This window comes from Rhinatrema bivittatum, chromosome 7, assembly GCF_901001135.1.
Source record: "Rhinatrema bivittatum chromosome 7, aRhiBiv1.1, whole genome shotgun sequence".
Classification (NCBI taxonomy): Eukaryota; Metazoa; Chordata; class Amphibia; order Gymnophiona; family Rhinatrematidae; genus Rhinatrema; species Rhinatrema bivittatum.
Window position 1 is genome coordinate 47329770 of NC_042621.1, and position 71035 is coordinate 47400804.

General features: G+C 49.9%; 1 protein-coding gene across 1 annotated transcript; it reads left to right on the forward strand.

The window, feature by feature from the left end:
* Nucleotides 1-4359: 4359 nt before the first annotated feature.
* Nucleotides 4360-46688, forward strand: DBNDD1 (dysbindin domain containing 1). Its single transcript, XM_029610665.1, has 4 exons — nucleotides 4360-4602; nucleotides 7219-7441; nucleotides 14088-14228; nucleotides 46212-46688. The coding sequence occupies exons 1-4, from the start codon at nucleotides 4360-4362 to the stop codon at nucleotides 46373-46375; spliced, it is 771 nt and encodes a 256-aa protein (XP_029466525.1). The 3' UTR covers nucleotides 46376-46688.
* Nucleotides 46689-71035: the final 24347 nt, after the last annotated feature.

Genomic DNA, 71035 nt, shown 5'->3' on the forward strand with positions numbered 1-71035 from the left:
AGGAGGTCCAGACAACTGATCCGTAAAGATAGACTTTTATTGCCAGCAAGATGCAGCTAAGACAAAGGCTCAGTACAACTGCATGCCCCTCCCCTCCAGGAGCAGACTCTTATGCACTTTACAGTTCTTATCTTTTACACATGCGTTGTAAACACTGCTGAGCAAGCATATTCCGGCTGAAGGGGCTACTGACCCCCTCCCTAGACACCCTGGAACTTTCATGAAACTTCTCCCATGATCTGCAGGAGAGGCTGCTGGGACTTGCAGTTCTGGAAAGGAATTCGCGAGTCTGCAGTAATACAGCCCATCACATAATACATCCATTGTTCTAATCTAGGTTACAGCAGTGAAAGCTTATCAGAGAATAAGAACAGCGAAGCCAAAAAAAATGAAAATGTGCAATGTGCTGACAGAGAGTTTCTCAATGTCCTAATTACAGCTGTATTGCAGACTGTAAGTAAACCCGTCATGAAGCAGGGAATTCTGGTACATGAAGTCCTTTGTCAGGTTGAAGCGTTCAGACCCCTTCAACAATACAGAGGATGAAGAAGTACTGGCTATTGTCATTGATTGTCAGTCCTTTTTTTTAGTTAACTGTGAGAGGTACGACAATTTTTTCCTCCATTACACTCACGTCAATTTTTTTGTTAAGTGTTTTCTGTGTATAAATACCTTCTAGAACAAGTAAATTAAAGCAGGCTTATTTTTTTCAGCAAAGCGAGCTTGTTCTTTCATAACTTCCTGGCAACACTGACACACACCACACACACACCTTAGCTGCCTGGAGGTCAGAAACCATGACCCAGAGACATCAAAAGTGACCCTTTATGCCTGGCAATAACTAAAGAATTCTGCCCGCCACAGCAAATGAGGTTCCTCAGGTTTATGGGTCAACAGTATCTTTGGGGATGGGGTGAGAAGGTGCAAGTTTCAACTGCTGTCACACAGTGTACACTAAAAGCAATCTGAATGAGGGAGGTCATAAGCAGACGTTGTACATGTGTATATCCAGCCTACAGAGGCCTTCCTGCCTTTCAGCTCACCTTCTCCCCCCACCGTGTGCGCATTAATATCAGAATCTCTCTGAGAAAACCTGTGACTGGCACAAAATCACACATATCAGTGATTCAGCAGTGGGACTGCAAGGGAAAATAGGAAAATTATTCTGGAGGATGGAGTTAGAAGGCAGAGGCATGGAGACACACAGAAACAGAAAGGTGAGAACAGTGAGAGAGAGGAGGGTGTGAGAAGCAGGGAAAGAGATGAGAGACAGCTGGGCAGTGAAAAAGACACAGAGCAGGACAATTCACCCCTTAGCCTACAGGGATCCCATGTGACCAGGTCAAAACAGCACCAGAATCCAGGAAAGATTGAAATAAGCAGAGGGGACCCTTAGATGGGAGTGGAGAGTTAATGCCTGCAGTATGACATCAGGAATGGGCAGGCGAGATGCTCCTGCTGTCCTTATCTCTTGGTCATTTTGCTATAAGAGGGGTGAGCACTGCAGGAACACCTCTGCTGCGTGCTTGCATAAGAGGTTGTGATGATGGTTGAGGGTAAAGGCAGTTTAATATTCGTTTGCTAGGAGATTGTGTGTGAGTTACTAAAAGAAACAGTAGTGTGAAATAACAAGCTTAGTCTCTGCTGTTCCATTCTATGTCCGTGTAGGAGAAAAAAAGATATACAGGCAGCCTGAAAAAGACAGAAAGGATGAAAGGGAAAGGGAGAGAGGAAATAACAGCAGTTTTCTCTGCATCTGTACTGGATTCCTGCTAAGGAGCTTTTTGACCTCTAGTAGAAATGACCTTTCCCTGTACGTACCCGGATCAGTCCAGTCAGTGGGTTGAGCCTCCTGTCCAGCAGAGGGAGACAGAGAAAAACTGAAAAGGTATCCTATATCAGGACAGTGCTCACCCTTCGTCCCTTCAGTATTTCTGTCTCCCAGCAGAGGCAGGCAGTTGAACCTAGGGTTCCCTAGCTTTCTCTGTTTTCCACACTGTGGTGCTGTCTTTCTTTCTCCTTCTGATTGTTTCCAGGATCAAGCAAGTATTGATTAATTTCTATATGTAAAAAAAAAAGAATTTTAAGAAAATCAAATTTCTTGTCTATGTGAGACAGCTCTGTCTCACAGCTCTTACAGGGTCCCAGGGGAGATTTTTCCCTTGAGTACTCAGCCTAGGACCTCTCTTCCCGGTGACCACTTGCCTGGCTTAAAGGGGTGATACTTGTGGTCCACTCACTCCCCCTTTTTGCGCCTGCCTCAGGTCTTTTAGCAGAGAGGCTCCCATTCCTCTGCTCGTTTCTTTGAAAAAAAAAAAAAAGACCATCGGAGGCACAGCTTACCCACGATTTCATTGCAGGCTCCAGCAAGGTAAGCAGCTGGGGAAGTGATTACTGGTGGTCCAGTCCCTATCTTCACCCATGTGTGTCTAAGCACTGTGTAAAAAAAAAAAAAATAAATAAATAAATAAATTTTCTTTTTTGGTCAGCTGCAATCCAGGACCCCTGCCCACCTGAATCACCGCGTTTTTGGCCGATTTCGTGTTTTGTGAGCTGTTTTTCCCCCCACCATGCCGCGGCCATCCTGGTGTATAGCATGTGAAGAATCGGCTGTGCGGCTTTCTAGGACTGGGATTTGCTCGAGGTGCCTTCCAGGTGGGGTGGGCAGCTCTTTTTCAGGGTCTGCAGCAACAGCCAAGCCTCGTGGGGCTCAAAAACGTCAGGCTCCGCAGGAGCTCAGACCTGGTTCTTTCTCCCTCAGTGCAGGGATGGCAGCCATCTTAAGCACATGTCTTAAGCACATGTCATGCAGCTCAGGCAAGGGGAGGGGGAGCTTCCTCCAACATTGTATCCAGTCCCTGCAACTCCTGATGAGAATGCAGCTCAGGATCAGGTTTTGGTTTTTTTTACAGGAGGACCCTGCTTTTTCAGATCAGGATGTTGATTCTGATTCCTTTTCTTTAGATTTTGTCTTCCTTTGCATAAAGCCTTTTTGGCTTCCAGGTCTCTGCAAGGTGGTGCCTTGCCAGTCAGACCTAAGCAGGGACTGCCCCCCCCCCCCAAGGTAGCCAAGCATGCCGATGTTCCCGCGTCTCTAAGGGTCGCGAAGTTAAAAGGCGCGGTGATTTCAGGAGGGTCTGCCACTCCAGACATGCCAGGCAGTGTGGCTGCAGGTGCAGGATCCTCTCCTCCCCCTCCCACTAGGGGGGGGGGGGGGCATGGATGAGGAGCAAGGGAAACAGGCTTCTTTGGAGGGTGATGACCCTCAGGTGGTAAGTCTGTTCCAGAGGGAGGAGTTGGAACCCCTCATTCCTGCAGTCCTGGCGGGAGCTCGGGGTTCGATCTCCACAGTCTGTAGCAGTCTTGTGCAGCAGGCAAGCCTCAGGTGGGTTCAACAATTACTCACCACCCAGGACCTCCCGTCTGCAGAGGCGGTACAGGTAGAAAGGCTGGAAGGCACGATTGCGTATGGGGTGTAAGCCAGAGCTATGGTCTCAGTGGTGTCAGCCAGGCGATTGGGCTGCAGACTCCTCTTCTACATTGCAGTTGGGCACTCTACCCTTCAAGGGTAAGTTAGATTTTGGCGAAGACCTGACCAGCTTATTGAATCCTTGGGTGACAACAAGGTTCATAAGCTACCGGAGGACTGCCCCAAGCAGTCCAGATCCTTTGTTTCCGTCACGCTCTCGTTTCCGGGGGCAGCGCAGGTACAACAAGCTGCATGGAGCTTTTCAACGAAACACCTCCACTAGGTCTCTAGCTTGGTCTCACTCCTTTCGGGGGAGACGGCCCTTTCGAGACGGTACCTATCAAGGCACCGCCGCAAAGTCCTCACACTGAGATACATTCCTCTGTTCCAGACATAGATGGTCGGCTGCCCCTATTTCTTGAGGAATGAGCCAAAATTACTTCGGATCGGTGGGCCCTAGAAGTCATCGAAAGAGGCTACACATTAGAGTTTGCTCGGGATCTCCCAGACCTCTACTTGATCTCTCCCTGTGGAACTCGAAAGCGCTCAGTGGTGTGCCAGACTCTCGACAGGCTTCAAGCACTCGGTGCCATAATCCCAGTCCCCCTCCAGGAACAGGGATCCGGCCAGTATTCCATCTACTTCATCGTCCCCAAAAAGGACGGCTACTTTCGACTGATCCTGGACCTCAAGAGAGTCAACAAGGCCCTCAAGGTTCCCTATTTTCGGATGGAGACCCTGAGGGCGGTCATAGCGACGGGTCGTACCTTCACATCCCGGTCCGCCAGGAACACCAGAGATTTCTTCGTCTCAACATCCTGGGATGACATTTTCAGTTTCAAGCACTCCGATCCGGTCTCCCCACCACGCCACGCACATTTACCAAGATCATGGTGGTAGTGGCGGCCTTCCTCCGGTGGGTGGGTGTCCTAGTCCACCCGTACCTGGACGACTGGCTCATTTGGGCAAAGTCGGAGGACCTGTGCGTGATAGCGGTCAACCGGGTCTTGTCAGTTGTCACCTCCCTCGGGTGGATAGTCAATTTCTCAAAGAGCAACCTCAAGCCCTCTCAGGTCCTTGAATTCTTTGGAGCACGCTTTGACACTCGTGTGGGCAAAGTTCTGTTACCTGAGGTCCGTGCACTCAAGCTCATTGGTCAAGTCCAACATCTATTATCTCTCACGGTCCCCACGGCCTGGGATTATCTCCAGGTTCTGGGCAATATGGCTTCAACTATAGATTTGGTTCCCTGGGCCTTTGTGCATATGCGTCCTTTGCAGAAAGCTTTACTATCCCACTGGAAGCCGGTCTCGGAGGAGTTTCAGACACCCTTACCACTTTCCGACCACTTACCACCATCGACAGCATGCAGTGGTGGCTCTCTCTCGCCCACCTGTTGAAGGGGATGCCCTTGCAGACACCTCAGTAGATTGTTGTGACAACGGATGCCAGCCTCTCCGGCTGGGGAGCGGTGTGTCAGAATCAGTCTACCCAGGGACGATGGACTCCAATCCAGTCTCAGTGGCACATCAATCGTCTGGAGACCCAAGCGGTCCGTCTGGCTCTCAAGACTTTTCTGCCCTTGATCCATTGCAAAGCTGTGCAAGTCCTCTCCGACAATTCCACCACGGTAGCTTACATCAATCACCAGGGGGGCACCAGGAGTCGTCCGGTTGCCCTGGAAGCCAGCAAGCTGCTAGCCTGGGCGAAGCGCCATCTGGAACGGCTAGCAGCCTCCCACATTGCGGGGAAGGAGAACACTCAAGCCAACTTCCTGAGTTGTCAGCATCTAGACCCCAGAGAGTGGGAGTGGTCCGGAGAGGCGATGGATTTGATCGTGCACAAGTGGGGGGTCCCTCACTTAGACCTGATGACTACTCTGAGCAATGCAAAGGCCCCGAGATTCTTCAGCCACAGAAGGGAGCAATGCTCATGAGTGTATGCACTGGTCCTACCTTGGCCTCACGATGTCCTCCTTTATGTGTTCCCACCTTGGCCTCTGGTGGGAAAGGTACTCAGAAGAATAGAACTCCACAGGGGGCCGGTCGTCCTCATGGCGCCGGAGTGGCTTCTGAGACCGTGGTTCGCAGATCTGGTGAACTTTGCTACGGACAGTCCTCTCCGCCTCGGCCATCTGCCAAACCTGCTCCGACAGGGTCCAATATTTTTCGATCAGGCAGATTGCTTTTGTCTAGCAGCCTGGCTTTTGAGCGGTGGCGATTAAGGAAGAAGGGTTATAAGGAGGAGGTTATTTCCACTCTGTTGCGGACCCGTAAGACTTCTACCTCTCTGGCTTATATTCAGGTATGGAGAGTGTTTGAGACTATGTGCGCTGAGGGTTCGGAGTTCTGGCGCGTAAGGCTTCGGTGTCCCAGGTTCTCTCCTTCCTGCAGAATAGGCTCTCCAAAGGTTTATCTTTCAATTCCTTGCGGGTACAGGTTTTGGTGCTCAGTTACCTCCTTGGGCGGGTCGATGGTTACGCGTTGGTGACCCATCCGGATGTCATTCGGTTCCTCAGGGGGGCTATTCACTTGAACCCGCCTGCCTGGGCCACTTATCATGGAGCCTTAACTTGGTTCTCCGCGTTCTTTGCGAGACGCCCTTCGAACCCCTTCTTTCTGGTCTGTATTTCCTCAGCCAGGAGATTGTCCGAGCTCCAAGCCCTGTCTTGCAGGGAGCCTTTCCTTCGCTTTTCTGATTCAGGTGTTTCCCTCCAAACAGTCCCATCCTCCCTGCCAAAGGTTGTGTCCTCCTTTCATCTAAATCAGTCAGTAGAGCTCTCTGCTTTTTCTCAAGAGGACATTGCGAACACGCCTGGTGCGGATCTACGGCGCCTTGATGTGAAGAGGGTCCTACTGCAATATTTGCAGGTGACGAATGATTTTCGAGTCTCTGATCATCTCTTTGTCTTATGGAGTGGGCCAAGTAAGGGGAATAAGGCTTCTAAAGCAATTGCTCGCTGGCTAAAAGAGGCGATTGAGTCGGCATATATTTGTTGGGGCCGGTCGGTTCCAGAGGGCTTAAAGGCTCACTCTTTACGTTCTCAGGCTACCTCTTGGGTGGAGAGTCGGTCAGTCTCGCCGCAAGAAATCTGCAGAGCAGCTACTTGGAAATCCCTACATACTTTTGCGCGTCATTATCGCCTCGATGTTCAGGCGCCAGTCTTTGGCTCTTTCGGCAGACAGGCACTTTGAGCGGGACTGTCTTGGTCCCACCCTGTTTAGGGAAGCTTTGGTACATCCCACTGTCTGGACTGATCCGGGTACGTACAGGGAAAGGAAAATTGGTTCTTACCTGCTAATTTTCGTTCCTGTAGTACCACAGATCAGTCCAGACTCCCGCCCTGAATACATCCACATTGCTACGTCCACTCAGAGTTTTTCTTTCACAGGTTCCTTTTGGGATTCTCTACTTCCTATTTGAGCTTTAAGACACTGGAAGTTCATCCGAATTGTAAGGCACCGGAGGTATCTGCTATATATATATATTGATAGCTGTGTAAGAGCATTTTTCATACATGTTTGAATTTCTTATTTCATTTTGATAGTTACAGTTTACTTGCTTGATCTTATCCTGGTTCTCTATGCTATTTTGGCTGCTTTGATATCGATTATACTGAAGGGATGCAGGGTGAGCACTGTCTTGATATAGGATACCTTTTCAGTTTTTCTCTGTCACCCTCTGCTGGACAGGAGGCTCAACCCACTGTCTGGACTGATTTGTGGTACTACAGGAACGAAAATTAGCAGGTAAGAACCAATTTTCCTTTATGTGATAGAAGAATCTTGTTTTCTGGCCTGAAATTGTCAGAGATTTTGATTACAGAAGTCATTAGAAGAGGACAAAGTCCTCCATGTTCTGCAGTTCCTGTAGATGTGGCAGTGGAGGAAGCCAGTCCTGTGTCTCCAGCAGAGGAAGAGCTTGGAATCCCCATCCCCAGCTCAGGATTGCTTCAGGTCGCCGAGAGACGCCGTGAGTAAAGAGGCTCCAGGTTCTGGGATAGGTTACGAGCTCTGGGGTCTTTCCTTTGCATTAGGTTACTGGATCCTCTGTTGTAGGAAGACTGCTGACCCACAAGTGTCAGGGACCTTTCCCCATCCTGTTCTGAATGTGGTCGGTACCTTCTCCTCCCCCTGCACTGTGAATGGGAGCTGCACCCTCTCCTCCCCCGCTACAGTCCCGAAAGTGCATGAGCTGTTTCTCGGATACAGGTCAGAAACAGCAGAAGCTGCCTGTCCCAGCACCCTAACAAAGAAAGCTTTTGAGGATTTGAGAACAATCCAGCACGCAGCTTCTTGCATGCATAAAGGAGGCCAAATTCTCATCTTCCAAGAGCCTCTCTTCCTTCCATCTTTGAGAAGGAGCTGCATATGCTAGGACTAAGCTGCGCACAGTACTTACTGAAAGCCTCACACCTTCAGACATGTGACCTACTGGCAGAGCCCAAGCGTGAAGCTGTGATAGAAAAAGTGAAATTCTGCAAGTAAGCTGCTGCTGGAGTTCTGCATCCCAAAGTCAGTCACTGCTTAAACAACCTCTGTTTTAAGAATAGGTTCCCTGTACGTACCAGGATCAGTCCAGACGGTGGGTTATGTCCCCCATCCAGCAGATGGAGTCAGACAAGGCTTTGAAGGGTGCTGACATAAGTACCTGTGCACCCTCTGCAGGAGCCCAGTATATCTCTGACTCCAGCAGATAGGAGTAGGGGAACCTGGTGCTTCCCCTCCATGAAGGATTTTCCTTTCTTTAGTGGTTTTATGCTCAGGTTGGATCAAGTTTGTTTAAAAAAAAAAAAAAAAAGGGAGGAGCGAGGAAAGTTTTCCTCCTCCGGGGCTTGCAGGCAGGGCTGTTTCAGTCTCTCCCCTTCTCCCCTACTCTCTTCTCCTCTGCCTCTGGGTAAGTGGTTGTTTTTCTATGAATTTCTCCTTTTCAGCTTGGAAGCTGCCTTTGGTTGGGAAAGCTGGTGGTGCCAGCCTCTTCCCCCTCGTTGCCGCAAGTTGCCCCGCGGCCCCAAGAAGTTTCATTCCCCGGGGCCGCCATAGCAGAGAGGGGACATTCCTCTGCTGCTGATCCGAGGGCACTCGGGGGAGCGCAGGGCTTCTTCCCCGCTTCCCGCGGCGGTTCTTTCTTCTCCGTTGGCCCCCCCTCGGCTCGCCCCTCCCCCGCCTGTCAGCATGCCGCGGCCGTCCCGCTGCTCAGCCTGTAGCAAGCCGGGGTCGAGGATCGCGAGGGAGGGAATCTGTTCCAGGTGCCTCCCTGGTGGGGAGGACACCTCTGGGCCGCTGGACCTCCTTCCTCCCCGCGTCTCAGCGTGATCCGAGCATCGTGGGCCGGCCCCTTCGCTGTTGTCGGTGGGAACGGTGGCCATTTTGAATTCTTCCAAGCATTTTCAGCAGCCATTAGGGGAAGAAGAAGAGGATCCCAGCGACTTCCCTCCACCGATCCTCACTCCTATTGTTGCCTCAGGGGCCCCAGATATCTCACCCATCGCCCCCCCCCCCCCGGTCCCCCACCTTTTTCTCTGGAGTTCATTGTGCTTATGCACAATGCTTATCTGCAGCGCCTGGAGGTTCCCAGGGCGCCCATTCCGGACCCACCTCCCGCCAAGAAACCCCAGTTAGCGGAGGCTCCACAGGGGACCCAGGACTCAGCCGGGGGGGGGGGGCCAGGGCCCTCCCAAAGGGGCTTCCAGGGTCCACTTTGCACCCCTCTCGCTCGGAGGGGTGGGCTCCTTCCCGGATCCGGGGGGGGGACCCCCCCATCTCATCCGGACGATCCAATCTCGGAGGCACAGCTAGAGTGCGATGACCCGCGGGTCCTCCGCATCTTTAGGAGGGAAGAGCTTGAGGACCTTATTCCGCAGATCCTTCAGGAGTTGGACCTCGACCCTCCACCCGACCCGCCAGGCCCCCCGGCTCCAGTTGTCGCCTCGTCCACCAGGAAGGGAGATCCGGTCTTAGCCGGCTTGCGCCCTCTGTCCCGGGCTTTTCCCACCCATACCACCTTTCTGCAGTTATTAGCCAGGGAGTGGGATACTCCCAAGACATCCCTTAAGGTCGGACAGGCCATGGAAAAACTTTATCCTCTCCAGAAGGATTTCTTGGAGTTGATTAAGGTCCCGAAGGTGGTGTCGGCGGAGACCAAGAGGATGACTATATCGGTGACGGGCGGCACAGCTCTGCGGGATACCCAGGATAGAAAGCTGGAGGTCTACCTCAAGCGGGTCTTTGAGGTCTCTGCCTTGGGGATTTGCGCTGCCATCTGTAGCTCCCTGGCGCAGAGGGCGAGTCTCCGCTGGGTCCAACAGCTTCTCACCTCGCAGACCTTACCACCCGAGGAAGCGCGTCAGGCGGACTGGCTAGAGTCCGCCATAGCTTACGGGCGGACGCTTTGTATGATTTGTTCCGGGTCCTGGCAAGATCTATGGTCTCAGTGGTGTCCGCACGGCGCCTCCTATGGCTTCGCAACTGGTCGGCGGATACCTCCTCCAAGTCCAGTCTAGGGTCTCTTCCTTTCAAGGGCAAGTTCCTCTTTGGTGAAGATCTAGACCAGATCATCAAGTCCCTGGGGGAGAATTCGGTCCACCGGCTGCCAGAGGACGCCAGCAAAACTTCAGGTCTTTTACTCCCTCTAGATCTCAGTCCCGGGCACAGCGTCGCTACCGCGGCTACAAAGAGCAGGGGCCCCGGACACTGTCTTCCAGATCCCAGTCCTGGCCCCGTTCCTTTCGCGGTCGCAGGCCCGCTCAGGAGGGGACGAGTCAGGGGGCCTTGTCCAAGCCCGCTCAATGATGCTGAGCCACCCACTCCTCGACTCCGCGGATCGGAGGACGGATATCTTGCTTTTACGAGGAGTGGGCCCGCATCACCTAGGACCAGTGGGTCCTGGACATCTTAAAGAACGGCTATGCTTTGGAGTTTGCCCACTGCCCAAGGGACAGGTTTCTCTTCTCGCCTTGCGGCTCGAGCCTCAAGAGACTGGCGGTACAACAGATCTTGGACAGACTTCTGAGCCTCGGGGCCATCGCTTCCGTCCCCTTCGGAGAGGTGGGCTCGGGCCATTATTCAATTTACTTCGTCGTGCCCAAAAAGGATGGCTCCTTTCGCTCAATCCTGGATCTCAAGGAAGTCAACAAGTCCTTAAGGGTCCTCTGTTTCCGCATGGAGACCCTGCGTTCCGTGATTGCGGCAGTACATCAAGGGGAATTCCTTGCCTCTCTCGATCTGACAGAGGCCTATCTCCACATCCCCATTTTCAAGGCCCATCAGAGATTTCTTCGCTTCAAGATTCTGAATCAGCACTTTCAGTTCCAGGCCCTCCCCTTCGGGCTGGCGACCGCCTCATGGACGTTCACAAAGATCATGGTGGTAGTGGCGGCCACTCTGAGACGGGAGAGGATCCTAGTCCACCCCTACCTGGATGACTGGCTCATTCAAGCGAAGTCTTTCTCCCAGGGACAGTTGGCGGTTTCCAGGGTCGTCCATCTTCTCCGGTCCCTTGGCTGGGTGGTGAACTTTGCCAAGAGCTCCCTCACCCCCTCGCAGCACTTGGATTTCTTGGGAGCACACTTCGATACGCTTCAGGGCAAGGTCTTCCTACGCCCGGACAAGGCCCAGTCCCTCCGGGAGCAGATACAGCGTTTTTCTGTGTTACTAGATCCCACGTCCTGGGACTGTCTGCAGCTATTGGGTTCCATGGCCTCCACGATCGATCTTGTCCCATGGGCTTTTGCGCACCTCCGCCCCTTGCATGTGGCCCTGCTTTCTCGCTGGAAACTAGTCTCTCAAGATTACCAGCTGGTGCTTCCTTTCCCCCAGTCTGCCAAGGACAGCCTGGGCTGGTGGTTGGACCCGCGTCATCTGGCCCAAGGCATTTCTCTCGAGATACCAGATTGGGTGGTGGTCACCACCGATGCCAGTCTATCCGGCTGGGGGGCAGTATGCCACCGGAGCTCAGCACAGGGGCAGTGGACGAAGGAGCAAGCAACCTGGCCGATCAATCGCCTAGAAACAAGGGCGGTGCGTCTGGCTCTCATGCATTTCTTACCCTTGGTGCGGAATCGAGCGGTGAGGATTCTATCAGACAACGCGACCACGTGGCGTATATCAATCGCCAAAGAGGCACAAAGAGCCGGCACGTGTCACTCGAAACGGCCCGCCTAATGTCGTGAGCGGAGAAGCACGTAGCGCGCCTGGCAGCGTCGCACATTGCAGGTGTAGACAACATTCAGGCCAACTACCTGAGTCGTCAGCAACTGGACCCCGGAGAGTGGTCTCTCTCCGACGAAGCCATGCATCTTCTTCGACATCGCTGGGGGGCGCCCCGCCTGGACCTCATGGCGACGTCTCTCAACACCAAAGCAGCTCGGTTCTTCAGCCGCCAGCGAGAGCGCGGGGCAGAAGGAGTAGACGCTCTAGTGCTCCCCTGGCCGGACCACGTTCTACTCTATGTTTTCCCCCCCTGGCATCTTGTGGGCAAGGTCATTCGGAGAATAGAGCTTCATCGGGGTCCCGTCATTCTGGTGGCTCCCGAGTGGCCACGGCGCCCTTGGTTTGCAGATCTGCTCCATCTGGCAGTGGAAGGTCCGATCCGGTTGGGTCATCTTCCGCGATTGCTCCATCAGGGGCCAGTATTTTTCGACAAGGCAGAACGCTTCTATCTTGCGGCCTGGCTTTTGAACGGCGCCGTCTCCAGCGCAAAGGATACCCTGATGCCGTAGTCTCGACTCTCCTCAAGGCCCGGAAATCTTCGACTTCGGCCTCCTACGTGAGGGTCTGGAAGGTTTATGAGGCTTGGTGTACAGCGCATGATACCCATACCTCGAGGGCCTCGGTTCCTCAGATTCTGGCGTTCCTATAAGACGGTTTGGATAAAGGACTCTCCAACAATTCTTTAAGAGTACAGATCGCTGCCCTGGGTTCGCTCCTTGAGTACGCAAACCATTCCTCTCTCTTGGGGCAGCCGGATATCGCCCGTTTCTTCAAAGGGGCGAAACATCTACGGCCCCCGGTTAGGGATCCGTTCCCTTCTTGGAGTCTTAACTTGGTACTCAAGTCTCTGGTGGGCCCTCCTTTCGAGCATCAACGCAACGCCACCATTAAAGATATCACGCTCAAGACTGTTTTCCTGGTGGCAATAAGTTCCGCACGCCGCATCTCGGAACTCCAAGCGCTCTCCTGCAGGGAACCCTATCTCCAGTTCATGGATTCAGGTGTTTCACTACGCACAGTGCCCTCCTTTCTACCCAAAGTCGCCTCGACTTTTCACCTGAATCAGACGGTTGAACTCCCGTCCTTCCCAGCGAGGGAACCGGGTCACCTTCGTTCTCTGGATGTCAAGTGTGCTCTCATTCGCTACTTGGAGGTCACTAACGACTTTCGAGTCTCGGACCACTTGTTTGTGTTGTGGTCGGGGCCGAGGAAGGGTTCCCAGGCCTCGAAGACGACGATTGCGAGATGGCTTAAGAAAGCCATAGTCACAGCATACATAGGTACGGGTCAGACTCCTCCGCTGGGTGACAAAGCACACTCTCTCCGTTCACAGGCTGCATCCTGGGCCGAAGTACAGTCTGTCTCCTCCCAAGAGATCTGCCAGGCGGCGACTTGGAAGTCTCTTCATACCTTTGCATGACATTACCAATTGGATCTACCGTCGTCGACCTCTGGATATTTTGGCGACCAGGTCATTCGAGCAGGGCTTTCAAGGGCCCACCCGGTGTAGGGAAGCTTTGGTACATCCCACCGTCTGGACTGATCCTGGTATGTACAGGGAAAAGAAAATTATTCCTTACCTGCTAATTTTCATTCCTGTAGTACCAAGGATCAGTCCAGACGCCCACCTCTTAATCATGGGGTTTATGGGGTTCTTTCTTCTCTGCTCAATCTATTCTCTGCACTCTGAATTTTTTCTCTAGTTACGCTCTCCTTTTTTGAGCCTGTTCAACTCATGAGTCTGTTACTTAGTTCGTTCTGCAAGTTACAGTTCTGGCACCAGTTGCCCTAGTTGTGATATTCTTGTATGATTGTAACACTTGATCCATCCTTGGTAAGTGGTTGTTTTGGCTTTGATATTCTCTATACTGAGCTCCTGCAGAGGGTGCACAGGTACTTATGTCAGCACCCTTCGAAGCCTTGTCTGACTCCATCTGCTGGACAGGGGACATAACCCACCGTCTGGACTGATCCTTGGTACTACAGGAACGAAAATTTATTTATTTATTTATTTATTTATTTATTTATTTTTAATTTTTATATACCGGAATTCCTGTATGCAATACAAATCAGTCCGGTTTACAAGTAACGAAAAGGTTGCCCTGGTCTGGTAGATTAGACTGGGGTTTTTTACATAGAACATAGAATGACAACAATCAACTATTGAACATTATTACAAGGAACAGTGAAAGTAACAATAGTATTTAACATTAAAATTAGCAGGTAAGGAATAATTTTCTTTTCCAAAGGACCCACACGTTTCAACTTCCGTTCATGTGAACGTGGCACTGCCGAAGGCCTCAAGCCTGTGTGTAACTTTAGTCAAACCATTAATTAAATGCTGCAGTATTACTGATGATAATCCCTTGCTAATTCTGCTCTCACTTCCCCTCCCTCTTTGGTGCCAGAGCCCCTCAGTAGCGTGTCTTCCCTAGAAGTGCACTTCGATCTGCTGGACCTGACAGAACTCACAGACATGTCGGACCAGGAGCTCGCTGAAGTCTTCGCTGACTCCGACGATGAAAACGCGCAGATGGAACCCTTGGGAGGTGAGGCAGAAGCCAGGGCCTAATTCCCTCCTCTCAGTGGCAGGCAAACACACACATGCTAGGGGTACCAGTTGGCTCCCTGCCAGTTGCATAAGCTGAATGAGTCCTGGTCTACAGGTCCATAGATGTTAACAGGAGAAAACCAGGACTGCTTCAACTTGTGCAGAGAAACTGGAATCAGTGGGCGACTCAAATACAGCATTTCTATTACTGAGAGACTGTGTGAATCTAGTCCAGCACAGATATGGGATGTGGTCAGTGGTTCAAGCACAGCCACAGTACCTCTCAGTGACTCAGATAGATTTATCGGCATGACAGTTTTACTTACATGTGTTGCCAACAACACTGTCCCAAGCAGTGCAGCATCCAGCCCCCTGCCATTCTGTCTCAGGCACTGAAAATTCCTCCCCTGCAAGGCTGTCCCAGGCCAATAAGAGATTCAGGAGAAGCACTTCAGATGCATAACAGCCTCTGAACATACTATAGCAAGGCAGCAACTGGGGCAGAATGCTCAGAGGGTCAGAAACCTGTCTGATCCCATGCCTGCAATGCCTCATTATATGCAGCAACTGGAACAGAAGGCGCAGAGTGAGAGAGCTGGCTTGCTCCGGTGCATTAGACACTCATTATGTCTGCTCTCTCTGCCATCCATCTCTCTGTAATCGATAGCAGCTGACAGTGGTGTCTAGGAAACAGGGCCTGCTGCAATGCCACCATTTACCCTATGCAAGTGCAGGACTGGGTGCTGGCATGTCCGTGGCAATGTGGGGGTGCTGGCAAGTTAGTTTAAGGATAAGGTGATACCTTTTTATTGGATTAATTTAATACATTTCTTGAGTAGCTTTCTGGAGCAAACACTCCCTTCATTGGGAGGGATGACGGGAGCTAATATTCCCAAGGAAATGATTATTAACCCCTGAAAGCTAGTCAAATAACAATTTTATTTGTAATTGGCGGTTTATAAAAACTTTGAAGAAATAAACAAGAAAAGATCTCACCTTGGTTTTTTTTCCTTTCCATAAAAGGTGGAAATGACTTTATTCAGTCCCTGTAGGTCTTTACTGTGAATCTCTAATTAGAGCACATAAAGCCACTTTGAGTGTATCACAGTTTTAACTAAATTGCATCCTCCCTATCAATGACAAGGTCAGATTCCTCCACCTATCGAGCAGGTTTTCATTGTCATTTCTTGCAGGAAGAACATTCAGCAGGGTTTTGGGAAGTTATTTTCAGGAGAGGGTGGGAGTAGTAGTGGAAGGGCTGGGATGCAAGTTTAGGAAGGTTGAGGTAGGATTGGGGTACTGTGATAGTTCCAGGCACCAAGAATGATGGGGATAAGAGTGAAGGTGCTGGGATTAGTTATAGGAAAGGATGGGGCACTGATGTATTAATTTCAGGTGGGGGTTGGAGTAGGGGTGTTGAGATGCTTCTTCAGGGGGTGAGGTGCTGGGATATTAATTTCAGGATGTGGGAATGAGGAGTAGGACTAGGGTACTGGAATGTTAGTCTCAGAAGGTGGTGTGGAGGTGAGGTGCTGATGAGATAAGTGTGGGGTGCTTGGATACTTGTTTTAGAGTGTGGGATTAAGTTAGGGGTTCATGATCTGTATCCTCTTCCATAGCCAGCAGAAGCCATCATATAGAAACAAAAAGAATTCACATGACTGTATCTGTTCCCTCAGGTTACCCTTAATCCATCCTCTCCTCTCTCTCTCCATCCTCTCTGTAGTATATATACTCTTACTGTACCTTGGAAGATGTACCAGAAGAGGACCTGCAAGCCCCACACTGACACAGTGCTCCCCATCCTCCTGGCCCTGAATGTTCCATCCCGCACTCTCAGTCCCACTGCTTCTGCCATTTCTGTTGGAACTGGAGGAAAGCAGCTCCTTCCCTAGACCTGATTTTGCTCTCACGGCCTTTGCTCTTCTTCACATACAGGCATTAAATGAATTGATATCATGGATATAGGGTAGGAGAGGGCACAAATATGGAACATCAAAACTGCCTTAGGACCAGCCTGTCCCAGAATTTGATATCTGAGAGCTGTTTCCATTTGGTCTCGGTTCAGTTACAGCATAGCTTCTTTAACTTTTCTACAAGCTGCCTTGTTGTTGGTTTGCTTGGATGCAAAGGATCCCAGAGGCATCTTCCCTTGACCCATAGCAGTTAATCCCTAGGCTCTGTGGCAGTTTTACTGTCAGTTGGAGGGGCTGGCAGATCTGACTGGAGCGGGGCAGCAGGAGAGCACGCCACAGTCATCGCCTGCCTCCTAGCTCTCATGCTGCCCATCATTTAGAACTGGGGCGCTTGCAGATCAATACAGGCTGCACATTGTTCATCAGTTTCCTGTCCATGATAATGAGATACTGCCGCACTGTGTCTGCAGTGCATATGGAAATCTATCACAGATACTTGGATTAAATCTTACAGAAACTGAGTCAGCCTGAAGGAGAGTAAGAACTGGGATGGATCAGAGTGCTAGCACTAAGATTATTGCGGGGAGCATACTCAGAACTTGGACTCTGAATTTCTTACCGTAATAAAGAAAATTAGAGATAGCAAACTGCCTTAAGCGCCTCAGTCCTGCCCTGCAGAATCCTCTTATTACTGAGACCCCTTAATCAGAGCTCTGCCAATGCACCTCACTCCTGCCCTGCAGCAGCCCCTTCTTCTATTCCAGTGCTGAGACCCTCGTACACAGCTCTGCCAATGCACCTCACTCCGGCCCTGCACCATCCCTGCAATTCCGCACTGAAACTCTCATATGCAGCTCTGCCAATGCACTCACTCCTGCCCTGTAGCAGCCATTTCTATTCCAGCCCTGAGACTCTCATATGCCTCTCTTCGTCAAGAAGGAGTTCTGGTCCACCCTTATCTGGATGATTGGCTCATCCGGGCCAAATCGGAGTCTCTTTGCAAGTTGGCGGTCGACAAGGTCTGGAATTGTCTGACCTCTTTGGGTTGGATAATCAAATTTCCCAAGAGCAAGCTTCAGCCATCCCAGTCTCTGGAATTCTTGGGGGCGCACTTCGATACCAGAGTTGGCAAGGTGTTCCTTCCGGTCACGAGAGCATTCAAACTCAGGGACCAAGTGCGTACTTTTCTCTCACTTCCTCTACCCACGGCCTGGGACTACCTTCAGGTCCTGGGTTCCATGACTTCCACTATCAATCTGGTTCCTTGGGCTTTTGCGCATATGTGTCCGTTACAGAAAGCTTTGCTGTCCCGCTGGAAGCCGGTGTCAGAGCAGTTTCGGATGCCTCTCCCGCTCTCAGAGTCTCCCGTCGCCGAGCTGCAATGCTGGCTCTCGCCTGTCCACCTCTGGCAGGGAGTTTCCCTTCAGACGCCGCAGTGGATCGTTGTCATGACAGACGCCAGCCGCTCCGGCTGGGGGGCAGTGTGTCAGAACCAGTCTGCTCAGGGATACTGGTCCCCAGTACAAACTCGCTGGCATATCAATTGACTGGAGGCATGAGCGGTGCGCCTGGCTCTCAAGGTCTTCCTCCCTTTGCTCCATTGCCAGGCGGTACGAGTTCTCTCAGACAACTCCACCACAGTAGCTTATATCAATTGCCAGGGAGGCACCAGAAGTCGCCTGGTAGCTCTGGAAGCCAGCAGACTCTTCACCTGAGCAGAGCATCACCTGGATTGCTTAGCGGCTTCCCACATTGCTGGGAAGGAGAATGTTCATGCCAATTTCCTCAGCCGCCAGCGATTGGACCCCGGCGAGTGGGAATTGTCAGACGGAGCGATTAATCTGATCGCCTGCAGGTGGGGTCTCCCACACTTGGATCTGATGGCCACAAGGAACAATGCGAAGGCCCCCAGGTTCTTCAACCGCAGAAGGGAACATTGTGTGAAAGGAGTGGACACGCTAGTTCTACCCTGGCCTCACGACATTCTCCTGTATGTTTTCCCTCTTTGGCTGCTAGTGGGAAAGGTACTCAGAAGAATAGAGCTCCATCGGGGTCCCGTCATTCTAGTGGCTCCTGAGTGGCCCCGCAGACCATGGTTTGCGAATCTGGTGAACCTCGCCACGGACGGCCCTCTCCGCCTCGGTCATCTCCCACAGCTGCTTTGACAGGGTCCCGTATTTTTCAATCAGGTGGTTCGCTTTTGAACGGTGGAGATTGAGAAAGAAGGGATATAAGGAAGAAATCTACCTCTCTCGCTTATGTCCGGGTCTGGAAGGTCTTTGAAAATGCGTGTGCCGCATCGGGAGTGTCGGCTCGTAAGGCTCTGGTATCTCAGGTTCTTTCCTTCCTACAGAACGGTCTCTCCAAGGGCTTGTCCTTCAGTTCCTTGCGGGTGCAGGTTTCCGCTGTTGGCTCCTTCTTAGGTAGCATTGATGGTTACACAGTGGCGGCTCATCCCGCTGTCGTTCACTTCCTCAAGGGGGCCAAGCATTTGAATCCACCAATCCGGGCTACTTGTCCCTCGTGAAGTCTTAGCTTGGTTCTTCGAGTTCTCTGTGAAGGCCCCTTCGAACCCCTCCAGCGGGCTACGCTTAAGGATCTGACTGTCAAGACAGTCTTTTTGGTGTCTATTTGTTCCACCAGAAGTGTGTCGGAGCTCCAAGCTTTAATCTTGCAGCCAACACTTCATTTTACCGGCGTTGGTTGTTGAACCCGCTGACAGCCACGGGTTCAGAAAACGGACGCTGGCAAAGTTGAGCGTCCATTTTCCAACTCACGGGCAGATTTTTTTTTTTTTTTTAATTCTTGGGGCCTCAGACTTAATATTGCTATGACATTAAGTCGGAGAGTGTACAGAAAAGCAAGTTTTTTTTCTGCTTTTCTGTACACTTGCCCGGTGCCGTCTGAAATTAACTCCTGCCTTTGGCAGGCATTAATTTCTGAGAGTAAAATGTGCGGCTTGGCTGCACATTTTACTTTCAGTATAAGGGGTAATAATAGCACATCAAAAACGCATTTTACTTTCAGTATAAGGGGTAATAATAGCACGTCAAAAACGCACGGCCAAACGGGGGCTAAGCGGTGCGCTCAGCCGAGCGCACCATTCTGTATCGGCCTGAAAGAGGAGTCGATCGATTCGAGTGCTATTGCCTCCATGCCAGCCGATCTCCCCGTACCTGCTGCAGAGCGAGAGAAAAGACCAGTCTCCTCCCAGGTGTCCCTGAGTAAAGGAGCTGTGTGCACTTTGCTGCTAGAAAGTGTAAAGGTGAAACCTCTCTCAGCTCGGGACGTCCTGTTCTGGGAAATAGACCCTGCCACCTGCCACCATGAAGAGACCCACCTGCTGAAGATCCGGAGAGAGGGTTCAGCTGCAGGTCCGGTGGTAAGAACTGCAACTTTATTCCTTAGTCTGCGGGGCAAGAAGCTAGTGCTCATTAGCATTCTAAACTTGCAAGTCACAGCTAGAAAGATGTGGCGCTGGCATCAATTGTTTAATTTTAATCTGATAGGCCCTGGATGTCAAATATGCTTTTGTAACTATTGCTTTTATTAGTCTGTGTCCCTAATTGCCTGTCTGTATTGCCTGATGAAGTGTTAAGCTTAGTCCTGTGTAACCTATAAATAAAGATTTATTTTTCTTCTGACAGTTGTGTAATTTTTCTAAGAAACGACAAGGAGAATCACTGGTAAATAGTAGGTACATACATAAAAGGAGGTGGGGTTGGAACTCATAGCTCTTCTCCCTACACATTTACCAGGGAAAGGTTCTGTCAGTCAAATCTGATTGATTTTTTTGATTGAGAGACTAGAGAATTGGATTGAGGAAGAGCGCTCGATGTGATCTATTTGGATTTCAGCAAAGCTTTTGGTACGATCCCACATAGGAGGCTCGTGAATAAAATGAGAGACTTGGGACTAAGCACCAAGGTGATGGCATGGATTACAAACTGGTTGACAGAGGAGACAATGTGTATTGGTAAATGAAACGTACTCTGAAGAGATACGGGTGTTAAATGGAGTGCCATAGAGATCGTTTTTGGAACTGGTTCTGTTCAATATCTTTGTGAGTGACATTGCAGAAGGTAAAGTTTGTCTATTTATTTATTTAAAAATATTATAATCCACCTGAAGGAGTAGAGAGAATGAAAAATGATTTAAGTAAGCTTGAAGAGTGGTTGAAGACTTGGCAGCTTGGATTCAATGCCAAGAAGTGCAGAGTCATGCATCTGGGATGCAATAATCCAAAAGAGCTGTATATGTTGAGGGGTGAAAGACTGACATACATGGACCCAAGAGAGGGAACTTGGGGTAATAGCATCTGGTGATCTGAAGATGGCGAAGTAATGTGACAAGGTGATAGCTAAGCCAGAAGAATGCTGGGCTGCATAGAGAGAGGAATAACCAGCAGGAAAAAGGAGTTAATAAAGCCCTTGTGCAGGTCCTTGGTGAGGCCTCACCTGGAGTACTGTGCTCAGTTCTGGAGCCTTTATCTAAAAAAGAATACAGTCAGGATAGAGGCAGTCCCGAGAAGGGAGACTAAAATGGTGTGGGATCTATAATCGGAAGACTTATGAGGAGAGGCTGAAGGATCTGAATATGTGTACCCTGGAAAAGAGGAGGTGCAGGGGAGATATGATACAGGCCTTCAGATTCCTGAAAGGTTTTAATGATGCATGAATTTCAGATCTTTTCTGTTGGAAAGAAATCAGTAGAACTTGGGGTCACAAAATGAAACTCCAGGGGGACGATTCAGAACCAGCATTAGGAAATATTTCTTCACGGATGCCTGCAATGCCTTTCCAGAGGAATTAGTGAAGATGAAAACGGTCAAAAAAATTCAAAGGGGCATGGGATAAACACCTCTGATTTCTAAAGGCTAGAGGACAGAAATGAAGAAAAGTATCCGGGGGGAGGGGGGGGGGGGCGGGAACTTTTTGGTGCGGCGATTGCTACTTTTAGCAGAAGACATGGAGGTTACTACCCTTAAGCAATAAGTCTTGATGCTGTTAATGGAACTGTAACATTGCTCCCCACATCGACAGCAGGGGAAAAAGGGGAATTAGATTCAGACAACAACCACGAGGGCCCCCGATTTCCTCGTTCTGGGGTACTGATATGCAGACATAAGGGAAAAAGCGCAGGACTGCTTCTACAGCCAAGTCCATAAGCAAAGGAAGTCAAGCAGCACTGTCTGAATTCTCAAGAAACTTCATCAGCCAGTAAAAAATATTGCTAGCAGAAATTTTTATCATAAGGCATGGAGCAGAGGTTACTGTCCTTAAGAGAAACATGAGCATCGCCTGCACAGAGTGGCAGTAACTTAGGAAGCTTGCTGGGCAGACTGGATGGACCATTTGGTTCTTTTTTGCCATCATTACTATGTTATGTTACTATGAAAAACTAAAGTTTTTATGTAAGCTATTCTACTTTATTTTGTTTTTCTTTTGGTTGTGAATCTCCAAAAAAGTAAAATAGAAAAGAAAAAATAAGAAAAAATCTTGACAACTGGTGGGAAGCGTGCAAGATACATGCATTTGCATCAGTGGAAGGAAAAAAGACTGAGGAGACTTTCATGGCTGTGTGCGAAGGTCCATGCACGTTCAGAAAAATTTTCACAGACTCTTTGAGATCCGAAAGAGCTTTTTCCATCTCATTGCTGTCAAGATGACATCATCTCCACTTATGCGGCTTGTCTATGGAAAAACAGTGATAAACTTAATTGCATCTTTCATTTCTATAACCTTCAGAGGAAGCACCTTATTATTTATTTAAAAGATTTCTATACCTCCAATCATAGTGTCTTAGCTTTTGAAAGCCACCACACTCCCTCTCATGCCTGAGAAGATTGAGAAGTAGAATACAAGTAGAGAAGAAGTTGGCAGAAAAGGATCACTTGGTCCATTGCCTTCTGTGCTGTCATGGGTCTTGCAGTCTTGCTAAAGGACTGCAAACAGGCTGGGTTTCAGGATATACATAACAAAAATTCATCAGGCTAATCTCCATAGATTGGTAATCAGACCTTGAAGACCAGGGTAATACACCTGTGATGCAATATATTGTGTGTATGCATAAAATACAGCACAGAATATATAAAGAGAATTACACCCATAAAAGTTCTGGATCCTGTATGTTTTTCTTAAATGTTTAAAATAAATGGTATATTGTCCATTAACTTATAATTTACATACAGATATTTTATTTATTAGCACCATTTAATATTACAAAATAGTAAAATATTTACATCATATCATTTTATAATCTATATCACCACCTATAGGTCATAGGGCTCACAAGGAAACTTTTATATAGCCATCAGTCATTCAATTATTCATACCTTCATACATACTCATGCATCAACAATACAAAAATTATGTCTTTTTTTTTTTTTTAAAAACATTACTGAAAACTATGAAAACATAACATGGTCAAGGAACTTCCAATAGAAGCTTTTGTATGTAAATGCAAACCTAAGTTTGTCTTTTATACAAAGTTTATATCTATAAGATCCTGCTCATGTGGTAATCCTCAAAACCAGATATAAATGGCTAGCAAAGCAAAAAATAACTTTAATCAGTCTTTCATAAGAAGGGCCGGTCCATCAGTAAAAATAGCGGCTGCTGTATGTTTACATGCTAAACTGGACACAACCCAATGGCTATGCTAGCAATCAGTTCCGCATTAGGAAAACCCTACAAAATCTTTTGTTTCACGCACCACAAGGCTTCTTCAGGGGGTATTAGCCAAACTGAAACTTTCAAAAGTCATACCACATCATGATGTTTATAGGAGCATCCTGAAGTTACCAACTAATTGTTAATATTTCATGGCCACAAGCAAATTCCTATTCATTACTGCTTTAGTCATTGTATCTTAATTTGCTGCAGCGAAAGTCTTAGAGCAGTACTACGACAAGAATGCTAACAACATCAATGTTATACATCTGTATGTCATATATATATTCTTGTCCTCCGTGGGAACACGCTAGAGAACTATATAGACCTCTAGAAATCACATATTCTTTGGCAGTCTAATTATCTAACAACATTATAATACCACCTGTTTAGCTAGACTACATTAGGCACCGTACCTTTTAATTATGTTATTAACCCCATATATCTTAACCCAAGTTAATTCGACCTGTTCATTGTAAGACATTTACTTGTCATTGTTATTGTTGAGAATGTAAACCGAATTGATCAATAATTCTGTTATTGGAAAGTCGGTATAGAAAAATGCTAAATAAATAAAATAAATAAATATATACTGTATGTATGGGTGTCACAGTTTCGTCTGCCATGCTGCCTTCTCCATGCCCTGGTCCTGTCTGCTATGACTCCTCCTCGCCTGCAGATACCCTCACCAACTCCCTTTCTAAGCTCCTCTTCACTGCTCTTGCCACGCCCAAGTCTCAGCTCTATGAAACCCAGCCTTGCCAGAACCACCTTGCCTCTTCATGGAGTTATCCTTGGCTCTTGCCCTGGCCATTCTAGTCTTATACCTTGCATTATGGCTTCTGGGCCTTCTTTTTCCTTGCCTTGTGGTCTCTGGGCCATAGGCTTTCTTGAACTTTGTCTTGCAGTCTGTTTAGGCCTTACGTCTCTTTGAACCTTGCTCTGTGGCCTATCCAGGCCTTTCCTTGCTTAGTGGCCTCTGGGCCTTTGCCTAGCAGCCTTTGGGCCTCCAGCCTTGTTGCTTCAGGCTTCTATGTTCTTTCTTGTCTTGCCTAGTGCTTGTCTGGTCTTGTCCTAGTCTGTCTTGTCCAATCCTATCTCTGTTTGGTCTTGTGCCCAGCCCAGTTCAGTTTCTGGTATTCATTCCCTGTCTTGCCAATACCTTGTCTTGCCGCAGCCTGCATCTAGTTCTACTTCCTGTTCAATATCCTGCCTTGCCTGTGTCTCTCCCAGTCCGTGCTCAGTACTTTGTCTTGTCTGTGTTTGTTTTCAGCCCCAGTCCCAGCTCAGTGTCCTGCTCCAGTAATCATTCAAGCCTTGCTTCATCCTGTTCAGCGTTGCTTAACCTGCTCCTGCCTGTCCATCCTTGCTACAGCTGGTTCAGCCCTGTTCTAGCCTTTCCAGACTCACCATGATGTACTGCTGTGGCAGCAAAGATCTACGGGCCCCCAGAATCCAAGGGCTCAATTTGCGGGGGAGGGGGCTGGATAGGCATAAACCCGGCCCTTGTCTAGCCCAGTGACCTGCCTTGAAGTCCTGCACAGCTCCTGGGGTAGAGTACCCAGATCTCAGTAACCTTGAAAGAACAGAGAAGGGCATCCAAAATGATAAAGGTCTTTGAACGGTTCCGCATTGAGGAAAGGCTAAAGAGGTTAGGGCTGTTCCTCTTGGAGAAGAGACAGCCAAGGTGGGATATGATAGGTCTACAAAATCATGAAAGGACTTGAATGGGTAAATGTGAAACAATTATTTACACTTTGGGATAATACAAGGACTAGAGGGAACTCCATGAAGTTAGCAAGTAGTACATTTAAAACAAATTGGAGAAAATTATTTTTCACTCACGCACAATTAAGCTCTGGAATTCATTGCCAGAGGATGTGGTTAAGGCAGCTAATGTAGCTGGGTTTAAAAAAGGTTTGGATAAGTTCCTGGAGGAGAAGTCCATAAACTGCTATTAATGAATAGGGAATAGCCACTGCTTGTTGCTGGCATTAGTAGTATGGGATCTAGTTAATGTTTAGGTACTTTCCAGATACATGTGATTTGGATTGGCCATTGTTAAAAACAGGATGCTGGACTTGATGGATCCTTGGTCTGACCCAGTATGACATATCTTATGTTCTTATGTTAATGAAGAGGCCACCCTCTGCCCACATGAGTGGGTGCAATCTTAGAGACCTGGATAATCATGTTCCTTACTCAGCATTACTGGCTAATGCAGATACTGTGTATTGTAGCTGTCCTAACTGCCAAATGGATTCACCCAGTTTTTCCAACCTGCTCACACTGCCTCTTCCTTAATCCAATTAAGGGGAGAAGTAAAAAACATCAGAAGAAACTCACTTTAGGACCTGTAATATGCTCAGCATGTTCAGGCACCACAGCTAGCCAGTGTGAGTTGAACTATACCACCAATGCCATCACTGCTTCCCAAGTTAATTCAAGTTTTTTGCCTGTAGAAGTAAACTCTGTTTTCCTACAACCTGTTAAAAAAATACACATCTGGCCAGGCCGATTTTAAAATGAAAGCACGGTCTAAACCCTGTAAAAGTCATGACAATGCACTGTCTTTTTGGAAGCCACAGCATGCCAGATTAATTTAAACACCACAGTTAGTACAATCTGCCAAATTAAATCAAGATCCATACCTGCTTGTAATTCCAGTTCTGACTGTCAAGAATCCCCAGCACATCCTGGCACTACTACAAACATACTCAAAGATTTAATATCAGTCACTGCAGAGATAAAAACTACTTCTCACCAAGTTCTGTGCACAGCCTTCCCAAGCAGCACAACTAAGGAAGATACAATTAGCTGGAGAAGTCTTGACTTTTTACTTGAAGAAACCAAAATTGTTCCAGAATCCAGCAAGGCTAATCCTGGGCTGATGAAAGTGTCAAGCAACCCTGCTCCAATGCTGCTACTTCCTTCTGTAGTAATCTTTAGTCATGAAGAGTTAATTAATGTTGCCTCCAGAGCCCAGCAGTCTCCACCTGAAGCTCATAGGCTCTTAATGACTGACATTCAATCTGCTAAAACAGCGATTCTCAACCGGTGTGTCGCCAAGCACCAGGCAGGTGGGTTGTGGCTCCCAGTGTCCCCCAGCCCCTGTTGTGCTTCCCTTCTCCCCAGGGGTGGATTGGCCTATCAAGGGGTAGATCATCCCCCGTCGGCGGCTGAAGAGTGGAGAGATGCTGCTTGCCTCCGCCGGAGGCCAGGCTGGCGGCAGCTGAAGAGCGGAGAGACCCTGTGTGCTGCCGCCGGAGGCCAGGCTGGCGGGGGCTGAAAAGCGGAGTGATGCATGCTGTTGCTGAAGGCCAGGCTGGCGGCGGCTGAAGAGTGGAGAAACCCTGCATGCCACCACCAGAGGTCAGGCCGGTGGGGGCTGAAGAGCGGAGAGGTGCTGCATGCTGCTGCCGGAGGCCAGGCCGGCGGCGGCTGAAGAGCGGAGAGGTGCTGCATGCTGCTGCTGGAGGCTAGGCCGGCGGCGGCTGAAGAGCAGAGAGGTGCTGCATGCTGCTGCCGGAGGCCAGGCCTGCAGCGGCTGAAGAGCAGAGAGGTGCTGCATGCTGCTGCTGGAGGCCAGGCCGGCGGCGGCTGAAGAGCGGAGAGGTGCTGCATGCTGCTGCCAGAGGCCAGGCTGGCGGCAGCTGAAGAGCGGAGAGACCCTGTGTGCTGTCGCCGGAGGCCAGGCTGGCGGGGGCTGAAAAGTGGAGTGATGCATGCTGTTGCTGAAGGCCAGGCTGGCGGCGGCTAAAGAGTGGAGAAACCCTGCATGCCACCACCAGAGGTCAGGCCGGTGGGGGCTGAAAAGCGGAGTGATGCTGCGTGCCGCTGCCAGAGGCCAGGCCGGTGGCAGCTGAAGAGTCGAGGCCAGGCTTATTGGGCCAAACATTGAGAAGAGGCTCCATGTGAGAGAGGAAACTTGCTTGTGTGTATATTTATTTTTTATTTTATTTAAAATCTTTTCTATACCTTCACTAAGTAAATACCATCGCAACGGTTTACATGTTGGCACATAAATTAAGGTGATTGAGTGTGTACTATAGTACATTCTAACAGGTGCCGCAAAAGGTTCGGTTACAATATATCAAAAGAACTAGCAATCAATTGAAAAGTGAAGTAGGTCATGCCCAGGTGTGCTTTTACGGTACTATTCACTGATAAAATTCTTATTCTCTGTATTTTACAATTATGTTTGTGGTGTATTAGGATTTTCAGAAGGCATTTGACAAAGTCCCTCATGAGAGGCTTCTAAGAAAACTAAAAAGTCATGGGATAGGAGGCGATGTCCTTTCGTGGATTACAAGCTGGTTAAAAGACAGGAAACAGAGAGTAGGATTAAATGGTCAAATTTCTCAGTGGAAAAGGGTAAACAGTGGAGTGCCTCAGGGTTCTGTACTTGGACCAATGCTTTTCAATATATTTATAAATGATCTGGAAAGGAATATGACGAGTGAGGTTATCAAATTTGCGGATGATACAAAATTATTCAGAGTAGTTAAATCACAAGCAGACTGTGATACATTACAGGAGGACCTTGCAAGACTTGAAGATTGGGCATCCAAATGGCAGATGAAATTTAATGTGGACAAGTGCAAGGTGTTGCATATAAGGAAAAATAACCATTGCTGTAGTTACACGATGTTAGGTTCCATATTAGGAGCTACCACCCAGGAAAAAGATCTAGGCATCATAGTGGATAATACTTTAAAATCGTCGGCTCAGTGTGCTGCAGCAGTCAAAAAGGCAAATAGAATGTTAGGAATTATTAAGAAGGGAATTGTTAATAAAACGGAAAATGTCATAATGCCTCTATATCGCTCCATGGTGAGACCACACCTTGAATGCTGTGTACAATTCTGGTCGCCGCATCTCAAAAAAGATATAGTTGCGATGGAGAAGGTACAAAGAAGAGCAACCAAAATGATAAAGGGGATGGAACAGCTTCCCTATGAGGAAAGGCTGAAGAGGTTAGGGCTGTTCAGCTTGGAGAAGAGACGGCTGAGGGGGGATATGATAGAGGTCTTTAAGATCATGAGAGGTCTTGAACGAGTAGATGTGACTCGGTTATTTTCACTTTCGAATAATAGAAGGACTAGGGGGCATTCCATGAAGTTAGCAAGTAGCACATTTAAGACTAATCGGAGAAAATTATTTTTCACTCAATGCGCAATAAAGCTCTGGAATTTGTTGCCAGAGGATGTGGTTAGTGCAGTTAGTGTAGCTGGGTTCAAAAAAGGTTTGGATAAGTTCTTGGAGGAGAAGTCCATTAACGACTATTAATCAAATTTACTTAGGGAATACCCACTGCTATTAATTGCATCAGTGGCATGGGGTCTTCTTAGTGTTTGGGTAATTGCCAGGCTCTTGTGGCCTGGTTTGGCCTCTGGAAACAGGATGCTGGGCTTGATGGACCCTTGGTCTGACCCAGCATGGCAATTTCTTATGTTCTTATGTGATATAGCGTTGCACATTCTGAGAGTAGTGCAGTGTGTTGGTGCTCTTCTACCTATTCCTGTATTTTTTTTTCTATTCTCCGGTCTCTTTATAGTATGCTTGTTTAAAAAGCCATGTTTTTAAACTTTTCTTAAAGGTTTTGAGATCATTTTGTAATCTGATCTCTACCGGCATTGCGTTCCAGAGGGTGGGACCTGCTAAAGATAGGGCCCTCTCCCTCACTTGAGTTAGTTTTGCTGTCTTTACTGAAGGAATGGTTAAGAGTGCTTTATTTGCTGAACGAAGGTTTCTGTGTGGGACGTGTAATCTTAGTGCTGTGTTTAACCAGTCAGCTTTTTCATCATGTATTAGTTTATGTATGGTACATAAGGCTTTGTATTTTATTCTTTGTTCAATGGATAACCAATGTAATTCCGCTAGGGTTTCAGTTATATGGTCTCTCCTTCTTTTTCCGGTTAGTATTCTAGCTGCTGTGTTTTGAAGTATTTGTAGGGGTCTTAGAGTTGTACTTGGGAGCCCTAGTAAAAGTGCATTACAGTAGTCCGTGCTGGAGAAAACTAGAGCCTGAAGTACTGTTCTGAAATTAGTTGGTGTTAGTAGTGGTTTTAATTTTCTGAGGATCATGAGTTTTGCATAGCCTTCTTTTACTTTTAGCGATATGTGCTGTTTTAGATTTATTTCTGGGTCCATTATTATTCCAAGGTCCATACTTTTTCGGCTAGTTCAATTTTTTGGCCTTTTTTGAGTATTAATGGTGTTTGAATAATCTCGATATTTTTCCATTCCAGGTGCATAAATGTTGAGATTGCGACCTGATAATCTCCTTTTCCTTAGTGTAGACAGATGGACTCAGAACGAATGGGATAGTATCCACGTGCTAGCAGTTGGAGATGGATCTGACGTCAGCACGGGGGTATACATACCCCCACAGGAAGCGTAGCAACTCAGTAATCTTCCTTGCAAAAGCTGTTATGGATATGTGTACTGACGCTCAGTGAAAAGTGAAAACAGGATTCCCCTGACCGATTGATAGGAGCTGGAGACCGCCAGCATTCACAACCGGAAGGCGTTGACACCTGGTAGAGTGTACGCTCTTATGGAAATAGGTGACATGACTTACCTTGAATCGGTGAAACCCATGTACACAGGCAGCTGGGCGGGATGCTGAGTCCATCTGTCTACACTAAGGAAAAGGAGATTATCAGGTAGTAATCTCAACATTTCCTGGCGTGTAGCCAGATGGACTCAGAACGAATGGGATGTACAAAAGCTTTACTCCCAACCTGGGCGGGAGGCTGCCTGAGGACCACGTAGTACTGCCCTCGCAAATGCTGAGTCCTCCCTAGCCTGGACATCCAGACGGTAGAACCTGGAGAAGGTATGGAGGGAGGACCATGTCGCCGCTTTACATATTTCTGCAGGCGACAGCATCCTGGATTCCGCCCAGAATGCCACTTGCGCTCTGGTAGAATGAGCCTTGACCTGTAGAGGCGGAGACTTCCCAGCCTCTACGTAAGCTGCTCTGATAACTTCTTTAATCCAGCGGGCGATGGTGGGCTGCGAGGCCGCTTCACCTTGCTTCTTCCCGCTGTGCAGGACGAACAGATGGTCCGTCTTTCGTAGTTGTTCTGTCACTTCCAGATATCTGGGCAGTAATCTGCCAATGTCGAGATGGCGCAATAAACGCCCGTCTTCAGATTTCTTCAAACCTGCCGTGGTAGGCAAGGATATAGTCTGATAAAGGTGAAACTGTGAAACCACTTTAGGTAAAAAGGAGGGAACCGTGTGAAGATGGATAGCCTCTGGAGTGATTCGCAGAAAGGGATCACGGCAGGACAGTGCTTGTAGCTCTGAGATGCGGCGTGTGGAACAGACAGCCAGCAAGAACACCATCTTCAAGGTGAGAGACCGGAGAGACAGGCCCCGAAGGGGTCTGAAGGTAGATCCCGCAAGGAAATCCAAAACAAGGTTGAGGTTCCATAAGGGCACAGGCCACTTCAGTGGCGGACGAATATGCTTGACTCCTTGCAGGAAGCGAGAAACATCCGGGTGCTTGGCGATGGTCTTGCCATCCCTCCTGGGACCATAGCAAGACAGCACAGCCACCTGAACTTTGATGGAGCTGAGGGAGAGACCCTTCTGAAGTCCATCCTGCAGGAAATCCAACACAATAGGGATTGTGGTCGCATGTGGATTGGTGCCATGAGTGTCGCACCATGCCTCAAATACTCTCCAGATCCTTACGTAGGTGAGGGACGTGGAAAACATACGAGCTCGGAGGAGAATATCTATCACGGGCTCCGAGTAACCTCTTTTCTTCAGTCTAGCCCTCTCAATGGCCAGACCGTAAGAGAGAATTGAGCTGGATCCTCGTGGAGGATGGGACCTTGACATAGAAGGTCCCGGAGAGGAGGCAGGGGAAGAGGCTCCCCTGCCAGTAGTCTTCTCATGTCTGCGTACCAGGGTCTTCTTGGCCAGTCTGGTGCCACTAGAAGAACTAGGCCCCGGTGTTTCTGAATCTTGTGGATGATGGCACCCAGCAGAGGCCACGGAGGAAAGGCGTATAGCAGAATCCCTGGAGGCCACGGCTGGACCAGGGCATCGATTCCATGTGAGAACGGGTCGCGCTTGCGGCTGAAGTATCTGGGTACTTGAGCATTGGACTTGTCCGCCAGTAAATCCATGTCCGGAATCCCCCAGTGATCCACAATCATCTGGAAGGCTGTGGGTGACAGCTGACACTGTCCCGGGTTTAGACTTTCTCTGCTGAGGAAGTCTGCCGTGGTGTTGCCCTTCCCGGCAATGTGGACGGCGGAGATGTCCTGCAGATTCGCTTCTGCCCAGGCCATCAGTGAGGCGATCTCCAGAGATACCTGTCGACTTCTGGTTCTGCCTTGACGGTTGATGTATGCCACTGTGGTGGCGTTGTCGCACATCACTCTGACTGCTCTGTTCTGCAGTCTGTGAGCAAATCGCAGACATTCCAATCAGACTGCCCGAGCCTCTAGGCGGTTGATGTTCCACGCTGACTCTTCTCTGTTCCACCGCCCTTGAGCGGTAAGTCCTTCGCAGTGGGCACCCCAGCCGCTCAGGCTGGCATCTGTGGTGAGCAGAGTCCACGTGGGAGAGGACATCTTCGACCCTCTGCTCATGTGGCTGGGCTGCAACCACCACCGTAACTGGGTCCGTACTCTGGCAGGCAGAGGCAGGTGCGTGTAATAGTTCCGTAGACGGGGACTCCAGCGAGAGAGCAGGGAGCGTTGTAGAGGTCTCATATGGGCCCGTGCCCAAGGTACCACTTCCAGGGTGGATGCCATGAGACCGAGAACCTGCAGGTAATCCCAAGCCATGGGCCGACTGGTTCCCATCGAGTATTGAATACGCGTCTGAAGTTTCAACCTTCTCTTGGTAGTGAGACTGACTGTGTCTGCATGCGTGTCGAACTGTACTCCCAGGTATTCCAGTGACTGGGAAGGCTGTAGGCAACTCTTGCTTAGGTTGATTACCCAGCCCAAGCTTTCCAGGAGGGCGATCACTCTGTCGGTTGTCCGATAGCTCTCCTCTCGTGATTTCGCCCTGATCAGCCAATCGTCTAGGTAGGGATGGACCAGAATTCCTTCCCGCCTGAGCGCTGCTGCTACCACGACGACCACCTTGGTGAAGGTCCGCGGTGACGTGGCCAACCCAAAGGGCAGAGCCCGGAATTGGAAGTGGCGTCCTAAAACCTTGAAGCGTAGGTAGCGCTGATGATCCGGATGGATCGGGATGTGCAGGTATGCCTCTGACAGGTCTAATGCCGTGAGGAATTCTCCTGGCTGTACTGCGGCCTTGACGGAGCGCAGAGTCTCCATGCGAAACCTCGGGACCCGTAAGTATTGATTGACGGACTTGAGGTCCAGGACAGGCCGAAAGGTGCCCCCTTTCTTGGGCACCATGAAATAAATAGAATAGTGTCCAGAATTCACTTCCCAGGCAGGTACTGGGATGATGGCTTTCAAGGACAGGAGCTTCGCCAGGGTAGCTTCCAATGCTGCCTTCTTGTGTATGGGACATGAAGATTCCACAAACTTGTCCGGAGGGAGATGATGAAAGTCCAGATAATACCCCTCTCGGATGATGGCGAGGACCCACTGGTCCGACGTAATCTCGACCCATCTGGGGTAGAAGAGGGTTAACCTGCCCCCTATGGCTCCGTCCCCCAGATGAATCGGCGGAACTTCATTGGGAGGCGCGGCCGGGACCCGAGCCCGGGCCTGCTCCCCTCTTGCGCTGCTTGGTCCAAAAGGACTGATTCCTGGCCTGAGGACGCGGCACCTGATAGCGACTCCTGGAAGGAATGAAGCGCTGTGAACCCCTGCCCCTGGAGGGCCTTGGAAAGGCGCGCTGACTCCTTCGGAACCGATCTTCCGGCAGTCTAGGTACTGGAGAGGCGCCCCATGTACTGGCCAGTTTATCCAGGTTGCTGCCAAAGAGGAAAGAGCCCTTAAAGGGCAATCTGGTGAGGCGTGTCTTTGAAGGCGCATCAGCTGACCATCTCCGGATCCAGAGCTGCCTCCTGGCGGCTACGGAGGATGAGATCCCCTTAGCAGTTGTCCGGACCAGGTCTGAAGCAGCATCCGTGAGGAACGAAAGAGCGGACTCCATGTCAGCTACTGGAGCGTTGTTCCTGACCTGTGACAAACAGGCATGCGTCACCACTGTGCAGCAGGTTGCAATCCGCAAAGAGAGAGCTGCCACCTCAAAGGTCTGTTTCAGAATGGCGTCCAGTCGCCGGTCATGAGGCTCCTTGAGGGCCGTCCCCCCTTCAACTGGAATAGTAGTGCGCTTGACCACAGCGCTAATCAAGGCGTCCACCTGAGGACACGCCAGCAGGTCCTGGATAGCCGGTGCCAATGGGTACATGCCCGTCAGGGCCCGGCCCCCTTTGAAGGAAGCCGCTGGTGCCGCCCATTCTAAATCTATCAGTTGTTGTGCTGCTTGCAAGAATGGAAAATGGCGGGCTGTAGGACGAAGACCTTCCAGCAGAGGGTTCTGCGTAGAGGGTACCGTAGCGCTAGGACCCGTAATATCCAACTCCGCCAAACACTGCGACACCAGGTCGGAGAGATCCTCTTTAGGGAACAACCGCCTCATGGTTCTATATGGTTCAATCCCTGGGGGAAGTTCCCCTTCGTCCGGGAGTTCGGACTCGTCCAGTGAAAACTCCTGGTCTGACTGATCGGGGCTGTCCAGCGGCAGGAGGTTCCGCTCACGATAAGGGCGTGAGGGTCCAGGAACAGGATCCGCAGGAGCCGCCACCGCAGCAGCCGCCGCAGCCGCCGCCGCAGTCGCGGCCACCGCAGGCACTGCAGAAACCGCAGGAACAGCTGGAACAGCAGGGCCTGGACGGGAAGCCGTTTGCATCTGGACAAAAGCATGAATCCCCTTAAAGAGATCTACCCAGGAAATTGAAGCAGCCTCTAATCGCCGGGGTACAAGATCCCCCGGGATTCCCGATTGGTCGAGACTGCCCATTAAATCCGGAGTAGCCGCTGGGGAACTGTCAGCAAATTGCGGCTGAGACTGATCCTGGCCCGAGGGTCCCACGGCCTCCTCACATTGGGCACATAGGGAGTCTGGCTCTTCACTGTGCGTGGCTCGCAGCTGGCATGCAGAGCAGAGGCCGAGGGCTTTAATGCCGGAGGCAGGCGGCACCCCTGCTGAAGACGCTGAGGCGTTCTGTTCCATTGAAAGTATGCGCTGGATGAAAGCAGCCACAATATATGCTTAATACAACAGGCGCACAATGATATGCGGCAGCAATATGCGCTTAATACAACAGGCGCTCAATGATATGCGGCAGCAATATGTGCTTAATACAACAAGCGCTCAATAATATGCGGCAGCAATATGCACTTAATACAACAGGCGCTCAATAATATGCGGCAGCAATATGCGCTGAATACAACAGGCGCTCAATAATATGCGGGAGCAATATGCACTTAATACAACAGGCGCTTAAGAACGCTAAGTGATATATCATACGCTCTCCGTAATAGGCGGTCATGAATACACGCCCAATAGTGTCCAACAGGCTCTCAGCAATAAGCGGTTAGCAATACACGCTCAATGGCATTTAATATGCGCTCAGTAATATACAGGCAGCAATACAGCCGCAATGGCATTCAATATGCGCTCAGCAATATGCGGTTAGCAATACCCGCTCAATGGCATGCAATATGCGCTCAACCATATACAGGCAGCAATACACTCTTAATGGCATTCAATACGCTCTCAGCAATATGCGGTTAGTAATACACGCTTAATGGCATGCAATATGCACTCAGCAATAGGCGGCAACATCAGTGTAACCTGCGTACCATAATCATTGGCAATATACTCACAAGGAGGAATAGAGCTGCGCCTGTTACGGGCGCCCTACCTGAACGAGGCCCACAAAATGGCGCCCTCCTTGGTGTGCCACGCCACCGATCCTCGATTCCTTCGGAGACCAAAAAGAAGATGTACGCCTCACCTGATCCTCGGCGCTTCCCGGCTGGAACCCGGGCGGTCTCCGGCTGCGGGGAGAGCGGGTAAGTACCTTCACCACCGCGATTGAGGATATGCACCCGCTACCTCGTCCACGCCGGGATCGAGGCGCCTCGTATGCCTCACCCGAACCTCGCCCGGGGGCTATGTCCCTGCCGCGGTTCGGCCGGACCGAGGACTTAACTCACCAGGGGATCACGGAAATCACCCTGGGTAACTCTACTGGGGGAGGGACCTTAGGGTATCACCGCAGGAGTGCGAGGCTCAATGGTTTTGTGGAAATTAGAAAATAGAATCTAGAAATATAAGAAGGAAGAAAATTAAAGTAGCTTTGGAAAGCACGCTCAGCGAGCGTGCAGGCACTCCAAACTGCTTTGGAGACGGAAATTACTGAGTTGCTACGCTTCCTGTGGGGATATATATACCCCCGTGCTGACGTCAGATCCGTCTCCAACTGCTAGCACGCGGATACTATCCCATTCGTTCTGAGTCCATCTGGCTACACGCCAGGAAATTCTGTTTTTTCAATGTTGATCATACGTTCATTCGGTTCAGTAGTTGTTTTATAATGTCTAGGTACATGTTAGCTAGGTTTAACGTTTTCTCTATTGTGTCCTCGATTGGTAGAATTAGTTGAATATCATCAGCGTAGATGTAATGTGTGATTCCAAGTCCTGCTAGTAGATGGCAAAGGGGGAGCATGATATGTTAAAGAGGGTTGCGGATAGGGCTGATCCCTGTGGAACCCCTGTTTCAAGGTTTACGTTCTCTGATAATACGTTGTTGATCTGAACTTGAAAGAATCTATTATTTAGATATGAACTGAACCAGATTATTGTTTTGTTGTGTAGTCCAATTTCTTCTAGTCTTTGTAGTAGTATTTTATGGTTTACTGTGTCATAGGCTGATGATAAGTCTAGCATTATTAGAATGTAATGTTTACCGCTATCAAAACCTCTTAGAATGTTGTCTGTTAGTGAGAGAAGAAGTGTCTCAGTGCTGTAATGCTTGCGAAATCCATGTTGTGAAGGATACAGTTTGTTATTATTATCTAGATGTTCAGCTAGCTGTTTCTATACCGTTTTCTCGATTAGCTTAGCTATTAAGGGCAGATTTGAGACTGGGTGGTAGTTATTCAGGATCAGGGGGTCACTGTTTTTTTTCTTTATGATTGGTTTTATAATTGTATGTGAGTGGCAGCTTTGTGTGTGTTTATGTGTGTGAGTGGCAGCTGTGTGTGTGGTAGAATGGGTGCCTGGGTGCGAATGGCAGCTTTGTATGTGTGCGGTAGAATAGGAGCAAGAGCATTTGTGTGTGATTGAGAGAGAGACTGGTCAGAGGTGATGTGTTTCTGTGTGAGAGACTGGTCAGGGAGGTGTGAGTGTGAGAGACATACTGGTCAGTGAGGTACTGGTGTGTGTGTATGTGTGTGTGTGTGTGTGTGTGTGAGAGAGAGACAGAGACTGGTCAGGGAAGTGACTGGTGTGTGTGAGAGGAAAAGAGACTGGTTAGGGAGGTTACTGGTGTATGTGAGACAGAGACTGTGTGTGAGTGACTAGTTGTGTGCCCTAAAGAAGAGGACCATGAGGTCAGAGCTTCAGCAGCCACTGCTGCGTCTGGTGTGTGCTATTGGTCTGCATGGGAAAGGAGTAGGAGAGTTGCTGGAGAGGGTAAGTAAAGGTGGCTTTTTAAGTTTATTGTTCTTGATTGACTGTCATTTTAATTATTGGGTATTATGTGATGTGTCTGCAGTTTTGAAATATTTTATTGATATTTGTACAATTTTTAATTTTATGAGTTTTTAATTGTTGGATGTTATTCTGTTCATCAGCTGTTTTGTAACATTTATTAGTATAGTTTTACAATTATTTCTGTGTGGGGTTCCCTGTACGTACCAGGATCAGTCCAGACGGTGGGTTATGTCCCCCGTCCAGTAGATGGAGTCAGAACAAACTTCGAGGGACGTCACCAGTATAAGCCAGTGCTCCCTCTGCTGGAGCTCAGTATCTTTCTGACTCCAGCAGATGAGAGTGGAGAACCTGTAGCTTCCCCAGGCTGTCAGGGTTTTAGGGTTTACTCTATCTCCTTTTTCTGTCACTTTCTTCTGGTATTGGATCAAGTTTGTTAACTTTTAAAGTTTTTGGAAAAAAAAAAGAAAAGTAAATTGCTCAAATTTTAGGGAGGCGTGGCTTAGGGCTTTGGCCTCCTCTTGTTGTAGTTTCTCCTTTTTCCTGCCGGGGTAAGTGTTACCTTCTTTTATTGTTTGCAGGGTTTTTCTCTTGGTTTTTCTTTTGCAGCGCAGGTGCCTCGTGGATGCCGGTGGTGCCGGCCTCTCCACGACTCCGTTCGTCCCGCGGCCCCGAAGCACATTTTTTTCTTCGGATCGCTGCAGTGGGGAGGGCGTTTTCCCGCGATCAGGGGTCCTCCCGGCGGGCAGTGCAGGCCGTTTTCGGCCCCCCCGCGGCACATTTCTTGCGCTCTGGGCCCCCCCCTGTGGTTTTGGCGACCTCTCCTCCGGCGTCTGTCATGCCGCGGCCGTCCCGTTGTTCGGCCTGCGGCGAGCCGGGCTCAAGAATTTCACGGGAGGGGATCTGTGCGAGGTGCCTTCCCGGCGGGGAGGGCACCTCGCAGCTGGCCAGCACTTTTTCATTTCTCACCTCCTCACAACCCGGGAGGCGCGGGCTGGCCACGTCGCTGCCATTGGTGGCCATTTTACAGCTGCAGCAAGTTGCTGCCCCGGTCTCAGCGCAGGAGCGGAGGGACTTTCGGGAGGTCTCTCCCCCGAATTTGTCCCCGGAGGGGGGAGTGTCCATCCAGGAGCCCTCGGAGGTTCCTCTCTCAGGCCCCCCTCCCAGCTTGCCGCGCTTCTCACCAGAGTTTATTCTCTTAATGCACAGCACTTATCTCCAGGGTCTGGAGACCCCCGGAGGCCCTCCCCCGGGCCCCCCACCTGCCAAGACTCCCAGGGTCTCCCCGACTTCCTCCGCGGCCCCCCCCCCCGACTTGGTGGGTTCGGTGGCAGGGGCACCGGGATTGCTTCCTCGTACCCGGACTGCACTGGGGGCCACAGGAGCGGCTGCACCCTCAGGGGGTGCTTCCCCGGATCCACCAGACCCTGCGCAGTCGGATCTACCAGCCGAAGGGGACGACCCACTCGCGCTTCGGATCTTTCAGAGGGAAGAACTGAATGACCTTATTCCGCAGATTCTTCTGGAACTGGATCTGGATCCCCCACCCGAGCCTCCGGCCCCAGTTGCTCCGAAAGTCGCCACTTCGTCCAAGAAGGGGGATCCGGTCCTCGCCGCCCTGCGCCCTAGGCCCAGGGCGTTCCCCATCCATGATTCCTTCCTGCAGCTGCTCACCAGGGAGTGGGAAACTCCTGAAGCCTCCCTGAAGGTCACACGGGCCATGGAAAGGCTGTATCCCCTGCCTGAAGACTTCTTGGATCTCATCAGGGTACCCAAGGTGGACTCGGCGGTTACTAAGCGGATGACGATTCCCGTCACGGGCGGCACGGCCCTTCGGGACACCCAGGACCGTAAGTTGGAAATTTTCCTCAAGAGGGTCTTTGAGGTCTCCGCCTTGGGAATGCGGGCTGTGATGTGCACCTCCCTTACGCAAAGGGCCAGCCTTCGGTGGGTTCAGCAACTGCTTACCTCCCAGTCCCTGTCTCCCGACGAGACTGCACAAGCGGACCGCCTGGAATCCGCCATAGCCTACAGGGCGGATGCTCTGTATGACCTGTTTCGTGTACTGGCGCGCTCCATGGTTTCGGTGGTGGCGGCCCGACGTCTACTCTGGCTATGCAACTGGGCGGCAGATGCCTCCTCCAAGTCGAGCTTGGGTTCCTTGCCTTTCCGGGGCAAGTTTCTTTTTGGAGAGGACTTGGACCAGCTCATCAAGTCCCTGGGGGAGAATGCGGTCCACCGGCTTCCTGAGGATCGCCATCGTCCTTCCCGGGCCTTTTCCTCTTCCAGAACTAGGGCCAGAGCGCAGCGGCGCTATAGGTCTTACAGGCAGCCTGGGGCCCGCTCCGGCCCCTCCAGAGCCCAGTCCTGGCCGCGGTCCTTTCGTGGGCGTAGATCCACGCGGGATGGCCCGGGGCAGAGCAATCCCCCTCCAAAGTCTTCCCAATGATGCCAGAGTCGCCCACTCCACCACTCCCAGGATAGGGGGTCGACTGGCGGACTTCTACGAGGAGTGCGTGCGTATTTCGGCAGACCAGTGGGTCTTGGACACTATAAGGAGCGGCTACGCCTTGGAGTTTGTCCGCCCTCCGAGGGATCGGTTCCTTTTCTCTCCCTGCGGTTCGGACCTCAAGAGAGCGGCAGTACAACAAACATTGGATCGGCTGCAGAGCATAGGGGCCATCTCTGCCGTCCCCTTTGGCGAGGTGGGCTGGGGCCACTATTCCATCTACTTCGTCGTGCCCAAGAAGGACGGGTCTTTTCGGCCCATTCTCGACCTGAAGGAGGTCAACAAGTCTCTATGCGTCAGCCGGTTCCGCATGGAGATGCTTCGCTCAGTGATTGCGGCGGTACATCAGGGGGAGTTCCTGGCCTCCTTGGATTTGACGGAAGCCTATCTGCACATTCCCATCCTCCCGGCTCACCGCCGATTCCTCCGCTTCAAGGTATTGGGACAGCATTTTCAGTTTACGGCTCTCCCGTTCGGTTTAGCGACCGCACCCCGGACGTTCACCAAGATCATGGTTATCGTGGCAGCGGCTCTAAGGAAGGAGGGGATCCTAGTGCACCCCTATCTGGACGACTGGCTGATTCGTGCGAAGTCTTTCGCCCACGGTCAGGCCTCGGTAACCAGAGTTGTTCAGGTTCTCCGATCTCTGGGATGGGTGGTGAACTTCTCCAAGAGCTCCCTTGTGCCCTCTCAGCGTTTGGACTTCTTGGGGGCCAGCTTCGACACACGTCAGGGCAAGGTGTTTTTGCGCCCGGACAAGGCCCAATCATTGCGGGAGCATGTCTGTCGTTTTTCCTCGCTGACAGAACCCACGTCCTGGAATTACCTTCAGTTGTTAGGCGTCATGGCCTCCACGATCGATATGGTTCCTTGGGCATTTGTGCATCTGCGTCCTCTGCAAGCGGCTCTCCTCTCCAGATGGAAACCGGTATCTCAGGATTATCAAGTTGTCCTGCCGCTCCCACCAATCGCCAGGGCCAGTCTGGATTGGTGGCTGGACCCGGCAAATCTGGCTCGCGGAGTGTCCCTAGAGATCCCCAATTTGGTGGTGGTGACCACCGATGCCAGCCTCGTGGGATGGGGCGCCGTCTGCGATCGCAGCGCCACGCAGGGAACTTGGTCCCCGGTAGAAGCAACGTGGCCAATCAACCGGCTGGAAACCAGGGCAGTACGCCTGGCGCTCCAGCGCTTCCTTCCTCTGGTGCAAAACAGGGAAGTAAGGGTTCTCTCGGACAACGCCACCACTGTGGCATACATCAATCGGCAAGGAGGCACAAGGAGCCAGCATGTCTCCCTAGAGTCGACACCCCTAATGGAGTGGGCAGAGATGCATCTTCTTCGGCTCGCGGCTTCTCACATCGCCGGAGTGGACAACATCCAGGCGGATTACCTAAGCCGTCAACAACTGGATCCCGGCGAATGGTCCCTTTCCGAGGAAGCGATGCAGTTACTGATACATCGCTGGGGAGTTCCTCACTTGGATCTGATGGCAACCTCCCTCAATGCCAAGGCTCCGAGATTCTTCAGCCGCAGGAGGGAGCGCAGCGCGGAAGGGGTAGATGCCCTAGTGCTTCCCTGGCCAGCGCACCGTCTGCTCTACGTCTTCCCCCCTTGGCCCTTGGTGGGAAAGATTATTCGCAGGATAGAAGGTCATCAGGGACCCGTGATTCTCGTCGCTCCGGAGTGGCCGCGGAGACCTTGGTTCGCGGATCTCCTACAGTTGGCCGTGGACGGGCCGGTCCGGCTGGGGCATCTCCCGCGACTGCTACACCAGGGGCCGGTATATTTCGAGCAGGCCGAACTCTTCTGTCTTGCGGCATGGCTTTTGAACGGAGACGTCTCCGATGCAGAGGATACCCGGAAGCCGTAGTTTCCACTATGCTGCGGGCCCGCAAATCCTTCACTTCGGTTGCTTACGTGCGAGTCTGGAGGATCTTCGAGATCTGGTGCTCTACCCGAGGGTATCGTCCTACGGAAGCTTCGGTTCCGGCGATTCTCCAGTTTCTCCAAGATGGTCTGGACAAGGGGCTTGCATATAATTCCCTTCGAGTACAAGTGGCGGCTCTGAATTCTCTCATGCAAGGTGACGGCTCTCTCCTCCTCCAACCGGACATCGCTCGTTTCCTCAAGGGTGTCAAGCACATACGACCACCTGTACGGGATCCTTGTCCTTCTTGGAGTCTTAACATGGTTCTGCGTGCTTTGTCAGGTGCGCCTTTTGAAACGATTCACGGAGCGACTCTTAAGGACATTACTCTCAAGACGGTTTTCCTCGTTGCCATTTGCTCAGCGCGCCGCGTCTCGGAACTTCAAGCATTGTCCTGCAGGGAGCCTTATCTCCGATTTACGGATGCGGGAGTTTCCCTCCGTACAGTCCCTTCTTTTCTTCCGAAGGTTGTGTCTGCCTTCCATCTGAATCAGTCGGTGGAACTCCCGGCGTTCGGTCCCGAGGAACTGCGGAACCTTCGTCTCCTGGACGTCAAGCGAGCTCTCATCCACTACTTGGAGGTTACTAATGACTTCAGAGTCTCCGATCATCTGTTCGTTCTCTGGTCGGGTCCGAAGAAGGGGTCACAGGCCTCAAAGACAACGATTGCGAGATGGCTGAAGGAAGCTATTTCCGTCTCTTACATCGGAGCGGGACGTGCTCCGCCCCGTGGCGTAATAGCTCACTCGACGCGCTCGCAAGCTGCATCCTGGGCGGAAACCCGTTCCGTCTCCTCCCAGGAGATTTGTCGGGCAGCGACGTGGAAGTCGTTGCATACTTTCTCCAGACATTATAGACTTCACCTGGCCTCGTCAACCACTGGACACTTTGGCGGTCAGGTTCTCCGAGCAGGGCTTTCAGGGGCCCACCCGGTTTAGGGAAGCTTTGGTACATCCCACCGTCTGGACTGATCCTGGTACGTACAGGGAAAAGAAAATTATTCCTTACCTGCTAGTTTTCGTTCCTGTAGTACCATGGATCAGTCCAGACGCCCACCGCTCTGGGTTCTTTCTGCTCCTGCTCGGCTTCTTGCTCATTGTCTATGTCTACTGTATTTCTTAGCGTGTGGCGTCTTGCCGCTGTACACAGCTCCCTACAAGTTGGGCGTTTGCCCCTCGTTATTTTTTATGGTTATTCCTTTTTGATTAATGTTTAATATATGGTTAAGTAACTTGATCCAGTCTGTTCTCGGACTCATTGGGCTTTGCTATACGTGATACTGAGCTCCAGCAGAGGGAGCACTGGCTTATACTGGTGACGTCCCTCGAAGTTTGTTCTGACTCCATCTGCTGGACGGGGGACATAACCCACCGTCTGGACTGATCCATGGTACTACAGGAACGAAAATTAGCAGGTAAGGAATAATTTTCTTATCTATAGCAGCTTGGCTTATTCTGTTTTCCTAATAGGAAGTGTATTAGTGTTAAGGGCCTGGTTAAATATTTGTAGTGTTGTCTTTTCATAGGTAGGGTTGTTACTGTTTGAGTGTGTTCCATAATGCAGGTATAACTTTGAGTGGGTTAGTTTGTGTGCATTATTGCAGATCCTGGGACTGTTAGATGCTACATTTGTTTCCATTTCTCCAGGTTTGCACTGTATGCAGAGTGGCTTTTTTGGGTTTCCATCCAGTTTGACTCCATATTTATAATTTGTGGTCTTTCTGTACTTGGTGAAGGTCAGTTCTGGGTATGTGACTGAGGTGAGGTATTTTACTAGCATGTAGGCATTTGTATCAATCTTATTTGTTGTGTTTTCTCAATAGGACATGCATTAGTGGTAAATTACTTTCTTTTCATAAGGAGGGGTATTGTGTCTGCCAGTAAAGGGAGTTTGTTTTGCTTTTACTGAGATGTCATCAGAACCAGAATATCTTTTTTCTATGGTGAGTTGTACAGGGTAATGCCCTAGTTCTGCTTTGACCAATTGTTGGGGATCGAGGAGGTTCCTGTGGTTGCAGAGTGCATGTTTATGTTTAGCATCGTGACAGCCACATGTTCAGTGTGTCATGCATGTGAGAACCATCAGTCAGGTGCGTCCCCGGCTGAAAAAAAGATTGAGAACCACTGTGCTAAAAGACTAGCATGCACTTTTTCCCTTCCTGCCACTTGCATTTCCTGACAGAAACAATCAGGTCTTGTGATTAGCTCAACTCCTGCTTCTCAGAATCCTTTCCAGCAGTTTACTTCCACCACAGTTGGCAGTTCTGCCATCCAGGGGGCCGATGAAATAAATGTGCGCAGAAAACAGGTGCTGAACAGTCAGCGCCCACTTTCTTAATGCGCCATGCAATATTTAAATTATTGGGCCGCGTTAGTAAGGAGGCGGTAGGGTTGCTTGCGTGTCCCTAGCACCGCCTTGCTAACGAGATCCCGATAGGCATCGGCCGTCTGCCAGTTAAGAAAACCAACGCCGAGTTTATCGGTGTCGGTTTTCCTAAATGTCGCACAGCCAGGAGGTTCAGGAAATGGACGTTTGTCAGTTGAGCATCCGTTTCCTGCACCCGACTGGTGGGTTGTTTTTTTTTTTTTACTTTATTTAATTTTGTTTTTCCTCCTACTTAATATCGCAACGATATTAAGTAGGAGGCAGTACAGAAAAGCAGTTTTTTCTGCTTAAGGTTTAATGAGCACTCACAGACCAGTAACCTCATCTGAAATGCTACCGGTCTCTCTTCTGCCTCTGTTCCAGGAGAAGCAGCCAGCATGCCAGAGGGACATAATTCTCACCACCCAGCTTCAGGGTAGCGCTGTTTTTGATGTCCAGTGCTAGGGAAAAGCTACTCCAGATGTCCAGTGCCCAGAGGGAGGCGCAGTTCCAGTCACCCAGCATCCACAGGGAGGCACTATTCCAAATACTCAGCACCCAGGAAGCGCAGTTCCAGGTGCCAAACGACCAGAAGGTGGTGCTATTCCAGATATTCAGTGCCCAGGAGGAGACGCTGTTTCAGTTACTCAACACCCAGGAGGAGGCGCTGTTCAAGATGCTGAGCAACCTGGAGGAGGCGCTATTCCAGATAGCACCCAGGAGGAAGTGCTGTTCCAGATGCTGAGCACCCAGGAGGAGGTGCTATTCCAGATAATGCCCAGGAGGGGCGCTGTTCCAGTTGCCAAGCCCCCAGAAGGGGATGCTGTTCCAGATAGTGCCCAGGAGGCTCTGTTCCAAATGACAAGCACCCAGAAGGGTGCTGTTCCAGATTCCGAGTGCCCAGAAGGGGGCACTGTTCATGATATCTAGTTTTCAAGTGACCCTGAGCCCACGTTCAGTCCTCAAGTGGTCCAGTCTTCTAGTAATCCTGAGCCATCAATCCAGCCTTGGAAACACTCCGCGTGCCCAGAGGGTGGCGCTATTCTTGACATCGAATACCCAGAAGAGGGTACTGTTCAGATTCCGAGTCCCCAGAGGACTGTTCCAGTTGTCCAGCCTTAGAAACAACCTGTTAAATGGGACCCTGGAGGAGGTAGTCTTGAAAGGGAGAATACTGTCATTGTTTTGCCTGCCATGCGGCCTTTTCCGTGCCCTGGTCCTGTCTGCTCTGACTCCTCCTTGCCTGCAGAGGCCCTCAGCAAGTCTCACCACCAGACTACTAAGCTCCTCTTTGCTGCTCTCGCCATGCCCAAGTTTCAGCCCTATGTAATCCAGCCTTGCTAGAACCCTCTGACCTGGCCACTGTAGTCTTGTACCTTGCATTGTGGCCCCTGGGCCTTCTTGTTCCTTGCTCATTGTCTATCTAGGCTTTATTTTTTATTTATTTTATTTATTTATCAAGTTTTATATACCGTCGTTCGGTTTCGCCATCACAACGGTTTACAAAGTTTCAATGTTTAACAGAGTTTCCAAAAGGTTCCTGTGATTGTTAACATAGATATTGTCTTATGACCTCTGGGCCTTCTTTCTCTTTGAACTTTGCTCTGCAACCCATTCAGGCCTTTCCTTGCTTAATGGCCACTGGACCTTTGCCTAGTGGCCTTCAGGTCTCCAGCCTTGCTGCCTTTGGACTTCTATGTGTCTTGATCTATTATCTTGCCTAGTCCTTGTCCAGTTCTGACCTAGTCTGTCTTGTCCGGTCCTGCTGTTTGGCCTTGCCGTGCCTAGCCCAGTCCTGTTCCTGGTATTCATTCCCTGTTTTGCCAGTACCTTGCCTTGTCTGTGTTCAGTCCCAGTCTCAGCTCAGTGTCCTGCTCCAGTAACTTTTCCAGCCTCTCCAGCCTTTCTCCAACTGGTTCAGCCCTGTTTCAGCCTGTCCTACTGGCCCCAAGAACCCAAGGGCTCAATCTGCGAGGGAGGGGGCTGGCAAGGTGGAAGACTGGCCCTTATCTAACCAGTGTCATGCCTTGCAGTCCTGCACAACTCCTGTGAAGGTGTACCCAGATTCCAGTAACCTTGTGTATGAATAAATGATATCCACCAGTTCGAGAGACACTTACTAAGATTATGATGCCTTTGTTATTATCTGACTGCGAGCAGATATGACTGGGCACCACTGCACCAGAATAGTAAGGGTCATGGGGTAAATCGAAGTGTCTCCTCTTGGTATCTAATTGTCCTACATCTATATATCCTTCAGACATTTTCAGCTCTATGCTGGAAATTGTTGGGACTGTTGTGGCCAGTGCAAGGCAAACTTTCTGCCTTGTGCCTGGCCTCGGTCCCAACTTCATTTGCTGAGATGCCACTCAGGCCTGCTGAGTGTTTGCTTTTCTTGGCTGCGAGCAGGATGAGCGCTGTTTGCGGCCCGCTGAGACTCTACTCCTCATTGCTCGCAGCCCCTAATGGTTGGCGCCCTAGGAGACCACCTAGTTCGCTTTATGGGACGCATTGGCCCTGTGCAGGAGTTCAGTTGATTTTTAATGGAGCCTTAGATATACAGGATGAATACTCAAGGAGCTGCAGATGGAAGAGATTCCAGTAACATGCAGGACACCATACATTACAATGAGGATGATTTACAGGCTATGTATTTGGCAGGACAGTTAAACATTTCTGGTTAGCAATGAATCATTTTTTTTCATTCTCTTACAGCAACAATATCTATCCAGTCCCATGCATCTAGTTGTCGGGGGGAGGGCATCACTTAGGAAAGTTGTTTACCTGTTTCATGTATTTATATACCGTTCAGTGGCTCTGTCAAGTGGAGTAAGGTATCCTAATGGGAATGCATTGAGCCATGTTACCTATGAATCTTTCTTGTCTCTACTTGACTCTATCTTTCTTTGTTGTAGGATCACACCACCCCCTCATCCCACGGGGAGGCTATCTGAGGTCCCCTTCCTGGACCAGGACAAAAGCAGAACAGGGACGGGAGAAGAAGCCCGTGAATGACTTGGAGCTTCAGACGGGGATAGTGGACAGTTGTCTGACTGTGGAAAGAGCTAAAGATGACTAGGGAGTTCTCCACCTCTCCATATCTTCCCTGACCAATAAATGCAAAAAGTGCCAAAGCAGGAGCTTGTGTTGTTGCCCTAATTTCCTGGACTACAAAACGTGTGACCTTAAAGCAAATAACAAGAAACTAGAAACACAGCTGTCATCATCTAAAGTTAAGCTACTTCTCACTCCTGTAATTAGTAATACCTCATTAATAGATCCCATTGTCTGGCTAAAAGAAAGGTGATGTCGATAAAGCTGGAGGAGTGATTAAAATGGGTCTGGATAACCCATAGCTTTTTTTTTTTTTTTTTAAATACATTTTTACTTTATTGTGTACAAAATCTGGCTGGTAAGCCCCAGTTTCAGCAACTTTCATCGTGGCTTCCTGGTGCATTCTGTGGAATGGGCAAGGCTGAGCGGACATCAAGATGGGGGCAGATACCGCTTCCTTCACTGGGTCGAAGCTGCCCATTGGAGGCAAAAGCAGCTCCCGAGGTTGGGATAGCCACCAGCCAGGCTGAGTAAGGAAGAAGACATGAGACACCTAGCGTGAAAAGTGTTTAGATGGTAGGAGATGCAGCGAAGGCAGAAATGCTGGAAGTCGAGGGCACTGTAATATTAGCCATGAAGCACAGAGACTTTCCAGTGGCCTTAAAATCCCTCTTCTAAATAGAACTATCCTCTTGTCTGTTTACAAAGACCTGTTTTGTCTTTCATGTCACCTAAAGTGATCTGGCAGGAATATTCTTTTTGGCCAAGCAACAGCTGAAGCTACATGGAGTGAGCAGAAGACCCCACCATCACTGGCCAACTGATGTCCAGCTTGGTTTGGAATTGCTCATCCCAATGTGTTGTGTGGTGTGGAAAGGTCTATTCTATTCTTTCTTTACAAAAATCCAAACATGCTGTAGGAGCATCTTCTCATAATTGACCTCTCCACAGTTGTCCACCGCTGTATAACAGAAAATGTGTGAAGTGTTTCAGTGGTGGAAGCCAGAACACAAAGTTCTTGTAGTTATGGTAGCAAGAGATTGAAATGTGCGAGGTAGAGAATCCTTAGGAGTGTTCTTGTACACAGAAGCTTACACTCTGCCTGTATAATGTCTTCCCAGTAAAAGAGCATTTCTGAGCATAGTGCAGGTTGTAGAGAGTGACAAAAACTAAGCAAGGACAAAATTTGAAAGCTGAAAAGCCCAGCACCACACAGTGAACATTGACACGAAAAAAAAAACAAACCACTTGTTAACATGTCTTCATGCTGCCCCAGAAACTGCTGTTTACATTGTTTTCCAAAATAATCGTTATTGATGAGCAGTGCCGTGCAATTCAACTCTCAAACAATGGCGTCCTTTAACTGAGAATACACAGAACAAATGCAACTAAGAAGCATCAAACAAACATGCGATTGTCTAATCCACATCTAACACAGAAGGCATTTCTCTGTGCCTGGTCAGTCATGTTCCTGCCCAGCACACCAGCGGTGGCTGCAGACCTCTCCCCTCCTCGTTATGGTTGCAGAAAGGGAGGTATGGCTACCAAGAAGTGCATCAGTGGCCATATGCAACTAAGCCTTCAAACATCATTCCTGAAGACCTTCTGAGAAACTCTGCAAGGGAAGACTTTGGCTGCACGGCTTGGCAAGTGGCGTGATAGAAATGAATAAATGAAAATGGTGATGGAGTAGAAGTTTGTTCTTTGCCTCTTGCAGATTTAACCAACACAGAGTATGTGGCTCTGCTGTAAGATGTCTACTCAACAGCAAAGCTTACAGAGATTTGGTATGAGAGCTTTTTAGTGCAGGGCTGTAGTGGGTGATGCATTAAGCATTTTTCCCATAGGCACAATGGGGTTGTTTTTTGTAACATCATCCATAAGTTATACCAATTTTCAAAGCAGACTTAGACATGTTAAGTTTACTTTGAAAATTATCCCACCAACTCTACCTGCACAAGGTATAAGTGCTAAATTGCACACATGGGGGTAATTTTCAAAACGATTTGCATGTGTAACAGTAACTACCATTGTAGCAATTTTCAAAAGCCATTTAACCATGTAAAATGCACTTATGTGGGTAAATCCTATGGACAATTCAATAGTATATATTGCAGCAATTTTCAAAAGCCCACTTACACAGGTAAAGTGCATTTACCCATTCAAAACCCAGTTTAAAGCATGTAAATGCTTTTGAAATTTACCTCCATGGTTTTTTAAATCCAGAAATGTGCAAGTAAGTCCCAACCTCTCCCCACCTCTGTCCCCAGGAAGAGCTCCACTCAGTATGGTTAACCTGCTGGGTAAACAGGACATACACAGTCACACATATTGGGCGGCACCTTGGCAATAAGGCTATTTCTGCCTGGCAAACACTTGCCTCTCCTCCATATGAGGAAACCCTTTGGCGAAGGAGGTCCTTAGCAGATGTGTGATGAACCTTTGAAAGTTAAATTCCTTTCATCGTTCAATGTAAAGATCTTTGATTTTTGAGCACAGCTCTCAAGAGTTAATGACACATGCAATAAAAAGTGTCACCTACATCGCTGCTGTTGACTTTTTATTCCAGCATTTCTAACTGGATTAACATGGCAATCACAGTGTCTGCAATTTAGCACAACTGTTACTTGTATGGTCTGCTTAGCATCCTCCGGGCTGTTAGGGCTGTTGCACAGCCATCCCGAGGTCACTCCCTCCTCTTTTGGGCTCTGCCAGCTGCTGCTGCTGCACAGTCTCCAGATAGTCCTATGGGGAGGATGTTAAGGGTCCTGGGAGGACAGGTCTTGTACAAGAAAGAAAAAGAAAATGATAAAAAATTGTTTTGAATGGCCCTTATAAGTCATGTACCAGAATGTTACCACCCTGCAGTTGTGCTCTTCTCCTCTGGGCTGTACCAGCAGGCCCACAGTCTGCCCTTGGTTGCTCCTTCTATCTCTGGGAAGTAGCAGCTGTTGCATGGTCACTCGGTAATCACTTCCTCCTCTGGGCGGTATCTGCTGTCAGTTCACCCTGCACTCACTTCCTTCTCCTTTGATCTCTGCCAGCTGTCACCTAGACACCTTGCAATCATTCCGCCTCTGGCCTTTCCAGCTATCGCACAGTATTTCCAGCTGTATCAATGCGAGGATGGTTTCAGCTACTGTTAATAAATTTACTATTTCCAGGTCTAAATGCAGATGCACCTTCTGTTTCCTTGGACTGAAAACTGGGTTATTTCTATACAGAGAACACGCAGCCCGACAGCTTCTTGTTGCTGTTAGCATAGAAGTAGGGGAAATGTTCTGCTTTTTTTTTTTTTTTTTTTAAACAGCGAACCAGATACCTTTGTTTTCAGTTTTTTTAAACATTTTTTTGGGAATGTCAATGTTATCAAAGAAAATCAGAGGAAAAATGACTTCCCCACTAATGTTTCTCCTGTTTATTATAACAAAGTCCTTTTTTCACTTTTTTTTTGTTACAACATTGAAATTCCCAAGATAAATATAATTAAAACTGAAAATGAAAGTCCTTACTGATAACCAACTGCTTCTTCATGTAATGCCCTCAAGCAGATTAGCCTTTCTTCATAACGTGAATCTGAATCCCTCCCCTACTTACACCAATTGGCACAAAGCAGGACGAGGAAGCAATGCAGGGGGTGTGCGTCTTTAAGGGCATGTGAGATCTGAAAGACATTCTTTGACCCCTGAGACAGTAGAGTCCCTGTAAACTACGACTCCCCAACATTAGCAGCAGTGTGCAGAGGTAACCTTCATGGCATCGCTACCTGTCTGAGGATTCCCTACGAATCAGCTGCATGCAGACTGTGAGGGCAGCCGGTTAAATCCAATGATGTATTTCAAAGATCTCTGCCAAGCCTGGCTGATAGAGGCCCGGGGCTCTCTAAGGCAGATATATGCACATTGACCCTTTCTGGGACTCTAATCTGTTCATGTGACAGCTTTCTGAAGACCACCTTTTCCCTGTACGTACCTGGATCAGTCCAGACAGTGGGTTATGTCCCCAATCCAGCAGATGGAGTCAGCACAAGCTTTGAGGGGGCGTATCCATATATACCACTACCCCCTCTGCAGGAGTTCAGTATCTTCTGACTCCAGCAGATGAGAGTAGGGGAATCTGTGCTTCCCCAGTTTCACAGGAATTTCTCTTCTCTGTTTTCTGTCTTCTTCTTTAGCTTCTCTTTGCTAATTTCGGATCAAGTTTTTGTTTAAAAAAAAAAAAAAAAAAAAGTCTCAATTTTTAGGGAGGCGTGACTTCTTCTCTGCCTTTCTTCTTTCACTTTGGGCTCCCGCCGGGGGTAAGTTTTTGCTGTGTTGTTTTTGCCTGTGTGGTTTTTTTTCTTTCAGCATTTTCCTTTGGCGTTGGTAGTTTTTTTCTTGCAGCCTTCTCTGCGGTGCCTCGTGGAAACCGGTGGTGCCGGCCTCTCCGCGACAGTTTTTCCTCCGCGGCCCGACTCGAGTGGATCGAGGGCGCCTGGGCTGGGTGGGAGGACTCTCCCTAGCGGGTAGCGCGGCCATACGGGCCCCCCCGCGGCATTTTGGGGGAATTTGAAGAGGCGGGTTGTGCGGGCCGTCAGGGCCCCCCCGCGGCACGTTTGGAGACTTTGAAGAGGCGGGTTGTGCGGGCCATCAGGGCCTCCCCGCGGCACGTTTGGAGACTTTGAAGAGGCGGGTTGTGCGGGCCATCAGGGCCCCCCCGCGGCTGCTCCGACTGTTTTCGGCCCCCCCCCCCGAGGCTGATTGCGCGCATACAGGGAGGAACTGGTGACAGCTGCTATGCCGCGACCGGAGCGTTTCTCGGCCTGCGGCGAGCCTGGTTCGCGCATTTCGAGGGAGGGAATCTGCGCCCGGTGCCTTCCCGGGGGGAAGGCACCTCGCAGTCCCTCAGCTTTTCACCTTCCCTTCAGCTATGCCCGGGCGGCGCAGGCCGGCCACGTCCCCGTTTTTGGCGGGAACGGCGGCCATTTTGCTTTCCCAGCGCGCGGAGCTGGATCATTCAGCGCAGGGGGACTCGGATCCGGAGGATCTCTCCCCACCGATTCTGACGCCGGGACCAGGCTTGCAGGCGCCGGGGCCCTCGGGGGGTTCTCCCCACGGGGTCCCCCCGGATAGGCCAGGGTTTTCCCCGGAGTTTATTTTATTCATGCACACGGCTTACTTGCAAGCCTTGGCAGCCCCCGGAGGGATGCACATCGACGCCGGCTCCCCCCGACCCTTCGGGAGCGGGGGCCTCCCTCCCTCCTACCCGACCTGCGCCCGCGGCAGTGCCGCGGTGCCCGGCCCAGCGGGACATGGACCTGACCTCCCAGACGGGGGACAAGGGGACGGCTTGTCGGAGGGGGATGATCCGCGTACCCTACGCCTTTTCCAGAGGGAAGAGCTGGACGACCTCATCCCGCGGATCATCCAGGAATTCGATCTGGACCCGCCACCGGATCCGCCTGCTCCAGTAGCCCCCGCTGTCGTCACGTCTTCGAAGAATGGAGATCCAGTCCCGAAGGTCAGCCGGGCCATGGAAAAGCTGTATCCGCTCCCCGGCGATTTCCTGGACCTCATCAAGGTCCCAAAGGTGGACTCCGCAGGTGTCGGCGGTCACGTTGCGACCCACACAGGATCGGAAGTTGGAAGTCTTCCTCAAGCGGGTCTTCGAGGTCTCCGCACTGGGTATGCGGGCAGTGAGGTGCGGTTCGCTTGCCCAGCGGGCTAGTCTCCTTTGGGTGCAACAGCTCCTCACGTCTCAGGACCTGCCGGCCGAGGAGGCCGCCCAGGCAGATCGCCTAGAAGCCGCAGTGGCGTATGGGGCGGACGCCTCGTACGACCTTTTTCGGGTCCTTGCAAGATCCATGGTCTCGGTGGTGGCGGCACGACGACTTCTGTGGCTGCGCTATCGGGCGGCGGTTACATCCTCTAAGTCGAGTCTGGGCTCCCTTCTCTTCAGGGGCAAGTTCCTCCTCGGGGAGGATTTGGACCAGATTATCAAGTCCCTGGGGAAGAACGCTGTTCATCGGCTGCCGGAAGATAGATATCGACCATCCAGAGCGTTTTCCTCTTCTCGGACCAGAGCGCAACGGCGCTACAGAGGCTACAGACAGACGACTCTCGGCCATCCGCCCCCAGGTCTCAGCCCTGGTCGCGCTCCTTTCACGGGCGTAGACCCGCGCGCACTGCTCCCGGACCCGGGAACCCCTCTACCAAGTCTTCGCAATGAAGCCAGTCTCGCCCACTCCCCTGCCCCCAGGATTGGGGGCCGGATAACGTGTTTCTACGCGGAGTGGGCGTGGATCACCTCGGATCAGTGGGTCCTGGATACCATAAAGCATGGCTCCGCATTGGAATTTGTCCGCCCTCCGCGGGGAAGGTTTATCTTCTCTCCCTGTGACTCGACCCTCAAGAGAAGAGCGGTGCAGTTGACGCTGGATAGCCGTCGGGAGATCGGCGCCATTGTGCCCGTGACCTTCGGAGAGGTGGGCTCGGGCCCCTATTCCATCTCCTTCATCGTTCCAAAGAAGGACGCATCCTTCCAGCCCATCCTAGACCTCAAGGAAGTCAACGCATCCCTGCAAGTGGTTCGGTTCCGCATGGAAACGCTACGGTCCGTCATTGTGGCGGTGCATCGGGGGGAGTTCCTCGCCTCCCTGGATCTAACGGAGGACTACCTACATGTTCCCATTCGTACGGACTACCACCGGCTCCTCCGTCCCAAGATTCTGGACCAGCATTTTCAGTTCACAGCTCTCCCAGGCGGGTCGGCGACGGCGCCGCGCACCCTCACCGAGCTCATGGTAGTAGTTGCTGCAGCCCTTCGGATGGAGGGCATTCCGATCCACCCCTATCTGGACGATTGGCGCATCCGAGCGAAGCCTACAACCACGGGCGAGCAGCGGTGACCAGGGTGCTACAGTTCCTGCATTCCCTGGGCGGGGTGGTGAACTTCGCCAAGAGCTCTCTCGGGCCCTCACAGCGATTGGATTTCTTGGGGGTGACTTTCCACACCCGCCTGGGCAAAGTCTTCCTGCGCCAGGACAAGGCTCAATCCTTGCGGGATCACATACAGCTTTTCTCTGCGTTACAGGATCCCACCTCCTGGGACTACCTACAGCTCCTGGGAGTGATGGGTTCCACCATCGACCTGGTCTCTTGGGCGTTTGCGCATCTCAGGCCATTACAGCGGGCGCTTCTCTCCCGTTGGAAACCACGGATTAAAGTAATTTGGGAAGGGATTATAAGAGAAGAATCTCCAAGCAGCTGTGAGCAAAGGCTCATGATGCCAGATCCCATCCCCAATTCAGAGGAGAAAAAAAGTGTCATAGCAGCAGCAGCTGCCCTACTGCCACCATCCTGTTACAGGTAGATGAAGCTCCTCAGTAATGTTTGGATACTGGGACAATCAGCCCCAAGCAGGTATCAAATCTAGCAGCTCCATTGGTAACAGCTCTGAACTGCTTGCTATCACACCTGCCAACTAGCTGCAAAATGTTTCCTCGCTAGGAAAAAACAGTCCAGCCAGCAAGCGTCCTATATCAGTTCATTATTGGGCCCGATGTATGAAGCATTTCTCCCATTTTGTGTCTATGGGAAAAATGCAAAGTGCACAGGGCATTCCATCCACAACCCAATGTACCCCCCTCTGAGCCAACTATGGCAGGGCCAGCCAGGCAGCACGGGGGAATCTCTGATGTTAGGCATTAGTCAGGGGGAGAGAGGGGAAGTGCAGTAGATCTCAGGTCAATGTAGGTTTCTAATAAGGAAATGAAGAAGGGCCCACAGTACAAACCGTAGAAAAGCTTTTGCTCTTGCACGCAGTCCTACAACTACTCATCTTCTCCAACCTGGATTACTGCAACTCCCTGCTACTCCAACTCTCATTTCACTACACTGGCTCTCAATAAAATACAGGATAGACTACAAAATACTATCCATAATACACAAAATAATATACGAAAAACAAACAAATTGGCTAAGTGCATCCATAAAACTCCACTCACCAAACCAAAATCTCCGTTCAGCGAACAAAGGTCTATTAAAAACTCCACCTGCTCGTCACAAACTTACCTCAACTCGGAAGAGAGCCATATCCCTAGGAAGCCCCGAACTATGGAATTGCACTGCTGCTTGCACGTCCTCCACCCCAGACAAAGTCTCTGCAGGAACCTCCCTCCCTGCCCAAGCTGTAGTCTCTCACACCTCTCCTTTTCTCACTCTCCCATCACGCAATGTGCAAACTGGGGCTAACAAGCTCCTGCTCTAGCATGTCTCACGGTACTAAAGCCAAAACTGTCATGGAGGTAGACAAAAGGCAGAATATACATTTTAAAAAATAAATAGAAATAGGAGCAAAGCCTGGCCTGCTAGCCCTAGCAGCCAGCACACAGAAGGCAATGCTTTGCATACAGCAGGCATACGCACGCAGGTTAAGTTCGCTTTTGCCTGTCACGTTCGTTTCCTGCCTTTTTCCCGGCAGAGGGGAGAAACCATCTGTGCACCAGCCATGAATTCCCTTCCTGAGCACTGGAACATGCTCTACACCTTCACCAACTGTTCATCCCTATTTTCTCACAATAACGTGAAAACAGTAGAAATCACCAAACGCGATCCAAAAAAGTTAAAAGAAAAAAGATGAATCCTCTCTTTCCTCCAGCCCTGAACAAGTTTACTGTTCTGCCAATGACGCAGGCTACAGAGCTATTTTACTTCCCTTATAAAAGCAGTCCAAAAACTACTGCAAACAGAAAGCACTGGCATTAGTGTAAAAAGGAAGTGTATTCCATTTTTTTTTTTTTACAAATGTTTGCATCCACTGCATTTACAAACATATAAAGCAGTTTTATAAGAACATAAGATATGCCATACTGGGTGAGACCAAGGGTCCATCAAGCTCAGCATCCTGTCTCCAATAGTGGCCATTCCAAGTCACAAGTACCTGGGCAAGTACCCAAACATTAGATAAATCACAAGCTACTACTGGTTATTAATTACCGTTATACCTCTAGGAACTTATTACCATTATACCGTTAATTACCTCTAGGAACTTATCCAAACATTTTTTAAACCCAGTTACACTAACTGCTGTAACCACATTCTCTAGCAATGAATTCCAGGGCTTAACTTACGGGCCGATTCAGTATGGTGTGCTCAGCCTGTAACCGTCTCTTTGTTAGTCAGTAAGGAGGCCCAGACAACTGATCCGTAAAGATAGACTTTTATTGCCAGCAAGATGCAGCTAAGACAACGGCTTAGTACAACTGCATGCCCCTCCCCTTCAGGAGCAGACTCTTATGCACTTTACAGTTCTTATCTTTTACACATGCGTTCTAAGCATTGCTGAGCAAGCATATTCCGGCTGAAGGGGCTACTGACCCCCTCCCTCGACACCCTGGAACTTTCGTGAAACTTCTCCCATGTTCTGCAGGAGAGGCTGCTGGGACTTGCAGTTCTGGAAAGGAATTCGCGAGTCTGCAGTAATACAGCCCATCACATAATACATCCATTGTTCTAATCTAGGTTACAGCAGTGAAAGCTTATCAGAGAATAAGAACAGCGAAGCCAAAAAAATGAAAATGTGCTGACAGAGAGTTTCTCAATGTCCTAATTACAGCTGTATTGCAGACTGTAAGTAAACCCGTCATGAAGCAGGGAATTCTGGTACATGAAGTCCTTTGTCAGGTTGAAGCGTTCAGACTCCTTCATTCCCCCCTTTGATACTTATCATTCTCTATGAAAAGTATCACACCATCACAACGCAACTGTGGAGCTGAAAGAAACAGAAACAAGAAAAATTAGCAATTTGAGTTCTCAGGGGGCCCTAATTTCCCAAACAGTCCGATGGTTTCTTCACGGGTTTGAGACGGATGGGCCCTAATGGCTCCACCCCCCTTTGTAGCCCGAACTTGTCATGTATGGGAAGATGGCCCAGGATAAAACATGAGGATGGTTAAACAGGTTCTATAGGCTCAGAGGAATACATGTACAGTAACAGGAGCTGCGTGGCTGTTTTGCGTTCAGCAATGTCCTTCATCACCCGACGAAGGCGGTTTGAGCAAGAAAGGAATAATTCAGGGTCCTAAAAGACAAAACAGAATTAAACTGGCTGGGATAACAAACAAGCTCTTAAATCCATCGATCATGGAAAACCAACCACGGAATCCATTGGCCCATCCCAAGCACTATTCCACTGCTGGACAGGGATGTGTGCCATCTTGACCATGCGATCAGTGATGTCTTGGATAACCTTGTTGTGGTCATCTACCTGTAAACAACAATTGGAGAGGTTAAATGTTCCACAAACCCTCCTTCCTGGGCCAGAGGGTAATCTAAAACCAATCTATTCTGGTACACTGCAGTCATAATTTTGGTATTTTCTTTTGCCCAGAGTTTAAGAGCGAGAGCAGTCGTTGGTGATGAGCTCCAGGACTGCCTGAAGCCTGATTGTTCAGTTGTTTTCCCTCTATAATGCTCCATGCACTTGAATTGTAAGAAAGGCATATTTAGAGTCTGTTTAGATATTTACAGTTTTCCTTCTGCCAACTGCAGAGCTCGAGTAAGAGCAATTAGTTAAGCTTTTTGTGCAGACATTCCTGGGGGAAAAGGTTGAGCCTCAATGATTTCATCTTCGGATACAACAGCATATCCAGCAGAACGTATCTCATGAATGATTTGGCTGTTCCCATCAGTGAATAAAGTCCAAGCTCCTTGCCAGGGTTGATCCCTCAGGTCTGGTCTACTGGAATGTATTGTAGTCATGACTTCTTCACAGTCATGGGCAACTGGTTCAGGTGCCGGCATAAGAGTGGCCGGGTTCAAGTTTTTGCTGTCCTGTATTTGAAGTTCAGGTGTTTCACACAGTAAGGCTTAATACTTGACGAGACGTGAATTAGTCATCCATTTTGGTCCATGGGTCTCTCGTAGTCCTTGAATAGTAAGAGGAGTTGTTACTTGTAAAGTCTGTCCAAATGTTAGCTTAACAGCTTCGGGTATCAGTAAGCATGCAGCAGCAATGCTTCGAAGACAACCTGGCCATCCTTTTGCTACATTGTCCATTCCTTTTGACAGATATGCAACAGGTCTCTCCCATGAGCCTAGAGTTTGAGTCAATACCCCAATGGCCATGCCTTTCTTTTCATCGACGAATAGATGGAATGGTTTCATTACATCTGGCAATCCTAGAGCAGGTGGTTCAATCAAAGCATCTTTCAGTTGTTGTAAGCTTGTCAGTTCATGGGTTTCCCACTGAAAAGGCTGAGATTCTGCCTCCTTTCCCTGCAGCTTGTCGTACAGGGACTGGGTAATGACAGCGTAGTTAGCAATCCACAGTCTACAGTATCCTGCAGCTCCAAGGAACGCTCGGAGCTCCTTCTTGCAAGTGGGTACAGGTTGACCTCGTATTGAACTGGTACGGGATATTCCAAGACAACGGGTACCTTCCCGGATTTGGAAGCCCAGGTATTCTACTTCCAATTCACAAATTTGCACCTTCTTTTTACTTGCACGGTATCCTTTTGAGTACAACGTCTTTAGTAAGTGGAGAGTGGCTACTGCACATTCGTGATACGTTTCACGAAACAACAGAAGGTCATCCACATACTGTATTACTGGCCCATACGTGACTTGGTACATCTTCAAGTCTTTTGCCAGTTGCTCCCCGAACATCGTGGGTGAGTGCTTAAATCCTTGCGGTAAGCGAGTCCATGTGTACTGCTGCTTGATTCCAGTTTGTGCATTTTCCCATGTGAAGGCAAAGATCTTCTGGCATTCTTCTGCTACTGGAACGGAGAAGAAAGCATCTTTGAGGTCAATGACACTGTACCACTTGGATGTAGGGGAAACTTGAGCCAAGATCGAGTATGGATTTGGTACGAGGGCTACTAGATCTGCTACTTGATTGTTCACTTTCCGTAAATCTTGTACAGGTCGGTAGTCAGAAGAACCGGGTTTCTTTACGGGCAGTAGAGGGGTGTTCCAAGCAGATCGGATTCGCCGGAGAATGCCCAAATCATACAGTCTCTGCAGGTGTATCTCAATTCCTTGTCTGGCCATATATGGAATGGGGTATTGAGGTTGATTGATCACCTGTGCATTCTGTTTCATCTCTATCCATATGGGGGGTAGCGTCGATAGCTATTCCTCCCGGGATCTGTTCGAACCATACTTGGGGTACACTATCCATCAGTTGTCTTCGTTTTTGTTGAGGGGGGGTGTTGTTTTCATATCGATGTTCGATGGTTCGTTCGACTATGGGAAGATGTAGTCTCCATTCTTCTTGGAGGGGACAGATGAGTATCACTGGATGGTCCCCGAAGGAGGCTTTAACTTCCCCTGTTGGTTGAAATCTCAATGTGGTCTGAGGCTTACACAGCAGGTTCCATCCGATAAGGGATACCATGGTCCCGCCTACTTGTATACTTCATTCTTTCTGCAGAGGGGCAGTGAGTACCTGACCTGAGGCACCCACTATAGAAACAGTCTCTTTCGTCGGGGGGCCGATTGGTGCAGTCATGACAGATCGTTGGCCTCTGAGTCCAACAGGCCCCTGATTTTTGTTGTGTTACCTCGTGGATCTCCACCAGAGGGTCAGTGGGGATTCTTCCCTCCCGGTCTCTTCAGGCTGTATGCTCCTTGTCGCCTCCCCCGCCATCTGCCAGTGGGGTTTGTCCGATCTCCTTCCTCCTCGGCCCCTTTGTGTCGGTGCAGGTCCATTTTTGTCGTTAGTATTCACTGCAGGGCTCCCGTATTTCTTTTGCCATTCTTCACAGTCTCTCTTCCAATGGCCTTCATTTTTGCAGTACGCACACTGATTCTTTCCCAAAGGGGGGTCTTGTTCCCCCTCCTCTTCGCGGTCTGCCATTGTCTTGGCTCCTTCCCGTCCGCGTGTCCTCGAGAGCGGCGGCTAACAGTCACTTTCTCCTTCATGTCTCTACTTGCTTCTCTCTTTTCTCTTCCACTTCTCTATTTCCACATACCTGGTCTGCTATAGCTTTTAACTGGCTGAGGCTCATGCCCTCAAAGCCCTCGGCCTTCTGCAGGTTCTTTCGGATGTCAGGTCTATTATTAAGTTCCTGGTTGCAGGGACGGGCCCCTTTTCTTCTCTTCCTGATCCCTGTTCCCATACATCTCAAAATACGATGAAAAGATCACAGTCCATCTGGAAATTGAATAGGTGACCTGCGCCTGGAGGCAAATCAATTCTGACGAGGCTGAGAAGCTGCAAAACATTGCTTCCTTCATACTTGTAAGTTTGGCATTGGGTTAATTCAATAAAGTCAACCTGGATCTGCAGGCAAGGATCCAGGGGGGGGCGCTTTAGGTGTGCAGGAGTGATGATCAAACCCTTGGAAGCCTTGTACCAATTACATTGCAAACACTAAGAACATATGGTAATAGCCAGAGCCCAGCCCCCACCAGTGGTCAAAGAACATAATTGCAATATATATATATATATGTGTGTGTGTGTGGGCTACTACTTTATCATTTGGGCCGACTCATATTTGCTCTTGTTCCTAATCTTGCATAGTGGCCCCTTCTCTTGCCCACAACTTCCAATAATCCTTATCTTGCGCCTGCCACTGAATCAAAATTTGTAATATTAAGTCTTTGTTTTCTCTGTGTTTTTTTTTTTTGTTTTTTTTTTTTTTTTACAAACGGCATCCTGTAATTCCCACAGTCAGAACTGCAGCTGTCTTATCTTGCCGCTTGCTATGCTCTGTATATTTAACAAAGCTTTAACAAAGGTCCCATTCTTAATCATTTCTCCTCTAATTTTCCCAGAGACAGCTTCAAAATAAACTGCGTCAGCAAAAGAGAGTTCATACTTTATCATGCGTTCCAATGTAACTTTTAAATAACAGATAATATATAGGAGACAAGTAAGAACAATAATTAACATGGTATTAGAGAAAAGAAAGATAAGCATAGGGAGGACACTGGGATAGAAGATATGAGAAAACTAAAACTTCTGATTAGCAATGCCAGCATTGAAACGCACAGCCATATTGAATGCCTACGCACTACGTACTGACACGCAGTGGGACGCACCACCATTCCACTTTGTACTGTAACAATTAATTTGCTGCTATAAAATGTCTTAAAAATAGCCTGCATCATAAGGCACTAAATGATTTGTAAGGGACCCTTGGTTCTGGTATTTCTTTGCAAGTAGCAATCCTTTGTCAGATTACAGACAGTTTTAGCAAGGACCTTGGAGAATAAATTTAATCAGCAGAAACTTGGAGCTACAATCTTCCTTTCTTTTAATTAACATACCACAATTCTATCTTTATTCACATACGCACACCATCAACTAACTTTCAATAATGTTCTGTTAAAACAAACGAAACAATTTTTCTTTCTCTTTGTCTTCATTCACCCAGGCTAGCCCAATGTCCCCTTTTTTTTTTTTTTTTTCTTTCTCTTCTCTCTCTGGCTCGATCCCCTCCTCTCTCCTGTAATTATCTCTGCCGTTAACCCTTAACTGCCATCAAGTTCTAAACTTCAACACCAGTAAATGCATTCTCAGTAATCAAATCAGTATTTTAACTTAACACTGTAAATTAATTTGTTGTATAGTAGTCTTGTGCAGCATCTGTAAACCAAAATCTCTTCTTATTAGGGTTTAAAACAATTAAAAAAATCCCTGGTACATGTGCTTGCAATTCACAGATAGCAGTTATCAAAAGAAATAATGCATTTGATCACAAAAAGAAATTTGTCTAACCGATCTACCACAGTAGAATTTTTTTTTTTTTTTTTTTTACAGGTACCTTACAGACAGACAGACACTGGGGACTTCCGGTTCCCCATTTTGCGTACTTGAGTTACCATTACGAGGGCGGCTCCCTCTACTAGCTTCTTTGCCCACGACAGAGGAATCGAACACTTCGCTATAGTGCTCCGTCATGATTTTTAATGGAGTAGAACCGCCCCCTCCCATTAGGATAGAATCACAGACAAAGGAGGGAAGGGAAGACGGATAGGTAAGGGGTCCGTATCCGTCAGACACAAAGGGTCACAATCGCCCCGACTAGGACGTGGTCAGCCCGGCCTAGAACTGCGAGGCCATTCACTCTCTTTCACACAACAAGAAACCTATTCCCACTATCGTATACGTTTACTTATTATTCCATGTTATCATTATTCCATGTTATCCGCGTGGTCTTCGGAACGTAATTCCTACTAACACACTGCGTGGGGTGTGATCAAGGCCCCCTCGGTCCGCCAGAAAAAGACCGGGCTATTTCCTTTGCTAGCTAGTCTTTACTTATTTCCATATACCCATAATACTCGCCTGCAGGGGTCTTCCGATCGTCGTGGAAGCCTTCTTCCCGGATCATCAACCCAGAGGTCCCGGCAGAATTTCTGTGGAACGATCCCCTCAGAAACCTGATCGCTGAACTCAGCGGTGGCCACTCACCAGGTGTATCAGGGGGACTGCTCCGCCACCAAACTACCGGACCTTCTGGAGAGCTAAAATAGCGTCTCCGGTACCTCCTGGCTGGCTCGCCAATGTAACCGTCTCTTTTTTAGTCAGTAAGGAGGCCCAGACAACTGATCCGTAAAGATAGACTTTTATTGCCAGCAAGATGCAGCTAAGACAACGGCTTAGTACAACTGCATGCCCCTCCCCTTCAGGAGCAGACTCTTATGCACTTTACAGTTCTTATCTTTTACACATGCGTTCTAAGCATTGCTGAGCAAGCATATTCCGGCTGAAGGGGCTACTGACCCCCTCCCTCGACACCCTGGAACTTTCGTGAAACTTCTCCCATGTTCTGCAGGAGAGGCTGCTGGGACTTGCAGTTCTGGAAAGGAATTCGCGAGTCTGCAGTAATACAGCCCATCACATAATACATCCATTGTTCTAATCTAGGTTACAGCAGTGAAAGCTTATCAGAGAATAAGAACAGCGAAGCCAAAAAAATGAAAATGTGCTGACAGAGAGTTTCTCAATGTCCTAATTACAGCTGTATTGCAGACTGTAAGTAAACCCGTCATGAAGCAGGGAATTCTGGTACATGAAGTCCTTTGTCAGGTTGAAGCGTTCAGACTCCTTCAAGCCGAGCGCATTTTTAGCCTCCGTTTGGCTGTGCATTTTCCACGTGCTATTTTTACCCCTTATACAGTAAGGGGTAATAGCGCGTGGAAAATGCGTGGCCAACCCCCCCCCGAAACTAATAGTGCCCGCAACATGCAAATGCATGTTGATGGGCCTGTTAGTTATTCCCGCATGATACAGAAAGTAAAATGTGTATTGAAGCCGCACATTTTACTTTCAGAAATTAACGCCCGCCCCTGAGGTGCCACCTAGTGTCTGCCAGTATTTTTCTGTCTCCAGCAGATGGCAGAGGTGCAAAACCTAGTGTCTGATAGAGGTGATGAGTTTAGGGTTGGATGTGGTCTGACTTTAGTCTCTTAGCGCTTGATTTTACAAGGGAAGCTTAGTTTAAGGATCCCTTTAAAAAAAAAAAAAAAAAGTTTGGTTAGAGCAGTTGCGAGTAGCCTCCCAGGGGTTTGGCAGGCCCTGGTGGGACCATCCCCCCTGGTATTTGAGGCTGGAGAGCAGAGGGTTGGGAACCCTGAAACTGCCAGGGCGAGGGCTGTTCCCTGTACGTACCAGGATCAGTCCAGACTGCTGGGTTATGCCTCCCCTCCAGCAGATGGAGTCAGAGAGAAAACTGAAAGCACCTCCCAGATATACTGGTGTGCCACCTGCTATCCTTCAGTATTTCCTCTGACTCCAGCAGATTGAGAGACATAACCTGCGGTCCTGTCTATCCTGACAAAAAATCTTTCAGGTGTCATTTACTAATTATTACTTGTTAGTTATACTGTCTAGATCAATTAGTTGGTTCTCTAACTAGTTTACAAAAAAAAAAAAAGAGTTTTGGTTTATTTCGTTTCTTGTCCCTTTTTCTGGTTCAGCGCAGCGTGTTATTCACTGCAGCATAGAGGCAGGCTGTGAGAGCATTGCTCTCATTCTTTTTCCCGGTGTTGTGTCCCTTTTGGTCCGGGGGAAAGCCTACCGGTGGTCCGGTCACCCTCCCCCATCTATCTCTGCTTCATTCCAGGTGTTTTAACCTGAAGAGGGCCTTGTTTATTTGTAAAAAAAAAAAAAAAGTTAATTAAATTTAGAATTAAAGATTAAGGACCCGTAAGCCCTGTTGGAAACAGGCTGCGGTCCGTTGTAGCCCTAGCCTGCCGCGCTGACCGGGGACTCCGGAGGGGGTGAGGTTTCTTCACCCAGCGAATTTGCCAGTCGCAGCGACAGCTTTTTTGGCGCGAATTTACTGCTCCCAGACCCAGCTACTTACTTTTGGGCGCCCTTTTCTGCAGCTTCAGGATGCCCCGATCTTCGGCCTGCACGGCCTGTGGCAAGACGGGGGCGCGACTCTCCAGGGAGGGTCTCTGCTCCCACTGCATTCCCGGGGGCGAGGGACCCTCCCGGGGGCCGAGCGCAGCCCACAGCACGGCTTCTCGTCCTTCCTCGGAGCGATTAGGCAGGCTGGCAGCCGCGCGGTCCTTAGCCCCGCCTCCCACTGTTAGGGAGCCGGCGGCCATTTTGACCGCGCGGCAGCCTGCTGATTCGGCATCGGAGGAGGATGATTTTTCTTTTAACTCTCCTCCTGCCCTAAGCCCGTGCCGTGAGTCGGATTTGGAGGCTCCTCGAGCCCCTCCCCCTCGGGACCAGCCCGCGGGGGGATCCAACAAAAGGAAAGTGCCTTTTTCTTCCCAATTTGTCTTGTTAATGCATCAGGCGTTTTTAGACGCGGAGGCAGGCTGGGAGCCGGATGAACCCCCTCCCCCTACGGTCCCCAGAGTTCCCCTGAGCAAGGCCGGTCTGGGTCTCAGGACAAAGTGGGGGGTTCGGATGCTGCTAGAATTTATTCCCTAGGGGGAAAGGGAGGTCCGGGAGCTCCGGATTTTACCCAGGGGTCTCCGGATGGCACGTGGTCTCCGGATGGCACAGGGACAGAGGTCTCTGACGCTCAGGGAGCGCTCAAAGGCGATGACCCCCAGATTCTGCGCCTCTTTGGCAAAGATGAACTTAACTTTTTAATCCTTCATGTTTTGAAAGAGTTAGAAATCCCAGCGCCGCAGCAGGACACTGACACTTCCACAGGGGACATAGCTATGGCAGGTCTAAGGGCCCCCCCGCAGACTTTTCCTTTACATGCCAAGGTCTTACAGATCGTGTCCAAAGAATGGGAAGTGCCGGAGGCATCCCTGCGTGTAAGCAGGGCAATGAATAAGTTGTATCCCCTGCCAGCGGATTCTTTGGATATTTTTAAGGTCCCTTCCGTGGATTCGGCAGTGACTGCTGTGGTTAAGCATACTACCATTCCTGTCACGGGAGGGGTAGCCTTGAAGGATCTCCAAGACCGAAAGTTAGAGGTTCTGTTAAAGCGCATTTTTGAGATAGCGGCCTTAGGGGTCCGAGCAGCGGCATGTAGCAGTATGGTTCAGCGCGCTACTCTCCGCTGGGTTCAACAATTGCTTACCACACAGGAGCTCCCACCAGCCGAGGCTGAGCAGGCCAACTGTGTGGAAGCGGCGGTTGTTTACACGGCGGATGCCTTGTATGATTTGTTGAGAACCTCGGCCCGCACCATGTCATCGGCGGTCGCTGCTCGGCGTTTGCTGTGGCTTAGGCGTTGGTCGGCGGATGCCTCATCAAAATCGCGCCTCGCCTCTTTTCCCTTCAAGGGAAAATTATTGTTTGGTGAGGAGCTGGATCAGCTCATCAAAGACTTGGGGGACAACAAGGTGTACAAGTTACCGGAGGACAAGCCCCGTTCTTTTCATTCTTTTGGAAATGTACGGTCCCGATTTCGGGGCCAACGCTGGTTTCGCATGGGAAGGGGGGCCCCTTTCCCGCAGAAACAGCAGGTCCCCAGGTCTCAGCCTTGGTCTCCTTCCTTTCGAGGCAGACGTCCACAGCGTCTGGGATCCTTGCAGAACTTACCCGCCGGAAAGCCTTCGCAATGAAGGCGCGCAGGCCCATTCCTCCCTTCCCCGCATCGGAGGTCGGTTGTCCCTGTTTTGGGAGGAATGGGTCAAGGTCACATCGGATCAGTGGGTCCTCGACGTCGTTCGCTACGGCTACGAGTTGGAGTTTGCTCGTCCCCTCCGGGATCTTTTTATGATCTCCCCCTGCGGGTCTCAGGAAAAGAGGCAGATTATCGCCCACATGGTACACAGGTTACGGGCTCTGGGAGCAATATTGCCTGTTCCTCCGGAGGAGACCAGAACAGGCAGGTATTCCATTTCCTTCGTGGTCCCGAAGAAGGAAGGTACGTTTCGCCCAATTTTGGATTTGAAAAGAGTGAATGAGGCCTTGCGCGTTCCCTGATTTCGTATGGAGACGCTCAGATCTGTTATTGCGGCTGTCCACAAGGGAGAATTTTTGGCTTCTTTGGATCTAGCCGAGGCGTATCTTCATATCGGGATCAGGGAACGTCACCAGAGGTACCTAAGATTCACAGTATTGGGAGAGCACTTCCAGTTTTTGCGCCCTTCCGTTTGGGCTAGCAACAGCCCCGAGGGTATTCACCAAGGTTCTCATAGTTGTCGCAGCTTATCTGCGACGCCACGGAATTCTGGTGCATCCCTAGTTGGACGATTGGCTAATCCGGGCGAAGTCGCAGGAGGCGTGCAAGCGGGCAGTCCAGTCGGTGGTGCAGCAACTTCAATCGCTAGGTTGGGTGGTCCACTTTGCGAAGAGCCAGTTGGTCCCGAGTCAACAGTTGGAATTTTTGGGGGCGCGTTTCGATACCTTGGAAGGCAAGGTATTCCTCACTCAGCGGAGACTAGAGAACCTGATGTTTCAGGTGCAGGCCTTACTAGATCTCTCGTTGCCCACGGCCTGGGATTATTTACAAGTCATTGGTCATATGGTGTCTACTCTGGAGATGGTGCCGTGGGCATTTGCTCATATACGTCCTTTACAGCGCGCTCTCCTCTCCCGTTGGGACCAGAAATCAGGAGATTACGGCGCCCAATTGCCGCTGCTGGAGCTGGCTCGTTCCAGCTTAGCTTAGTGGTTGATCCCAGACAATTTATTGCCAGGGCGGTACGTCTCGCCTTGCGCCAACTTCTCCCGTTGGTACAAGGGCGGGCAGTGCGAGTTCTGTCAGACAACGCATCCACAGTAGCGTAGATAAATCGCCAAGGCGGCACGAGAAGTCGGCCGGTAGCGGATGAAGCGTAGTTGTTAATGTCCGGGGCGGAACGTCATCTCTCCCGCATAGCGGCCACCCACATAGCGGGCGTCAACAACGTACAAGCGGATTATCTAAGTCGTCAATACTTGGATCCCGGAGAGTGGGAGCTCTCGGCCGAGGCAATGAGTCTCATCACCCGGCGATGGGGAATTCCGCGTCTGGACCTGATGGCGACTCGGCAAAATGCACAGGCAGCGCGTTTCTTCAGTCGAAGGCGAGAACGCGGTTCGGAGGGGGTAGATGCCCTGGTGCTTCCATGGCCTCGTCACATCCTCCTCTATGTGTTTCCCCCGTGGCCTCTAATAGGCAAAGTGTTAAGACGCATAGAATCCCATCGCGGGCCAGTGATTCTTTTGGCCCCGGAGTGGCCAAGAAGACCGTGGTTCGCGGATCTAGTCAACCTGGCGCGGGACGGACCCTTAAGGTTGGGTCATCTTCAGGGCCTGCTTCGCCAGGGACCCGTATTTTTCGAGCGGGCGGCCCGCTTCTGTCTGGCGGCTTGGCTTATGAAAGGAAGCAGTTGAGGAGGAAAGGATATTCAGAGCCTGTCATTTCCACCCTACTGCGGGCGAGAAGGCCCTCCACCACGCTAGCCTACGCCAGAGTGTGGAAAGTGTTTGACGCCTGGTGCGCGGCAGCTAAAGTTCCACCGCGCCGGGCCTCGGTAGGGAATATCCTTACGTTCCTGCAGGCGGGCTTGAAAAAGGGTTTGGCGTACAGCTCTCTGAGGGTTCAGGTAGCGGCCCTGGGGTGTTTGAGGGGTAAGGTAAACGGATTCTCTCTCGCGTGCTACCCGGATGTAGCTCGATTTTTGCGTGGCGTTCGGACCTTGCGTCCCCCATTTAGACCCCTTGTCCTTCTTGGAATTTGACTTTGGTGCTCAAAGGTCTCAACTCGGCCCCTCTCACGCTCAAGACCGTGTTCCTAGTGGCCATTGCGACAGCCCGTCGGGTGTCGGAGCTTCAGGCACTTTCTTGTAGGGAACCGTTCTTACGTATTGTAGGGAAGCGTTCTTACGTATTTCGGATGCCGGCGTGTCTCTGCGTACGGTTCCTTCGTTCTTGCCGAAGGTGGTATCGGCTTTTCATGTTCATCAGACGGTGGAATTGCCTTCCTTCTCGGCATCGGACCTAAAGTCTTCGCACGGTTCCGATTTGAAGCGTCTAGATGTGCGGCGAGTGATCATGCGATATTTGGAGGTCACTAATGCATTCAGACGGTCGGATCCTTTGTTTGTCCTATGGCAGGGGCCCAAGAAGGGCCTACAGGCATCAAAAGCAACTATTGCTCGTTGGTTGAAAAGTTCGATCGCATCCACGTACATTGGCTGTGGTAAGTCTGTTCCTGAGGGGCGTAAGGCACACTCACTGCGTTCTCAAGCAACTTCCTGGGCAGAAAGTCGTTTAGTTTCTAGCCAGGAGATTTGCAGAGCAGCCACGTGGAAGTCGTTGCATACCTTCGCTCGTCATTATCGGATTGATGTTAGGGGAGCATCAGCTGATCCTTTTGGCAGCAGTGTCATTCGAGCGGGACTCTCTGGGTCCCACCCCAATTAAGGCGGCTTGGGTACATCCCAGCAGTCTGGACTGATCCTGGTACGTACAGGGAAAGGAAAATTATGTTTCTTACCTGATAATTTTCGTTCCTGTAGTACCAAGGATCAGTCCAGACGCCCGCCCGATGTTGAGTGTCAGGAGAGTCCGCTCCAATAACCAGTTTCTATACATAGCTTTTCGATATTTCAACAAGGTAGGTACCTATCCCTTTTTCTTTGCTTTTAGAGGGTGGTGCCTTTTTGAAGTTACGTTGATGTTTGCCAGGTTTTTGGCATGGGTGAGTTTTACTACTTGATCTAGACAGTTGCCATGTTTTTCCTTAGTGGCTAAGTTGGCGGAGGATTTGGTTTTTCCTATCTTCTGCTTTGTTATACTTTATACTGAAGGATAGCAGGTGGCACACCAGTATATCTGGGAGGTGCTTTCAGTTTTCTCTCTGACTCCATCTGCTGGAGGGGAGGCATAACCCAGCAGTCTGGACTGATCCTTGGTACTACAGGAACGAAAATTATCAGGTAAGAAACATAATTTTCCTATACTGGGGGTCCCGGCTCATTCACCCTCAGCCAGCCTGTCTTCAGCCAGGTAAAAAATAATTATATATATATATATATATATATATATATATATATATATATATATATATATATATAAAATTGTGTGTTTGGGGCTCTTCGGCCGTGCGTCCGCTGTTTTCGTTGATTTTCGACGCTTTCCTGGCCCAGTTTTTGACCTGGAAATCTGCCCGTTTGTCACTGTTCTTTTTTCAGGGAGAGCCAAAATCGAGTATGGGGATATGCCTCATGGTGCGGCCTGCTTGGCCTGTGGCAGTGCGCGCGTGCGCGGATTTCTCGCGCTGGGGTCTGCACAGCCTGTTTGTCAGGTGGAGAAGGTCCATCGGTCCCCCTTCCTTCCAATGCCGTTTTTGTCATCCTTTTCAGTTTCTACGAGCTCCCGGGGATTTGTCTTGGTCGCGCTGATTCTTTTTTCAGGCCCCGATCCAAATTTAACTCAGGGATCATGCCGCATGGTGCAGCCTGCAGGCCGGAGTTTGTACCGGGTGCTTGTTGGGAGGGGAAGGCTCTTCGGGGAAGCCGATTCCAGCGAAATCGCATTGCAGCAGCTTTAGAGCACGCAGGGACCCTGGGAGGGCAGAATTGCTACGACAGCCTCAGGACCCTTTTATTCTCAGCGCAGGCACTGAAGCCTTACTGCAAACGTTCAGGGAGCAGGAGAAGGCTGCCCTGGGGGGGGGGGGGGGGGGGGGGGGAGCTCGCCTCCACCTCTTTCGCCGCGTCCTGCTGCCCTGGGGGGGGGGGCCGATTTGCAGGCAGCGTAGATCTAGGACTCGGATGAGTCTTCTCCTTCGTTCTCCTCCAATTTTATTTTGTTGCTGCAGAAAGCCTGAAAAGCAGCAAAGAGCCAGGGTACTAAGGTACCCCGTGAGGTCCTGCCGTCGCTGGGGGCTGGGACAGGAGCTTCATCATTCCACAAGCATACCAAGTCACACAGTGGCATAGAAGCCCCCAAGGCCAAACGCCCTCTCTGGTCCTTTTCCTGTCAGGTGGACAGCAGATACGGACGGGGTGGATGAAGGCGAGTCTCCTCCGCAAGCCCCTGGTGAGGGACCAGATGCGGATCAGGATCACCAGCTCCAACCGACCAAGCCAGTAGATGCGCCTTAGAAGGTTTCTGGCTCTTTAAAAAAAAAAAAAAAAAAAAAATTACTCCAGATTGTGAAAACAGCGGCAGAAGGCACAGCAAGTTCCGTTGAACCTCCCAGGGGGCTGGCAGGTCCTGGTGGGACCATCCCCCCTGGTATCAGAGGCAAAAGAGCAGGGGGTTGAAGACCTGGGGACTACTACAGCCGGCGGGTGATACCGGGGAGCCCGGTTCACTCACCCGTGGCAGGCAACTCAGCACAGCCTTTGGAGCACTGTGAAAAAAAAAAAGGTAAAAGTTTTTTTCTGGTCGGCCGGTCCAGCGTTCTCTCCAGCTCCTCTCTGCTTGCCTTACCGCCATGTTTCGGCTCATGTGAAGGCCCCTGCCGCCCGGTCTGTTTTTGGCTCACTTACCTCAACTGATCAGAGCTAAATTTAGCCCGAGGATATGCCTCGTGGTGCGGCCTGCTCCGTGTGCGGCAGCGTGCGCACCTGCCTCTCTAGATCCGGCATCTATACAGATTGTGTCTTGAGAGGTGAAGAAACGCTTCAAAGTAAGATGAACTGCTCTGGTTTCGAGACGATTGATCGGCCATGTCACTTGCACTGAGGTCCATCGTCCCTGTGCCGACTGCATTTGACACATAGCTCCCCATCCGGAGAGGCTGGCATCCGTGGTGATGATCACCCACAGTGGGATCTCCAAGTCCACTTCCTGCAGCAAGTGATCCAGACTGAGCCACCAGCTCAGGCTGTCCTTGGCAACTTCTGGCAGTGGAAGGAGTGCTTGGAACTCCTGAGAAACTGGATTCCAGCAGAAGAGTAATGCCGTCTGCAAAGGACGCATATGCACAAAGGCCCAAGGACCCAAATCTATAGTTGAAGCCATCGAGCCCAGAACTTGGAGATAGTTCCATGCTGTAGGGAGTGAGAGGCAACAGAAGCGCTGTACCTGAGAGATAAGCGACCGAGCACGGTACTGACGCAGGAAGACTTTGACCAAATTGGTATCGAACCTTGCTCCTAAGAAGTCGAGCGTCTGAGAGGGAGTAAGGCTGCTCATGGCAAAATTGACAACCCATCCGAGAGAGTGGAGAAGCTGCAAGACTCTGTCGACCGCCCGCTGGCAAAGGTCCTGGGACTTCGCTCAAATGAGCCATTCGTCCAGGTAGGGGTGAACTAGAATTCCCTCCCTCCATAGGGCTACTGCCACCACCACCATGACCTTGGTGAAGGGCGGGGAGCGGTCGCTAGGCCGA

Excerpts from the sequence above, each read along its gene's own strand:
- DBNDD1 (XM_029610665.1), top strand. The coding sequence starts at position 4,360 with ATGGTGGTAGTGGCGGCCTTCCTCCGGTGGGTGGGTGTCCTAGTCCAC. Across the intron at positions 7,442-14,087 it reads TCAGGTCGCCGAGAGACGCC|AGCCCCTCAGTAGCGTGTCT; the intron begins GTGAGTAAAGAG and ends CTTTGGTGCCAG. Across the intron at positions 14,229-46,211 it reads GCAGATGGAACCCTTGGGAG|GATCACACCACCCCCTCATC; the intron begins GTGAGGCAGAAG and ends TCTTTGTTGTAG.